The sequence below is a fragment of the Acomys minous genome (assembly GCF_964271855.1).
Source record: "Acomys minous genome assembly, chromosome: 18".
NCBI lineage: Eukaryota > Metazoa > Chordata > Mammalia > Rodentia > Muridae > Acomys > Acomys minous.
In genome coordinates this window covers 46,817,023-46,889,111 of record NC_140501.1, presented here as the reverse complement: position 1 = coordinate 46,889,111, position 72,089 = coordinate 46,817,023, and the positions used below count along the sequence as shown (strand labels likewise).

General features: G+C 41.9%; 1 long non-coding RNA gene across 1 annotated transcript; it reads left to right on the top strand.

Annotated features, from left to right (window-relative positions):
- Positions 1 to 27,819: 27,819 nt before the first annotated feature.
- On the top strand, positions 27,820 to 31,089 carry LOC311589096. The gene is made up of 3 exons (XR_014776422.1): positions 27,820 to 27,973; positions 28,213 to 28,357; positions 30,958 to 31,089. It is a non-coding gene; the product is annotated as an uncharacterized lncRNA (long non-coding RNA).
- The last annotated feature ends 41,000 nt before the right edge of the window (positions 31,090 to 72,089 follow it).

The following is a 72,089-nucleotide window of genomic DNA, read 5'->3' as shown; positions in this document are numbered from 1 at the left end:
CATAAGATGGTGTACATAAGATATTGCAAATGAAACAGCTTCTTATGTTAGAGACTTGAACATCCAAGGGGTTTGGTGTGCTTGAGAACCCTGGAAGCAATTTCCATGGACTCTGAGGTTTCCATTTCAGGTTATTATGCCTACCAAACCAAATTATAGGCATTTAAAGGCACTAACAAAAAGCTGGCATACCCAGTGCTGCAAAAGTAAGTGAGCTCTTGAGGGACTCTGCATCCTTGACTTATACATCTATAGTATAAACAGTCCCTGGTGAGCTACCAACATAAGGCCACTGAGTGCAGACTTGAGAACAGATGAGCACAGTCAGCAGTTAACAGGCAGCTCAGCACACGTTGCCACAGCCAACTTACAGCCCGCCATACTGTCTGTAATACCTTGGGCAGTTTTAACAAACCCCATTACTTCCTTTGGCTCTGTAAATATAGTAGATGTTAACGCAATTCCGTGTCACCTTGGCTGAGCATAGGGGCCAGATATTTAGTCAAACATTGCTATGAGTATTTCTGTGCTGGTATTTTTAGCAGGATTTTTAAAAAATGATTTTTAACGTTGTAGCAATATGCTAAAAATTATGCCTTCTGACCAATATCTCAAATACAGCTCTCTCCTGTTGCAAGTTTGATAAAACAAAACAAAACTGTGTGTTTAAACAGTCATTCCTTCCTAATAAAACTAAAATTGATTTAGGTAACATTATTGTAAATAGTCTGATTCAGCTGGAATTGACATAATGCTGTAGGTCAACCACATATCAGTGGAAGGCCACACAGAGAATATAGGGGAACACAAATCGGCCTTAATGTGTGGGGAGGGGGGAATAGAGGCCACGGAGTCAGGTTGGTAAGATTTGGGAGCAGTTGGAGCAAGAATTTGAAAACAACAACAACAACAACAAAGAAATATTTGCTAAAAAGAACTGGACAGAGGCGATTTCTAAATCAAAGCCACTTTATTGTCTCCCTGGCTGGCTTAAAGGAGATAAGTGCCAAAAGGAGTCCTGAGGAACTCATTTTTATACTTTTTCTTTAAGGTGTCTGTCTGTCCTTCTGTCTGTCTGCCTGTCTCTCTCTCTCTCTGTCTCTCTCTCTGTCTCTGTCTCTCTCTCTCTCTCTCTCTCTCTCTCTCTCTGTGTGTGTGTGTGTGTGTGTGTGTGTGTGTAAGCCAGAAGACAGTTTGTAGGAGTCTGTTCTCTTCTTTAACAATATGATTTCTGTGATTAGACTCAGGTCATCTGGTTCATGTAGCAAACACCTATCCAATGAGCTGCCTCACTGGCTGAAGAAACTTATTTTGGATGCTCATTGACCCAAGACAAAGAAGTGAGGAAGATTCCCAAGTTATTAAGCTATTGAACACTGACACAACAATTCTAACTTGAGAATCATTTTAAGTAGATAAGTGTGTGTTCTCTTACTTCCAAATGCCACAGTAACAATGCCTGTAGGACACATAGCCTGCAATTAAGCCCACTTGCATTGTTTTCAAATATCACATCTTGCAAATGGATGATGTCTAGTGGACAGGATTAGTGGTTATGTATAAAAGTACAGCTTATTAAACATGAGTCCAAGTATTTTACACAAGAAACACAACACCCTTATGAAGTTAGAGTTGTTACCGAAACCCACTTTACAGGGGGAAAAGGAGAGACCAAGAGTTACTAAATCCCATCCAACTGTTGAGGTGAAAGCAACATTTACAGCTTGAAAGTGACCTCAGACACCATGTTTGTAGTAAAGTGTTCTACTGACCCTTCACTCAGACAAATGCCTGGGTAAAGTTAGGAGGTGACTCAGAAAATAGGACCTTGGTCTTAGAATAGTTAACTTAGGACTTTTTATAGAAACAATCAGGACACAAGGACCATTTTACAGGAAAGCCTTAAAAAAATAATGTCATATAAGCTAATGCTTGCCATTCTGTTTGTTAAGGTCCTTGGCTTCCAAATTTATCCAGTCAGAAAAGGGAAACATCAGAGCAAGCTGTACACTGTCTTCTATTTGTTAAACCTACCAAATTCCTCACAGAGCAGGAGAATTATCAACAGTGGGATTAGCTGTGCTTCCTGTTGGCTTGCTGTCCTGGAGCAGGACAGCCATGGACTCAGCCCTGCTCCCCACCTCCCTGAAGAACTGGGATTTCAGTTTCACATACATTCAGGCTCTCACACTGTCACAGACACCAGTGCTGCCATTTTTCACGATGAAACCATCACCATGACAGTGGTCTAAGCCCCTTGGACTGCAGTATTCCAAGCCCTCTCCAGTAGTGAATGAATGCAAATTTCAAGTATTTACATATCCAGTGTAATAACAGTGTATAGTGCTGATAAGGAGATAGTGCTTACTCCCCCCCCCCCCCATCTAAATAGCACACTTCTATCCCAGCCTTGTGGATAAAGTTTAATCTCTTGGCTGTGGGATGTCCAGGAAATGTTTCCATCTCTTTTTGGATGCATGTTTCTCTACTCAATCTTCTCTGACTCCCATCATCCAACACACATACCTTGTATTCCTGGAATCCTTGCTATTTTTGTACTGCAATCTTTTAAAGTCTCTTAGTTCACTTCTTGTGGGCAAAACGGTCTTTTTAATACAGCATTATCTATCTTATCGCCATCATTATATTTACATGTGATAGATCATCTACAAAAATCTACTACTAAGAGAGGAAGTGTGTCACTACAGGGACAGACAGAGCTACAGAGGATCAGAAGCCAGATTTACCAACATTTTTCCTGTTCCAAAACTTGTTGACTTTTGACTTGGCAGAAGAACGCCAAACATTTTTACAGAGACTCATTTATAAGATGGCTGCTAGTAAGTGACCATGCCGAATGCAGCTGCAGACTTTGCTTGGGTCCTGTCTGTAAGGAGCTTTTGGTCTGGTAGGAAAGCTGTGACATACATGATTTGATTTAAACAACCATGTTGCAGGTGAGAAAGTAATACAGCTAAGAAATGTGGGGATAAATTGAAGTGGACTTTCAGATTGTCTTACCATAGAGAAATCGGCCCTAAATAAAAATAAAAGAAGAATAAAACTTTTAGAGTGGGAGTGAATCCAAAAGTCAGTGAGCCCATCTGATTCACATTGTAGATGGAATAAGAATATCCACATCTTTTAAGTAAATAAATGGGAAGCTATATCACTTCATTGTGACAGAAATGAGTCTAGAGTATGTGTCTCTAGAGCTCTACCATGGAATATTTTCTCTAACAAGTAACTTTCTTCCATGGCCCAAGAAATGAAGACATACGCTAAATGCAAATTAGCAGTAGCCAGCAAAGTATGCTCTCTCTGCTTGCTCTCTGTGCTCTCTTTGTCTGTCTGTCTTTCTGTCTGTCTGCTGGTCTCTGTCTCTGTCTCTCTGTCTCTGTCTCTGTCTCTCTGTCTCTGTCTCTGTCTCTCTCTCTCTCTCTCTCTCTCTCTCTCTCTCTCTCTCTCTGTGTGTGTGTGTGTGTGTGTGTGTGTGTGTGCGCGCGTGCGCGCGCGCATGCTCGTGAGTGCATGCATGGAGATTGGAGTTCTATACCAGGTATCTTTTTCTTTTGCTCTCTACCTTGTTTCTTGAGGCGGGGTCTCTCACTAACCATGGATCTCACTGACTGGACAGACTGATGTCTTAGTTACTTCTCTATTGCTGTGAAGAGACACCACAACCAATTCATAATACTCAGGAATTTTCTTATTTATTTATTTATTTATTTATTTAGGGGCTTGCTTATAGTTCCAGAAGGTCAGAGTCCATTGCCATGGTGGTGGAACGCATGGTGGCAGGCAGGCAGGCATGGTGCTAGAGCAGTAGTTGAGAGCTGTATCTTACCTGAAAGTTGGAAGCAGAGAACAAGACGGATTGATTGGACCTTTTGAAACCTCAAAGCTTAAACCTAGTGACACACTTTCCCCAAAAAGGACCACCCCTCCTAATCCTTCCCAAACAGTTCCACCCACTAGAGAGCTCCTAGCTATGGATGGAGGGCAGGGCTTCTTGAAGCTTCCACTCAGGCGTTCAGAAGACCATCCCAACCCCAGTATCCATGATTTATTATTGATGTTATAAATTAGGGGAAACTAAAGAGTAAACTAGAGTGTGACATGATGTTAGAACAGAACAAAATCAGGCCCTACCACGTCAGGAGCTCATAAGTATATTGTTCTATACATGACTAGTTGTTATAATAATAATAATAATAATAATAATAATAATAGTAGTAGTAGTAGTAGTAGTAGTAGTAGTAGTAGTAGTAGTTACTGTACTTTGGTTTGTAGCTCTGGAGATTAATCCCAGGGCCTTGCCCTTGCTGGGCAACTGATCTACTGGTGAGCTACATTCTTAGCTCCAACAAGTAGCCATTTTGGTAGCCAAACCTAAGCAAGAGTCTTGTCATTAGAGCTTCCCACAGTCTCCAGGCCTATTTATTCCCAGTCTCTCCTTCTTCCCAGTCACAGTCTCAAGCCAACTCTGTCACAGACAAATCTCCATTATTACCTGGAAATGACATAAGTCCCTAACTCCCCAAACCAGACAGAATCACCTAGAAAGTTGGAAATAGAAATCTGGGGTCCATTTCCCAAGATTACAATTTAGTTGGTAGAGAGTGGTACCCAAGTACTCATAATTTTGAAAAATCATATTAGGTACTCCCAGTGTCTGGGCTTGAAGAGAATTCAAATGTAACATTTTCTCCTGAAGGTAATTCCATTTTAACAGAATTTGAAAAGACTAGAATCCATTCCCTACTTTTGAAACTTTAGAATCCCTTTACACTCACATAAGGTGGCAGAGATTCTAATAAAGACAGGAAAGAAATTTACAGTTCTTTCCTCTGCCCCTCACCAAACTGTTGACTGGAGGCTACCTCCTCTGCAGACATGACTATGTCCTTGGCCCTGTAAAGGGCACTAAGGCACCTAAGGAAAAGAGACATAGCAGCAACCTTAGGAAGGATGAAGGGAAACACACTGGGCTGCTCTGCCAGGAGATCTGCTTCCAGGGAGTCCTGCTTTGATGCATATGCATAACCTGCTCTCAAATAAATTCCTATCTCGAAACTGGAAATAGTCCCTTAAGTAGAGAGTGCTTCATTTGAAAATTGGCTCCCTATTTAAGTTCTTTCCCCACTTTCACTGAGGTTGAAATTATATATAAAAAATAGGAAACTTGACAGTTTTATTTCTCTCATAAGCCATTATTTAAAAAGCTGGGAAGTAGTGGCATACTTCAATCTCAGCACCCTGGAGGCGGAGGCAGGTGGATCTCTGAGTTCGAGGCTGGCCTGGTCTACAGTGCAAGTTCCAGGACAGCCAGTACTCCATTCAGAGAAACCCTGTCTCAAAAAAAAAAAAATCAAAGATTTAGACTGTTTCCAGGTTCTGGCTATTATGAATAAGGCTGCTATGAACATGGTTGAACATATGTCCTTGTTGTGTGTTGGAGCATTTTCTGGGTATATTCCAAGGAGTGGAATAGCTGGATCTTGAGGAAGCCCTATTCCCAGTTTTCTGAGAAAGCACCAGATAGATTTCCAAAGTGATTGTACAAGTTTGCATTCCCACCAGCAATGAAAGAGTGTTCCTCTCTCCCCACATCCTTGTCAGTGTGTGGTATCACTTGAATTTTTGATCTTAGCCACTCTAATGAGTGTAAGATGGAATCTCAGAATCATTTTGATTTGCATTTCTCTGATGACTAAAAATGTTGAGCATTTCTTTAAGTGTTTCTCAGCCATTCGATACTCCTCTGTTGAGAATTCTCTGTTTAGTTCTGAGCCCCATTTCTCAATTGGGTTATTTGGTTTGGTGGTGTTTAATTTCTTGAGTTCTTTATATATTTTGGATATTAGACATTTGTCATATGTAGGGTTGGTGAAAATCTTTTCCCAGTCTGTAGGCTGTCGCTTTGTTCTGTTGACAGTGTCTTCTGCCTTACAGAAGCTTCTCAGCTTCATGAGGTCTCATTTGGACAGGACATTCTCCACAGTTATGAGGAGAGCGGGTGACTGTGACCACCTCCCCTTGCTGGGGAGGCCTGATGGCATTCAAAGAAAGAGTAAGCAGGCTACCAAGATGAGATTTGATAGCCTATGACCATATAGTGGGGGAGGAGGTCTCCCTCAGTCTTAGACCTAGGGGAGGAGAATAAGGTGAAAGCAGGAGTGAGGGAGAAATGGGAGGATACAAGTGATGGGAAAACAATCTGAATAAATCAATAAAATTAAATTTAAATTTAAAACATCAAAGATGATAGATAGATAGATAGATAGATAGATAGATAGATAGATGATAGATTAGATAGAGTAAAAGATTGCTTAAGTGTTCAGTAAGAAAGTAGAGAATGAGTCTACAAAACATATGGGACATAGAGTGTTTACAGTCCCTTGTGCACCTTCACACTTGCTGCATAAGCCCCCAGCCCTGTCTGATAATCAGCTTTCTGAGAAGGCCTGTGCTTCATTAGTTGGAATACTTGAGTATCAGTCATTGACAGAGACATAGCCTTTTGTTTTTTTGTTTTCTTCTTTTCTTATCTTTTTTTATTCTTCAGTAATATTAGTACAACTCAAGGAAGAATTAAATTATCAAATTGTGATGGGTCCAAGAAAAGTGTGGCAGTCTTTCTTGCTCTTCTCAAATCTCTGCTTGGTTTCTTCTTGGGCATATGGTTGTTTAGCTGGGCAATGGACTACACAGCCCATATTGTAGCTGTGTATGTATGTAGCTGTGTAGGTATGACAGTGTGATCAAATTGTTCCCAATGAAATGTGAGCAGATTGACATAGATGATGTTCCCCTTGCTTAATTGAAGGGAATTGTTTACCTGGGTCTCCCCTTTACAGTACAATGAAACACAGTATTCTAGTGAGCCACCTGGGCCATCCACAAGTGGTAGCTGGCTTAGAGGAGCAAAAAAAAAAAAAAAAAGTTGTCTTGAGACCACGGGGCAGTGAGGAATGTCATCCCAAACTAAACTGCTTGAAACTATTATATAAGAAATCGGTTTCAAGATTAAAAAAAATATTTAATCATTTTACAGCCCAATCCCAGCCCTCTCTCTCCTCTCCTCCCATCCCACACCCTCTCCTCCCATCTGCTTCTTCTCAGAGAAGGGGGTCCCTCAAGGGGTATCAGCCCACTCTGGCACCTCAAGTCGCATTGTTACTAAGTGCATCCTCTCCCGCTGTGGTCTGACAAGGCAGCCCAACTAGGGAAAAGAGATCCAAAGGCAGGCAACAGTGTAGGAGACAGCCCCTACTCCCATTGTTAGGGGACCCATGTGTAGACCTAACTGCGCATCTGTTATATACGTGTAGGAGGTCTTTGCCCAGTCCCAGGCTATGCATCTCATTGGTTGGTGCTTCAGTCTGTGAGGCACCATGGGCCCAGTTTAGTTGATTTTTTTGGTCTTTTTATGGTACCCTTGATGCCTTCAGCTCCCTCTATCCTTCCTCCCACAATTTCACAGAACTTCCCAAGCTCACATTATTTTTCGGTTGTCAGTCTCTAGGAAAGAGCAATCCTCAACTTCATATGGAAAAATAAAAAAACCCAGGATAGCTAAAACATTCCTATACAATAAAAGACCTTCTGGAAGTATTACCATCCCTGATTTCAAGTGGTACTACAAAGCAATGGTAATAAAAGCTACATGGTATTGGCATAAAAACAGATAAGTTGATCAATTGAACCAAATTGAAGACCCAGAAATAAACCCACACACCTACGGTCAGCTGATTTTTGACAAAGAAGCAAGATTGTACAATGGAGAAAAGAAAGCATCTTTTAAAAATGGTGCTGATCTGATTGGTTTCTGTTTTATTTAAGCCATTGTAATGTGGTCTTCTTGTTGCTTCCAAAATGTTACATAGCAAATACAATAAAATTATAAGATGTACTTGAATAAGACAGGACAAAGCAAGACAAACTACAGTATACTGGTTTTCCCCATATGGTACTCCCAACTACAACGGTCTTCTGACTTCTGGCTTAAACTCTGTGAGACAGCGCCCTTCTCCCCCACTTGTGTGGTTGTCATCTGTGCAACTAACTACATATTAGAGGTTCCTGCTGCTTCCTCGTCCAATCATTCATATGATAGAATGGTTTACAGAACTCAGAGAAACCTGTGTACTCGTTTAGTATAAAGGACACTGATGGAGTCCAAGTGAGGGGAGGAGTGCAGTGAACTCATCACTCCTCTAGGTCACCCTCTTACCTTCAGGTATTTTGAAACATGGAAACTCTCTGAACCTTGCCCTTTGGGATTTTAATGGAAGCTTTATTATATGTGTGTGATGAATTAGATTTCATCACTGGTCATAGCTTAGTGACTGGAACTTTACTCATTGCTATTCTTTGGGATGCAACTGTCCCCTGAAAGGTTCATGTGCTAAAATCTCGCTCCTCAGTGAGGGAGGGATTGGGAAGATAGTTTTAGTAGGTGAAGCTTAGCACAAAGTAATTGGGCCACTAGGGGTACTGCCTTTGGGGAGGGATTAATGTAGTTCTCTTGAGACCCCAATTAGTTCCCTCAAGTGCAAACTGTCATGAAAAGAGCAAGGCTTGTAGATGAACCTCTCTGGCTTCCTGCCTCTTGTGACCTCAACTGCATACACTCTCACAACTGTTCCCAGAAGGCTCTCTCACCAGACGCCCAAACCAATGGGGCTGTCCAATCCTGGGTGTTCAGTTTCCGAAACTGTGAACTGAGAAAAATAAAAACCAACACCTCTAACCCTTTTTCTTTATATGTTACCCAGCCTTGGATACTGTGGTATAATAACAGAAAGCAGACTAATGTTAGCCTTCTTATTAGATGATTTAAGGGTGGGAATGAAAGTTTCAAAGCAATACTGTGTGGTTGGTTTCATTAGCAACCACAACTCCATCCCTCTGTTCTCTCCTCACTGGGATACAATAAGAAACAATAATGACCACTTTGGTGATTCCAAAGGTCACAGGAGCTGTGGCCAAGAAACAGAATGAAGACTGTGTATATATATATATATATATATATATATATATATATATATATATATATATATATATATATATATATATATATTCTTATCATAAGTCACAATATCTGACCACTTTTTGATGGCTTATTTTTTTTTCTAAAGGGATGACTGTTTTCACAGACACAAAGAACATTATACCGTGGAAAATATTGAAGGTCATCCTGTCCAACTTCTACCTAATAACCCTGTGTCTTCAGGAGGACACTCACTAGTGGGGCCAGCCCCTGGGGCCAGCCCATGGGACCGATTTGGTCATGTTAAACCTTCTCGGTTGAGACCACTGATTTAGTGTCTGGCTGTACAACTAAGTGGCCTATAAAGCACCCTCAAACAAGTGTTTTGAATCCAAGTAAGCGAAAGGGGCCCTGTGTTATCCTTTTTCTTAAAGAGTCATAGGACATAATCATAGTTTCAGGTTTAGAGAATGCTAAGAGAAATTTGCTAAAACAGGCTTGATCCGGAGCTTATTAAACATAATTAACAATGAGCCACATGCAGAGTCCACCCCCGCCCCACCCCAACTCCAACAATACTATGTAGAACTAGCACCTTCTATAAAACACACTTAGGAAATGCACTCATTTCATGACTTGCCTTTACTTAGCACTATTTCCTAAACCACTGAGCAGGTCAATGATGAATATACAGCTCCTAATCCGACGTGAGATAGAGAAACGTTGGCATTTGGAACTTATTCTTGATTGTTGGATGTCAGCCCAGTCTGCGGCGCACAGGAAATGTTTTTATTTGAGAATATACCAAGAACTCCAGAGGCAAAGGAACTGCACACCCAAAATAAAGCCCTCGACCAGCAAACTGTGAGCCTGCAGCTCAACCCCCTTTTCTCAGTACTCTCTCAGAGGGCTCACTCAGAGCAGGAGCCTTTTTCCCAGCCGGAACACCTGGTTTTTGTTCTGTTCAATGTCACCCTGGCTTAGTAGAAAGCAAGAGCCTAGTGTCACACAGCTGGACACAAACTGTGATGGCTGGGAAGTTATTTAGTCTGACTGTGTCTCAGTGCTGTCCTTTGTAAAATGGGAGATAAAGTCATCTCACTGTGTTTGCAGAGAATGAATTAAAGCCAGCAAAGCCCCCGCAGGGCGTGAAGAGTTCACTAAACAGTGGCGATGTCCCAAAGTCTCTCTTCTCTCCTCGAGCTCCATTGAATGTTTACATAACTTTTAGATTGACCTTATTGCATGCTTTGTTATTATAGGATGTGTAGCTTATCGTCCAGCCATATTCAAGAAATTTACTTGCTATTCATTCAAAGTTGATGCGTAGAATTTGACCATCCTCCAGAGAATCTTCCTAGTGATAACTGGAATAGGATGGGATAGTCAAGTCCTACTTTTATCTTCAAAAAAAAAAGTTTGAGTCCTCTTTCTGCCCTTTTGCTTTACAGGAATATGATTTTATGACCGATTAACTTCCCATATATCCCCACAACTCTGCCTAAACATAGAGGGAGCTAAATGAGAGAGTCAAAACTGCACTTGTGGTAGCACAAAAGCTTCTCAGGAACTGAAACAGAGCAGAAGGCTAAAAGTGGGGATTTGCTTTGTTTATCCAAATGTGAGAGGCTGAGCGTGCATAGCTGTGCTGCAAAAGCCTCCCCTGGGAATAACCACAAAGGCGCTATCTCATGTTTTAAAAGTCCAGTTACTTACTCAGTCAGCAATAACTATAATGCTCAACGTAAGCTACTTACATCCATGAGCACAGATGCAAAAATCACATACAAAATACCTACAAGTGAATTTGATATCTGGGTGCGTGTATCTTACCTTTAACTGCCAACTTGATGCGCCCCAGAGTCCCCTAAGGGAGTCTCAATCAGGGCACTGTCTTGATCAGATTAGCCTGTAGGCATGTCATGTGGGGCATTTTCTTGACTGCTAATTGCTGTATGGATGGCTCAGCCCATTGTGGGCGGTGCCATCCATAGGCAGTTTTGACTGGGTTACACATGAAAGCTATGTGAACAAACCAGAGGGGAGCAAGCCAGGAAGTAGTTTCTGCTTCAGGCACCTGCTTTGAGTTCCAGCCTTGGCTTCCCTCCATGATGGACTGTAAACTGTAACTGAAACAAAGCACCACCCAGGTTGCTCTTGGTTGTGGTATTTTATACAGCAGCAGAAAGTATGTGTGCAAACTGACAGACTGCTTCTAAATTTTACACTGAATAAGTAGGCCAAGAATAATCCAGAAGAGTCTTGAATAACAAAGTGATATGTTATTTGATATTAGAAAAAAAATTAATCTGTATACTTTTACCCTGGCATAGTGGAATAAAATTACAGCATCATCCCAATGGGCCAAGGATAAGGCTCGGGAAGCACAGGATCCTGGACTCAAGCCACAGAGACACAAACAAGAAAAGACCATCAGCAAGGGCAGCACATGGATGAGACTAACTTTACCACTTCAAGAAATGGTAGAAAATTGCCACTAGGAAACAATCGAAATCTGAATTTTAAAATGGAGCAGATTATTTTTAATGGAAAATACAAAGTGATTTTCTGCCAGCATGAATAATTAGATAAGATGTTTGCTGTCACTATCTCAAATCTTAATCAGCATTGTGCTGTAAGCTTCAGGCTACAAAATAACACAAAACAAAGGAACACGCAGCACCGTCAAAATTTGTAGATGATTGGACTGAGTACGTGGGAAACCCATAAAGATAAACATAATTAAAAATGAATTAACAAGGTCTCTGAGCATAGGGTCAGTGTATCAACTGCATACCCATATACTACAAACAACTAGAAACAAAATTGTAAAAGGATGCCATTCGTATTATAAAATATTAAATACTTATATAATCAAACACATGTAATATCTCTCTACACTGGAAATTGCAAAGCAATTTGGAAGGATTTAAATAGCAGAAATGCACCATCCTTGTGAATTTGAAGGCTCAGTACCAAAAGACTTCAAGTGCTCTTAAATTTGGTATAATTCCAATACAAATCACATTCCACACATGTGAGTGTGTGTGTGTGTGTGTGTGTGTGTGTGTGTGTGTGTGTGTGTGTAAACTGACAGGCTATTTCTAAATGTTATACTGAGTAAGATAAACAGTATGGTTCTGGTGGTGAAAGAAGCACACACACACACACACACACACACACACACACATCACACACACTTCAATAGAAAAAGATTTTAGAAATAGACAAATTTAGACTTAAGATAAACCTTTCAACTGTACAGCAGTTGGGGGAGGGATATAAGCTTCTCAGTAGACTGAATAGCTTTATAAATAAAATGGACTTTACATCAGCTTTGCCTCATCTATTAGAACAAAGTCAAGATTGACCCTAGATTTGAAAGTGAAGTCAACACAGGAAGAACAAAATTCAATATGCAAAGACATTATTCACAATGCATCAAAGAGCATTAAGAAACAAATCAATTATCAATTAAGCTTCATTAAAACTAAAAATATTTCCTCATTTAAAAAGATAAGAGTAAAAAGGCAAACTTAGAGTGATATGTGTGTTTAATATATGCACATAGTATGCATGCATTTAGCATATTATGTTCATAGTAAGTCCTATACATTGGTAAGAAAAGATAGTCATTGCTTACCTGTCCCTTCTCCACCCAAATTTAAAGCATGCGTTTCTTTACAGAATGTGTTCACATGGCCAGTAGACACACAAAATTGTGCCTAAAATTATTAATATCTGGAAATACAAAGGAAGTTCAAGGTGATATCACATTGCATCAGAATAGCTAGGCTTTCAAAGGTAATAACACCAAGAAACTGGTAAGAGTAGAAAGACTGGGGTCATACACACTGCTGGGGAAAATAATTCTAAGAAATCTTGGTATCTAGTAGAATTAAATGTATGCAGGTCAAACCCCACTACTGACCTTGGCAATCTTATGACTACGCATACATCCACTGGACGTGTAAATGTTAGATCATGAAAGGATGCTCATTTAAGGGATGTTTAGAATAGTCTTAAGTCCTGTAGCCAAACACCAGGCAGAGCCAGTGGAACCCCACAGAGGAGGGGGAGGAAGGATTGTAGGAGCCAGAGGGGTTAAGGACACCATGAGAACACAGGCCACTGAATCAACTCATCAGGGATCAAAGGGGCTCATAGAGACTGAAGTGAGAAACATAGACCCTGTATGGGTCTGATGTAGGTCCTATGCATATGCCTTATGGTTGTGTGGCTTGGTGGTCTTGTGGGACTCCGTCTCCTCCTGTATGGGTCTGATGTAGGTCCTATGCATATGCCTTATGGTTGTGTGCCTTGGTGGTCTTGTGGGACTCCGTTTCCTCCTGTTGGGTCATCACATCCAGCCATAACATGAGCATCTGTGCTCGGCCTTATTGTATCTTGTTTGCCCATGTTCAGAGGATATTCCTAAGAGACCTACTCTGTCTGTCTTTCTTTCTTCTTTTCTTCCTTCCTTCCTTTCTTTCTTTTCTTTCTTTTTTAAGGAAACAGACGAGGAGTTGATTTGGGGGGAGTGAAGAGGTGGGAGGGAAGGACCAGGAAGAGTGGAGGAAGGGAAAACTGCAGTCACGTATGAAAGAAAAACAAAAGTTTAAAAAATGTTAAGCATATTCTACAGATGAGGAAACTGAAGAATCAGAGAGGCAATGAAAGAGGAAATTGTCTTGGAATTTGTCATGGAAATTGTAATAACATATATTGTTTTCCCATAAAGCATCCTACTTTCAGTTTTATTGGCACAATGTATGTTATCATAATCCCTTAAGAATTTTCATGTGTCTAGGCCAGTAAGATGGATCAGGTAAAAGCCTGCGCCTCCAAGCCATGGTCATAAGTGTGAGCTCTAAGACTGACATGACATAAAAAGAGAATTGATTCCTGCAAACTGTCCTCAGATGTCCATACGTCATACGTGTACCTACACACACATGCACACACACACAAACACATGTATAAATTTACAAATTTAAACAGAATTTCCATGTTTCTATTGCAGCTGTACTTGCCCTACGTTTTCTACTCCAAGAATTTCTTAGTCATGTAGGCCTCAGTAGTTATCCATCCTCTGTGTTCTGATGGCATAATTTTATTCTTTTTATATATACTTTAAAGTCATTCATTTTTATTTCCAGTGATTTGGGAAAGGAAAGGAAAGGAAAGGAAAGGAAAGAAAGAAAGAAAGAAAGAAAGAAAGAAAGAAAGAAAGAAGGACGGATGTTTGCTTTGCTATCAGAAGCCTTCTTTACAAAGCATCTTTTTATGCATCTGTTATCTGTACATATAAAAGTAGTATAAAAGGCATTAGCCAATGTTAAATATTAAAACTGAGATGAAATGCAACAGATATGAATATGGAGAGATTTATTATATAAGCGTGGGGAGATAAGGAAAGGAGTTAGGGCCTGAGTGCGCCATGAGGGAGAGAGGCAGGGGTGGGGAGAGGGAGAGGTGTACCCTTAGAGAAAATGCAGCAGCAAATGATGGCATCAGAGGTTGCTAAGCAACCTAGAGAGAGGCCACTTACATGCCAACAGTGAATACAGTGCTACCAGCAGATCTTCACTAAGACCATCTTTGGAAACCATTCCAACAGGCTATTTATTATTTTGTTATTAAGGTTATTGTGAAGGAAACCATTGGGAATTAGTGAAATAAGATTCCCGGAAAGTATTTTTTTTGTGTGTGAGTATCCAGATGTGATTTGTCAAGCACAGACTTCCATGGGGGTGTGCTTGTTATTTCACTGAACCCCATGTGACTGGGAAGGCAGTAAGTCCAAGTGTAGTGATGTTTCCATTGTAAGTGAGCCAAGAGGAATCCATAAATCCAAACTCATAATACAAACAATTAGACAGAGGCACAGTTATAGGAAAGCATGAATTGAGTTAAAGGAATAGAAACAGTAGTCCAATATCTCTGGAATAGCCTGAGCATAAAACTAGAGTGAATTCCCTCAGAAGCAGTTAGCAAGCAGCACCATTCTAACCACGACACTGGGCCATGCTAAAGCAGACACATGCTCTCACACTTCCATGGGAATAAGTGGTGATAACTTTCTACCTGGAATTCTGTATCCTGACCTAATAGCCATCTGTGAGGATAGAACAAGACATTTCTTACATCAGCAAGATAACAAAGAATTTACCTTTTACATAACTTTCCTTAGGAATTTACTGGAGGAAGCATTTCTGCCAAAGTTGGGGATTCAGTCAGGAGTATGTAGGGCTCAAGAAATAAAAGATGGATCGAGAGTGGTGGCGTACACCTTTAATCCCAGCACTCGGGAGGCAGAGGCAGGTGGATCACTGTGAGTTCAAGGCCAGCCTGGTCTACAAAGTGAGTCAAGGACAGCCAAGGCTACACAGAGAAACCCTGTCTCAAAAAAAAAAAAGAAAGAAAGAAAGAAAGAAAGGAAGAAAGGAAGGAAGGGTAGGAAGGGCGTCTCTGACGAAATGGTTAATGGACAGCTAAGCTGACTGTGGTGGAGCTGCTCTTGAAAGCAAGTGGTCCAGACAGAAGCAGGTTAAAGGAGTACTAGAAGAATTTCTCCAGGGTGGTTCGCTGACCTTCCCTGAAAAGAAGTTGAGGGGACAATGGGGAGGAGGAGGGGATCTTGAGGGTGTGGCTGGGTGGTGATCGAAGACAGGGACGGTATCAGATAAAGTGTTTTTTAAAAAAAGACTTTTTGGAAGAAGATAGAATTAAGGAGCTAGGGAGCATCCAGAAAGCTTAGCTAATGAAGGTGATTGCTGCCAAGTCTGAGGACAAAATTTGATTTGGGAGACTCACATAGTGGGAGAAGAAAACAACTCTCACAAGCTTTCTTCTGATTTTTACAAACAACACACACACACACACACACACACACACACACACAATTGTTTTTATTTGCTCAAATGAGAAGATGAGATGAGATCCATACCCAGGGTTTACGATTACATGTCTTAGGCTGAACCCAGACTGTTTCTATTTCTTTTCTATCTATCTATCTATCTATCTGTCTGTCTGTCTGTCTGTCTGTCTGTCTGTCTGTCTATCTATCTATCTATCTATCTGTATCTATCTATCTATCTATCTATCTATCTATCTATCTATCTATCTCTAAGCCTAGGCCTGGAAGCTTCTAGCCTCCATACAATCTAATCTTCTGTAAGCTCAGACTTTGGAGGCTTCAGATTCCAGCCTTCGTCTGCTAATGTAGGCCTAGAATGTTCCAGTCTCTGAGACTTTCTACTGAATAACCTCACCTTTTTAGTTCTGTCTGAACTCTGGCTGGCAGAAGCAACTCAGCTGTTCTGTCTCAAAACTCCTTTCCAAACTGACTGATTCAAACTGGCTTCTGTTGGCTTCTCACGGAATTGCTCTGCTTGGAAAAACTGTCTCTGAACTCCATTAACTGCACTTCACTGACTGCATGAAGTCAACTGCTCTCAACTCAGCTGAACCAAGCTGAACTCTCCTGTCTTGTTTTTGTTCAGAGTTGGGCGTGTTCTGTCTCTGACCTATTCTGTCAGATCTTTCTCCGGTTCTTCACTTTCTCTGCCCCTCAGTTAGATGTCACTTTTAAGTATGTCTGCTTCCTTCCATAAACTAATCTTGCTTTCATTGTTTGGGATTAAAGGTGTATGTTACGGGCATGTCTGCCTTCCAGCCAGATCACATAAACCAAAAAGGTCTTTAGATGTGATCACTCGCCAAAGCAGCCACATTGCTGGATTAAAATTTCTCTATACACCATTCACTTTCACTAACAAACAAATACATTTAATAAAATATATAAAGAACTGAAAAATTAAAAATCTAATATTAGTACTACGTGTATATGTGTTTAAGTACACAAAATGGGTACAATTACAAAGAATATGGGTAGAATTTGTGGTTACTCATAGAAAATTAAGAAAAATCAAAACATGATTAATTATTAACTCTGGGAAAAGTAAACAGAATAAAATAATAATTATAATACACTTCACAGCTGAACTATGAAAAATATCTGTGACAAATAAACACCATTTATTGTTCTAAAAACTATCGTAAAATTATACAAGGACAGGAAGGGAATTTTAAAAAAATCCCTGTGATTGAGGCAATACCTAAAGTGGGAACAAAAAAAAGGTAGGAATTATAACTTAAATAATTAGCTTTAAGTGTTTTAAAATCTTCAAATCTTTTTTTAATGTATTTTTTATTAATTTATTCATATTACATCTCAGTTGTTAGCCCATCCCTTGTATCCTCCCATTCCTCCCTTCCTCCCACTTCCCCTCTACTCCCCTCCCCTATGTCTGTGTCTGAGGGGGACCTCCTCCCCCTGTATATGCTCATAGGGTATCAAGTCTCTCCTTGGTAACCTATTATCCTTCCTCTGAGTGCCACCAGGCATCTCCATCCAAGGGACATGTTCAAATATGGGGCACCAGAGTTTGTGTGAAAGTCAGATCTCCTTCTCCACTCAACAGTGGAGAATGTCCTGTCCATTGGCTAGTCTGGGTAGGGGTTCGAGGTTTACTGCCTATATTTTCCTTCGCTGTTGCCATAGTTTGCGGAGAACCCCAGGGCCCAGACTCGCCTGTAGTTTTCCAGGACCCGCTGGATCCTTCTATTTCCTCATTCTCCCAGGCTTCTTACACCTAAAGTCTCAATAGGATGTCCTCCCTTCTTACCCACTTTTCTGGTAGGTACAGTTTTTCATGGGGACGTACACCTTGGACTAGTGTCTCGATATAAGTGAGTATATACCATTTAGCTCTTTTTGCTTCTGTGTGAACTCACTCATTATGACAATTTCTAGTTCAATCCATTTGTCCACAAATTTTGGAAATTCCTTGTTTTTAATAGCTGAGTAGTATTCCATAGTGTAAATGTACCACAGTTTCTTTATCCATTCTTCTACTGAGGGACACGTAAGTTGTTTCCAAGTTCTGGCTATTATGAATAAGGCAGCTATGAACATGGTTGAGCATATGTCCCTGTTGTGTGGTAGTACATCTTCTGGGTATATTCCAAGGAGTGGAATAGCTGGGTCTTGAGGAAGCCCTATTCCCATTTTTCTGAGATAGCACCAGATAGCTTTCCATAGTGGTTTTACTAGTTTGCATTCCCACCAGCAATGCAGGAGTGTTCCTCTTTCTCCACATCCTGGCCAGCATGTGGTGTCAGTTGAGTTATTGATCTTAGCCATTCTGGTGGGTGTAAGATGGAATCTCAGTGTCGTTTTGATTTGCATTTCTCTGATGACTAAGGAGGTCGAGCATATCTTTAAGTGTTTCTCAGCCATTTGATATTCCTCTGTTGAGAATTCTCTGTTTAGTTCTGAACCCCATTTCTCAATTGGGTTATTTGGTTTGGTGGTATTTAATTTCTTGAGTTCTTTATATATTTTGGATATTAGACCTTTGTCAGATGAAGGGTTGGTGAAGATCTTTTCCCAGTCTGTAGACTGTTGCTTTGTTCTCTTGACAGTGTCACCTGCCTTACAGAAGCTTCTCAGCCTCATGAGGTCCCATTTATTAATTGTTGATGTTAAGGCCTGGGCTGTTGGTGTTCTGTTCAGGAAGTTGTCTCCTGTGCCTATGTGTTCCAGACTCTTCCCCACTTTTTCCTCTAACTGGGTTAATGTCTCTGGTTTTAGGTTGAGGTCTTTAATCCACTTGGACTTGAGTTTTGTGCATGGTGACAAATAGGGGTCTAATTGCATTTTTCTACATGTAGACATCCAGTTAGACCAGCACCATTTGTCGAAGATGCTGTCATTTTTCCATTGAATGGATTTGGCTTCTTTGTTGAAAATCAAGTGAGCAAATGTGTGTGGATTCATCTCTGGGTCTTCAGTTCGATTCCATTGATCCACTAGCCTATTGCTGTGCCAGTACCATGCTGTTTTAATTACTGTTGCTCTATAGTACAACTTGAGATCAGGTATGGAGATTCCTCCAGAGGATCTTTTATTGTATAGGATTGTTTTTGCTATTCTGGGCTTTTTGTTTCTCCAAATAAATTTGAGAATTATTCTTTCAATATCTTCAAAATATTTTGTAGGTATTCTGATAGGGATTGCATTGAATCTGTAAATTGCTTTTGGTAAGATGGCCATTTTTACTATGTTGAAAATCTTCAAATCTTGTTCTAAGTTTTTTAGTTTAGATTATGGATTTAAAATATTTAAACATTTAACATAAATAAAAAAGAATTAGCTTTAAAAAGACAAGCAGCTTCTTTTGGGAAGTGGGCAGGAAGGACAGGTGAACACTGATTCTGCCTCCCACAAGCCTGGTAAAGCTATTTAAACACCATCACATGGTGAATTGTGGTCAAAATAAAAACTGAGTGTGGAGGTACAAGGGTGTGATCCTGCCTCTCCATGAGGGTAAAGCAGGAGGAACAGTACTTCAGGGCTCACGGGCCAAATAGTGAGACTCTATGTCAAAAACAAAAGAAGGAAAATTCTGAAGTGTATGTCATCTTGGGGCAAGTAATTTTCCCTCTACTGACCTCATTCGCAAAATACTGAGGAAGACAGATTAAGTTTTCTGTTCAGATGGCCTCTGGCCCAATAAACATAAATGGTCAGATAACTAGTCTGTCCTTTAAAATTCAGTATGATTCCCAAGAAGTGGAGTCCAAACTTCATCCCCGGAAGGGATGACAGCAGCAGTTAGTTGAATCCTCCAGTTTCCAGAAGGAAACCTGAAGAATAGAGTAGTTTATTCACACTTTGGCAGCTGAGAACTTCCTGGACCATGGGTCTCTAGATTTCTATTGGTTTATTTTTTTTTTAATTTGTCAGAAAATGTTTGAGGGGTCGTGATCAATGAGAAAGCAAGCAAACCACCCAAAACTACATAAATCTGATTCTTACAATATTATTCCCTGTGGTAGGTAGGTGGATAAGTGTCTTCGTTGAATGTTTCTTTTCCACCCTGTCTGACACGACAGAACTGTGTTTCTACCTCTAATTGCAAGCCCAGCATAAAGCCAAGGCTAATACCATCTCCAACACAGAAATGACCCCACCAGTGTCAGTTTCTGTTAGGTGTCACCAAACCTTCCTGAGGCCATTAGTAATTTTCCAGACTTATTCCTTCGCTTGGCGTGTGGTTGAATCAATGCTCCAGTTAAAACAGAGACCCGGAGCCAGTTTGGGAAGCAGGAGACAGTTGGCAAACAGCATCACCATCACGGGTGACGTTCCCTCCCAGAGCAGGCTCTGCATGCTGTGAGCATTTCCCTTCCCCCAGTCAATTTGCCTTGCCTGCCTGCCCGCATATACAGAAGGGAAATCTGAGAGGCCAGTTACTAAGGAGACCAAAAAGGTGCTCTTTCTGAGTCACCCTCTGTTTGGAGGGAATGTGGGTGTAGTTTCTGTGGCAGAAGCTTCAGTGGTGATTAATTCATTTTTTACATCCGTTTCAGGGCACAAGGGATGAAGAATTAATTTCAAATTAAGCCTTCCCCTTCGACAACACTCAGGCCTAAGGGAGGGAGGAGCTCGGGCAGCGGGCTGGCAGGTGACAGGAGAAAGTGACTCACTGGCTTGGTGTAAGGGAGAGGGTCATAGGAGAAGCCTTGCCTTCCACAGGGAGGGAGGGAGACAGGCAGAAGTGTCCAGATCAGTAAATGGCTGTACCTTGGGTCCAGATAAGGCACAGGTGACAAATCAGTCATCTGACCCAGGAAAAAGAGCTGGAAAGGGATGTGACCGTGATCTTATCTCGATGCTGTGCTAAGCCTTGCATAACTGCCAGTCCCCACCAAGGAACCAAGCCTGTTAAAATAAAAGATGTGGAGAAGGATGCAGAGAGATGGGGGAACCGAGGAGAGACACGACTTCATTTTTGACATCTTCCTGGGAGACAGCAGTACCATGGGGAAATACCATGTTGTTAGCCATGACGTCCATGCTGTGTGTAGTCCTAGTAATGGCATCCAATAGCTGGGTCCTTAGACAGCTGAGCCTTGTGAACAGCATAGGCCTTGCAGGAAGGTTGGAAGGATCTGCTCACAGCAGGCACCCGGAAAGTACTGGGATTTCCTTCTCTTAACCCAGTCAGCTAAAAAAGCAGGCTGGGATAGAATCACAAAAATCTATCTGGGAAACTTGGCCAATGACAATGTTTCAATAAACTCTACAGCTCGTGAGAAGTCCAAAGGATTTCTAGCTTTGGGGATACGGGAATCTCTGTCTCCAATCAGAAGCTGTCTTATCTTCTGGTCACTGAGAAAGTCCATTCCCTGTTGGCCTGACATGGGCTTTGGAGTCACATATGACCAACCCAAGCGTCTCACCCAAACTGTTGGTTTCTTATTTTATTTATTTTTTTTAAATAATTCATTCAGATTACATCCCGATTGTTATCGTCTCACTTGTGTCTTCCAGTCCCCCGCCCCACCCTATTCCCTCCCCTAGACCTGTGACAGAAGGGGACCTCTTGTACCATTCTTCCTCATCTGATTGCTGGTTTTTGGAAGAATATAGCAGACTTAGCTCTAGCCACCCAAAATCCTCCATTCTGTTCTCTGCTTCCCTTTGTTTTTAAGAAGTGTGACTTAAACCTAATGCTCATGGTTTAGGCACCCACTCTACCACTTAGATATATTCAAAGACCCCTTTAAGTTTTATTTTGAGACAGGGTCTTACTAAATTGTCCATGATGGCTTTGAACTTGTGATCTCCCTGCCTTATCCTCCTGAGTAGCTGAAATTACAGACACACAAAATCAGACACTCTCTCTTCTTTCTCTCTTCTTTTTCTCCTTCTCCTTCTTCTCTCCTCCTCCTCCTCTTCTTCCTCCTCCTCCTCCTCCTTCTTCTTCTCCTCCCTCTTTCTTCCTCTTCTTTTTTGGAACTATAGATGCATACTGACAGTAGCTAAACAACCTTCTTGTATCCCACTTAGGTGTGGGCAGTCATAGGTGACAGCAATATGTGTGCATGAATGCTGAGTTAGCAGCATCAAAGGCCTACAGTATGTCTTTCCTCTTCACTTCCTGTGTCACTACAATGGTAACCTGGGCATACTGGTGCTTATTTTAACCCTGTGGTAGGTGACAGTTCTCTGGTGGATGGTGAGGGAATAAGTATGAAAAGAAGTTGGTTCCATGAATGATGTCATAGAATAGAGCTTCATATCACACTAGCATATTGTATGGAACTGACACAGGAGCATAGCCGACCAATCGAAATAAACAATGCAACATTACACTGTTGCATCGGTGGATCTCCTTATATTATCAACCTAGACAGAACTTACCTAAGCCAGATCCTATTCAGGTATTCTTCAGAAATAGATACCGTGGCTGGGCATTTCACCAGAGTAGAATGCCTGCCTCTGCTCTGTGGACACTCTTACTTCGTGAATGGAACCCAAGACTGAATAGTCTTACATGGCATCCTCATAGATGACAAGAGAGCTCAAATGGAAGATATTTGTTTTCCTGAATGACCTCAAAGAACAGAGCCCAAGACAACATCTGGGATGGTATACAGAAAGGCATCCCCTGATGGGTCTGGCTTTTACCTGCATCCCTTCTTCTCTTCCTCTTAGGCTCCATCATCACCCCTTAAATTGCCTGGGATTATCAGGAACCTTCCAACTGGGTAAGCCTGGTAGTCCACTTCGTCTTCACTAGCTTAATCTAGCAGGTCTTCAAAAAGGCCACGCAGCACATACCTGCCAGATCAGAAATATACCACACCAACTTTCAACAGCCTTGTGGCCTGTTTGGAGTGAAGCTAGTGTCACCAACATTCAGAATGGAACTTTCCCAAGATGCTGAGAGAATCTGGTGTGCTCTCACAAGAGAAACTTTTGTTGACTATGTCTGGTGCTATTATTCTGGGAGCCGGGCTTCTGAACACCACTGTGGTCCAGAGAGTCAGCTAGTGTGTGTGCCTGCCATTGGCCTCTGGGCAAAAAGGCTTTAATTGGTCAAGGATGAATAGTTGGGAAGTTCTTTCTATCTTAGTACCTATCTCATGTTTATCTGAAGAATCTCTAAATGTCTTATCCTCTAGCCTTAGAGAAGCCAGGTGGGAAATAAATATGATCCATGGCTTCCATTGAAGATGCACTTTTGATAATGGGTTTAGATTTTCCCACTTTGTTTTTCATTCAGTTCCCATACATTTCTCTGCACTTATGGTACAATTATCACAGCTCCTTCTCAGCATGGAGAGCATTGCACATCAAAAGATTTTGGCATGCTAGGAGTATTGCTGTTTGCATTTTCGTAAAATCTATTTTTATTTTGGGTTCCATACATCTCTTTCTCCCTACTCCACCCCAATCCCTTCTAACACCCCAATACTGGATAGGGAAGAAAGAAAGTTAGTGGGGAGAGGGGGCATAGGTTTCCTTAGCTGCTTCCTGCTCTTCAGGGTCATCAGTTCTTTGGGGCAAGTCCAATCTTCAAGATACCTCCAACTTCTTCTCATCAAACTGCATCAACAGCAACCAGGAGCAGCAAGGAGGAAGCACCAGCAGACTTCTTCTTTCTTGGAGCCTCCAATCTCTCTGTGTGTCTGGCTTTTACGCCCCACTGAGAAAGATCATGCCCCCACACTCACAAGGCAGTTCACAGCTGACGAATATCACACACCCTCTCAGGAAGAATGATGAGCTGTGGACAAACTGGAGCAGCCCCATATCCCACACCTGGGATTAAAACAAAAACATGTTTACATATAAACCAAAGCACCCACGCCATATAGCTCAGTGGAAGAGCCTCTGCATGGCCTGTAAATGGCCTTGGCTTCCATCTCTAGCACATTTACTGTCTTCTTTACATGGCCACTGCTATACCCGGGGTCTGATCTAGTCTTTCTCTCTGGTTTCTTGTCTCAGAGAATGGTACTGCTATGAGTTCTCAGTCATCTGAAGGATTCATCCGGCGGTGTGACTCGTAAACCACAGAGCTCTGTCTACGTTTATTTCCTAAACACTCCCTGGCTCTCCTCACTTGATGGCGTTTTCGTCTTTACACTAGTCTGAGCCACCGTCCCCTAATGGCCTCATCATCCCTGGCAGGCCTCCTCCTGATCTTGCCTACACAATGGGGCCAGAGTGGTACTTTCAAAACAAAACATCTCTTTGTATTACTCACCTCCTTCCTAAACCCCAGTGACTAGTGACAGCCAGCCCGCCAATGGCAATCCCCTAAACACACATAAACGGAGAATTTCCCAGGTACTGCAATGAAGACAGAAAATCACCAAGGACAGTCCAGCAGTGATTTTTATCCCACAGGACCAAGTCTTGAGGCCTGGACCATGTGGACCTCTGAGTAGAGGACTTGTTGGCCTTAGACGTGATGTGAAAATAAATACTGGAAACCTTGTGGTTCAAGGAATTTTCATACTTAAAATAAGTAGTCACTCTGACAAACACTAGGCACTGTTGAAACCCCAAGGCACCTGGGCACAGAAAGGATGCCTGGAGGCTTCACACCGTCCACGATGTCTTTGGTTCATCTTGCTTTCATTTTTTTTCCCAAAACTCGAGCCCTTCAAATTTCATTATACCACAGCTATCTGAAGCACCCGCATGGGTAAGTTGGGTCAAATTTGAAATGCCCCTTCATATTTGTCAACACACACACACAATGTGTCCTCAGTCCGTTCCTCATCCACAGCCTCAGGAGCTTCAGGATGCCGCCATTTCACACTTGTTTACATCGCTTGCCTCTGATCTACCCAGTCAGTATCCTCAACACAGAAGGACTGTGTGTTCTGTTTGAAATGTTGCTTAGGTAGGAGCGATGATCCCTGCCCCTGCTTGGGCCACAGTGAGAATTCTGTGCTCACACCACCCAAAGGAAACAAAGAACTGTGTGTCATGGCAACCAGTTCCTACCTGGCAACAGACTCCAGAGAACTCACAGTAAGCCAGAGCTCTGCATTGATATTTGCCATTAAAAATCAATTTAGAGAATCAGTAGAACTGTGGAAATAATTAGGATAATTCAGTTTTTTATGCTAATGTTTTACGTTGGCATACAAAGTAATATATCTCGCCGTGGGATTTTCATACATGTATATCATCATATTTTGTCTTTATTCCCCCTTGTTGCCCACGGCCCTCGGAAGCCTTGGTGCCCTGCCCTTGCTGGCCTTTTTCCTCCCTCCAAATGGTCACCCTTCTGTGTTTATGTCACATGTATTATATTGCTCTCTCCTCACACCCCTAACCTTTCAATATCTCTTCTTCTTTGCTCATAGTTCATATCCATATTCTGCTTTCCAGTCCTACACACACACACACACACACACACACACACACAATGTAGACTCGGCATATGAGAGGAAAACACACTATTTTTCCTTCTGACTCTGGTATATTTCATGTTAATATCATTATCTCCGGTTTCATCCATTTTCTGGAAGATCTCATGATTTCTCTTATGCCTGCATAAAAACCCACTGTGTGTAAGCACCATGTTTACCTTTCCTGTTCCTGTAGGCTGGTTCCATTTCCTGGCAACTGTGACCAGTTCAGCAAAAGCCATGGGTCTCTGCCCCCAGGGGAGGCACAGGCCACACAGTCGTCCTATGGTTAGTAATTCAAAGGACCCTGCATGCTGACTTCTATGGTGGCTTTGCCCGTTAGCATTTCCATGAGCACTGTGCTCATGTCCGTCCTCTTACCTCAGCCTCCCTTGTGCCGGGGTTACAGGCATGAGCCACTTACACTCGGGCCTTTTTGCAGCTTTTGATGCTCCTGAAACCTTGTAAGGGGAACTGCTGGGTGCCCACAGGTTTTGACTTCTGAACACTGACACCTAACCCTATTCTAGGACTTGAGAAATCTTCTAATCTGTTAGCTTTTAAGCCTTCAGTCGGCATACTAAAACTAGTATAACCACTGAGGTAAGGTATAGAGTAAGGGCCTAAGGGAGGGGAGGATCTACCAAGAAAAGGGAAATAAAACCTATAGTTATGAAGAGATGGGGCCAGGGGAGACTGAAGGAGAAGCATCAAATGGGGAGGAGGATGGGAGAGAGGGAGCCTGTGGGGGAGGGGCAACTAATACTAAGGTCCATTTGAGGGGTCGTAGCAGCTTCTCCTACCACAGAAACTTCCTAAAGCACACAATGCATGACAGAAATATACACGGAGGCACAAAATAATGAGGGGGACAAATCCCCAACTAGCTATCTTTTGCCACCAAGTGAAGCCCCCCCAGTGCCAGGAATGGGTTACAATAGTTGAATATTGGTAAAGGGGGGGCACCATGGAAGCCCCCAGCAACATTTCAGACTATTGCTAATGTTATTAACTACTCTCCACAAACAGATGGAAAGGCTCTATTGGTGAAGACAATAGTTACATACCTCATCGAACCTGAAGAAGTCGATATGGTACCTAACCAGACCCTTCACCACTATTGACTTGTTATGCACCTGTGGTACTAGAAAGCACTGTGCACAATAGCAGAGGAGAAAGATAACCACCAACCCAGCTACAAACTCTGGGGACTACAACCATGACCTGCCTGCCCTGCTTGTTATCTTCCCTGCACAAACAACAGAGATAAGTGACTCTCTTGTCATCTTTCTGAGCTCATCCTCAGGACCATTTTTCCCCCCCGGAACTTTCCTTCCCTGTCAACCAATCAGGTCTCATTGCTAGAGGATTTTACAGTATTCTGCATATTGGTCACCACTGCAGTTTGTGTGTTTAGAGAATTACTTGACAGTTGTCTGTTATTCTGCAGTGGCAATGTCTTGTTCTGTATACTGTTGCTTCCCCTGTGTCGCCTGATGCCTGGCATGGTAGCTACTCAGTAAATTTAACAAGTGAGTGACTTTGTGTTTGTTTTAGAAAGGAATCTCTGTATAATTGGCTTTTCTTCTCTTCTTAGATTGTGTTTGGCAGATTGTCAGCAAGTATTTATTGAACTTTGTGAGGTGGAAAGAATTGTTCTGTATTTTTAGAAGTCCTGTAGTGTTTGGTATATGAATTCTGTGCTGTGATTTTAGGGAAGACAAATAAGGCTCACCGAAGAGGCTGGTCTTCATCTTATGAGCCATGGTAAAGCTGGATGAGTAACCGGAGACCAACGAGCAATCAAGAAAATCAGTTCCAAAAATAACACGTTAGCAATGTAGCTCAGATTGATGGGAGGAAAGTTACCAACATCCTTCCCCCTCAGGAGTGACGTGGGACATTTTCATTAGGGATTTCTCTGCTCTGAACAAGTGCAATATGCCACAGTGTCTCACTCTAGGTAGCTTAAGTCAGCATTGCATCACAGGCAAACAATGTGAGGTATCCCAAATTCCTGTCTCCAGAAAGGAAGGAAACAAGTCCCCAGGCCAGTGTTTGTAGGGCTGTGATACAAACACAGAAGTCATTCTGAAGACTATAGCTAGTTTAGAGGAACACCACTGTGGTTGCCAAGCAACTATATGGACTCTCTTTCCATTTTCAAATGCCATGTGACAACAAAAGGGGGCTGTATAGGATGTCAAGCAACAGGCTCAAGTCACTGATGGGTGACACCTGTAGCAACATGGTTTCATTAGCGACAGCAAGTATTGTAAATACACACACACACACACACACACACACACACACACACACAGTGAGGAGACGTGGACAGTACAGAGGAAGCAGGGGAAAGGGTGGACCTTGACTTCCCTTTCCCAAAATGGGAAGCAAGGCAGAAATGAAATGAATATCCATCGTACAAATATCTGAAGACTGTTCAATGTCCTGCTTGCCTGTCTCACTAGAGGAGTAACCTGCATTGTGAGCGCTTGTGTGGAGACCATGTTGTGTCGTCCATTAGTAAACCAGAAGCTTAAGAAAACCAATTCAGATCCTTTATTGATCCAAGATGTCAAACTGAAACATAATGCCCTAAACTCTATTTGGAGCCTGGAAAAATAACATCTCCTCCAAGCTTACCTAAGAAGAAATAGCAATACAGTCAAAGTTCTGATGAACCAACTGGTAAGTCAGACCAAGGTTAACATCCTTTCATAAGATATGAATTTAAAGGTGGGCCAATGCAGAGCAGTTAGTGAGAGACAAGAATGTGAGGTTTTAACAACAGCGATGTCAGAAGGGTTAGTTAGGCCTGAATATTAAGACACATGACAGTGGACAGGACATGGCGGTGATTTGTTGGCTTTGGAAACCCAGCATCAATCTGATTTCCATCATTTTCTTCCTTTCTGATTTCATTTAAGAGCATCTTCCTCTCCATATGCCAACCTGATGGCCAAAGGAACAGGCCCTTTCTTCAAAGCAAACAGAAGAAGATCTTCATAATTTCCATCTATGTGAGAGATGAGCACATGCTGGCTCCACTGATTGGACTCAGTGTCTTACAAGGTTGCTTTCTTGTTTATATTTGCTTAGCTTACATGGCTAGAGACTGGTCCTAGGGCTACACACATGCCAGGCAGGGGCTATGACTCTCAGCTACAACTCCACTCGTACCCTCTTGAATCTGAGTCTCAAGTCAGCAAAGAAGAGAAAGCCCTTCATCTCCGAGGCAGGAGCCGTGGCTGCACAGCCCATTCTGCTTTGCAGCTGTGGCTGGATTTTATTGCCTGAGCCTTGGCTTCTGTTGATCTTACTGGTTCAGTGCTTATTTCTCCAGCCTCCTGGGGATCCTCTGAGCCCTTATGTCTTTCCAACAAATTCCTTTGAGTGAAGACAACCCAAACGACTAATAGACAAATGGTAAATTCATATGAAAAAGGCTATTGGAATGGTATGAAAATAAAGAGCATTCAAAGGCATATGCTTAGGAGAGTCAGGGCTTGGGATTATCTGGGTTAGGATTCCAGAATGCAGAGAAAATTGGGGCAAGTGGGGCTTCTCAGGATCAAGTGTAGACCTCAAAATTAGACAGGAAACAGTCAAAGGAATGGGAAAAAAAAAACAATTTTTGTGTCAGCAATCCAGAAATGACATAGAGTTTTTTAATACCTGAAATACAATATGGAAAAGTAGATAGAGCTATACAATTTTTAGAAAGATGAAACAACACAGAGATGAACAAATATAGACAAGGGGTTTTTGTTCTAGCCCTGGCTGGAGGGCAGGAGAGACGATGTGGCTAAGGAGGGAGCTTCTGGCCTGGGGCAGCCAGGACCTAAGACCATGGAGACTTTGGGGAGTAAGGCTTGTAGAAGACATGTTAAGAGTGTCACCTACCTCTATGGAAGGAGAGGGAAGACAGAGTGGAAGGAGGAAAGAGGAGAGGAGAGGGGAGGGGGGGAGGGGAGGAGAGGGGAGGGGAGGGGAGGGGAGGAGAAGGGGAGAGGAGGAGAGGGGAGGGGAGGGGAAGGGAGGGGAGGGGAGGGGAGGAGAGGGGAAGGGAGGGGAGGGGAGGGGAGGGGAGGGGAGGGGAGGGGAAGGGCAAATATTCAAAGTTCTGATGAACCACTGGTAATTCAGACCAAGGTTAACATCTTTTCATAAGATATGAATTCAAAGATGAGCTAATGTGAAGAGGAAGTGGACCCTTGGTCCTCACCCTCCTATGCAGACTTAGCTGGAAATCCAGCTCTGGGAATCTGGAACATGCAGCTCACACAGGAATACATTAAGGGGCAGAGAATCAACCATGACCACACAGAGTGGAGATAGTGGTCACCTCACCTAGAAGACCACTCACTGTGGTATGCAAAGGTGAGATCTGAGAAGGAATTGAACAGCATAAGTAAAACCACCCCTGTCTGGAAGACACTCAGTAATTTCCTGTTGCTGCTGTAACAAATACAACAACTTAGCCCAACACAGATTTCCATTACAATTCTGTAGGTTAGAAGTCTAAAATTCATTTCACTAACCTAAAGTCAGAGTCACCCAGGCTGGCTCCTTCCAGAAGCTTCAAAAGAGTGTGGCTATTATTATTGTTATTGTTATTGTTATTTTGAAACCTTCAGCCTATAGAGGACACTTGCACTTTTTGGATGTAGCCCCTTCCTCTAATTGCTCCAGTCTTATGCATCTATCATTATATGTCCTCCAATTATAACCTTCTGCCTCCGGTTATAAGAACTAGTCATAATTACATTGATCATCCCAGGATCATTTATGATAATCTCCATTTCAAGAGACTTTGTGTCAGGACTCTAATTATGCCTGGAATTTCTCAACATTTAGAAAACACAAATGCTGTTCCTAGTTTATTTAACCATTTCCCCAATTTTATTTCAGCCCCTACAAAGGTATTGTTCATCCCAAATCAGCCAGAAGAAACCTTAAGAGGATGACACTCCATTTCCCTGAAGGAGGGTCGAATGGGTTTTTGGTTGCTTTCTTGGGCTATAGAGGGTTGTTTTCAGTGGGAGTTGGTTATAAGTTATTATTGGTCTTATTTAAAGAGAAAACAAGGTTGGATGCAGGGATGTCTCTCTTTTCCTTTATCTTCAATTCTTAGGTTTGGAGATAGGGGCTGAAAAGAAAGAATGGGAATATAGGACTAAATAGGGAAGAAAGAACAAAAAGTAGATTAGTGAAGCTACTCCTCACCTTAATGCCTCGATTGTTACTAACGAGGTTATTTTTAATTCACTGGTATAGAATTTTGTATATAGATGGAAAATAAGTTTAACTCTAGATACAGTGGTATAGAATTCAAATGTAAGATTATTCATCATATACATTATATATATTTCTACTCTAATATGTGGTATTATACCCATATAACTCAATCATAATATAAGGTTTATTTCCAATACGTTTACAGTGCTATTTCAGGCTGTTTAGGATAAATAAGATATACACATTAACTGTTAGTTGATCAAATCATGATCATGTCAATTACTAGCTTATTTTTATCACAAGAACATACCTCCTAGGTGTAACAGATAAACATGATTCTATAGAAAGATAAAGTAAAATGGTTAGATAAGATCTTCAAAAACCTTAGAGACATACAGACTACGGTATTTCAAAATGTTTTTATTATTTTAAAGATTCACTGACAATGAGACAGGTTAACTGCTGGAAACACCCAGCCCACCTGACAGAGGATGATAAGCATCAAAGAACCTTCTTATGGAGAAGGCTTCAAATGTGGCAAACAAGCCACTGGCCAAAATGTCCTCGTTTCTACCACAGACAGAATTCTGCCTTAAAAAAAAATTGACGGCCAAACTCAGTGAAGACAAGGTAAGCAAGTCCTCAGTAGTTCCTGCCTCACAAATATGACTGTCAGATATACTGGGCCAGAAGGCTAAAAATGATGCTCCAACATTATAGAGAATTTGGGGTGACTATTAAGGTAGCAAACTGTCTCTGTCATCTTCTCATTTGAAAAACTACTAACCTGCACTCTCAGAATACTCAATTTTATTCCTTCTCAAGTCTCTGATGGGTTTGAAGACCAGGTCATTTAGTCTTCCAATGAAGCTTAGTTGTTTAGGGGTTAAGATGTTTTTAGGCCTAAATAGATGTTTTAAGTTGATAATGACGAGATATGATAGATACTGATTTACATTCAGAATTTTAGACTCACCAAGATAGGACAGATGTTTTCTTCAAGGCCACCAAATACAAAAAGCAAAAACACTAAGAATGTAACATTTATATAATTCCTGATTGTGTCATGATTCTTCTCGATGTAGGTAGTTTATTGTATATATGTGTAATAATAGAAATGCATATGTAAAAATATTTAATAAAAAATAAATAAAATATAAATTTAAAAAAGATACTGTGTATCATCACAATTACACCCTTTGCTATGTAAGGTATCGTATTTCCAGTTCTCTGTATTAGGACATGGACATCTTTGGGATGTGATTATTCAGCATACCAAGCCCTGGGGTTGAGCCCATTGCAGAGGATAGCTTGGAACTGGGGTAAGCAACTGATTTACAGTGTGTCTTAGATCCACTTTGTAAAATAGGATGCTACCCTTTACATGAGCACTGAGAGGTCAAGCCTGGCCCAGATTCTCATTCTAAGAGGAGATGTGATGAGCAAGCATGGCCTTGTATGTGAATGAGTTTGACTAGTTCAGTCCCAGCTCAGCATTAGACTCCAGGTAGAGGCTCCCCCATCTGCTGCATCTCTCATGCCTCTTTATCAGCCACAGAGTTTTAACCACTTAGTCTGAAAGGATGCAAGATGTAGGGAATTTGGGCTGGAGAGATGGCTCAGCAGTTAAGAGCACTGGCTGTTCATCCAGAGGTCCTGAGTTCAATTCCCAGCCACCACATGGTGGCTCACAACCATCTATAATGAGATCTGATGCCCTCTTCTGTACTGTAGGGGTACATGAAGATAGGCCATTATATGCATAAAATAAATAAGTTTTTAAAAAGTGTCTTTAAAGAAAAAAAAAGATGTAGGGAATTCTACTGGATTCCATCCAGACTCCTAGAAGTGGCGGGGTCTACCTAATGCAAACAATAAAATGCAAACTTAAAAATTCAATCAGATTGGGTTCTAGGGTTCTCCCCAAGAGAGAACAAGTTGACAAGGATCCCAGAAGAAGAGTCAGAGAGAAGGCGCCTCAAAGTATCACAATTCACACGGGACATTTTTTAAAATTGTATTTATTTTGTATGAATGGGTGTTTGCCTGTATGTATGTATGTATGTAAACCATGATACCACATGCATGCTCAGTGCCTGCAGAGGCCAGAAGCTAGTGTCAGAGCCCCTGAAACTAGAGTTACGGATAGCTGTGAACCCCCGTGTTCACTGGGAACTGAACTCAAGTACTCTGTAAGGACAGCAAGTACTATGAAGTGCTGAGCCATCACTCTGGCATCTGCGTATGAAATTTCGACACCTTACAAGCCACACATCTGTCCTAAACTGGCCTTCATCCCTACCATTGTCAAGTTCTTTTATCTACTCCAGACTGAGTTCTTTCAAACCCGTCTACTTAGTTGGCTTTTGCGCAACTCCAAAAACTTGGCCATGAAACTCTCTATTTCCTCACAGAGGTACATCCAGGTAGGCTCTGTTCTGTGGGCTGGGGATCGTTGCTGCCTTTTACATGTCCTATGGAACCTGCAATATAGTGATGAATTCACCCTCAAATTTTTCTCTTCAATTTTACGGCACGGTCATGGCTGTCTCCTTCAGCTTGACGCTTTGCTTTGGAATGTATCTCTTGGCAAGTGCTCGGTGCATTTGGGTGTTGATTGCATCAGACGGATTATGCACCACGGTTTGTGTTGCTTGATGAGAAAGGATGGCATCTGTGTACTCCAGAATCCTGTGAGCAGAGCGAGCTGAAGCAATGGGCTCTCCTCTAATGTTTACGCCGACTGGGAAAACAAATCTGGAACAGAATAGGCATGCTGGAGCTGAAAGGGCCCTGTTCCCTGAGCATTAGGGTGGCTGACTGATCAATCTCAGGCAGCTCTGCCGGTCCACATGTTCCATGTCATCTGTCTCATCTTTACGGTGTAACTCAGGACCATTTGTCTCCTGCTTGCCATTTTGCTTTCTGTGTGTTTTCAGAGCTGGTGTTGAATAGCTCTAACTCAGCCCGTTTTCCTGGGTTTCTCCTAAGCTTACTCTCCACCCCTCACCCCACCCCACCCTGGTCCCTGCCTTGATTGGTTTTTGATAGGATATTTTATTCTGGCTTTATAACACCCTCTAATAGGCAGGCTATAGCTGGGCTCTTGCTTGGAACTGAAAGAAAATAAGCCAACGTAGAAGTAATGAGAGCTGTTAGGTGTATTTGCTTCAGTTCTGCTTTTGCATCTGGGAAAATTAATCTACTTTATTTCCACCCACTTAAGACACTCTCAAACAGAGTATAGCATTTCTCAGAGTGAACTGGCTTTTCAGATGGTGCTTGTTTGTGTAGGGGACATAATCGTTTGAGAGATACATCATTGATAAACGCATCACTCTGGGTATTTAGTTTAATGTATCCTTTGGGAAAACTTGATATTTTTTTGCTATAAAATTTAAGAAGTATAACTAGTAAATAATTTGAAGTTTTGACCATAAAAGAAATAGTTGTTATTCTTTTTTTAAAATCTTCCCCAAACCTAAAACTTTCCTTTTCTCTAATCTCTTATCATTATTTGTGGCAAGTATTGGATACTTTTCCACTAAAAGACATTTTCTTTTCTTCTTTTCCTAAATTCCCTAGTCCCTTTGCATCTGAGTGGCACAGTAGTGACATTTAAGAGAAAGTGACCAGGCAATAAAAGGTGTGAGTACAGGTTTACGGCAGAGGATCAATGGTGAGTGCCAAGGCTTTCCTGATGTGGGCAGAAACACAGATGGAAGGAGCCTGGATTCTTCAATGGTTCCAATGCTGACCCTGACCCTGACCCTGACCCTCACAGGATGAGCAGAGCACCCACTGTGGTAATTCCCTAAAGCGTTAGGTATGGGTACTAGAGTTTGCCTGTCCTTTTAAAACACTAGAGAAGCCTTAACTGATCAGTAAAAGGATAGTGTGTGCCAGTGACAATTCTAGACTTCTTTAAACGTTTGGAGAGTTTCTTTTCTTGTTTGGTTTTTTTAAATTTCTACTTATCTCTTTGTGATATATATGTGTATACATACATACATATATATATATCTTTGTGATATATATGTATAGATATATATCTCTGTAATATATTCATATATAGAATAATAATATATGTATATGACTAGAAGCCATTAAGTCAATGCTTATGACTTCATGAAATAAACTAACCAGATATAGATATTATATTAACTTCTTAATTTATTATATAACTTGGATGCATCTTTTTATGACCAATAAGCATATGAAAGATTGTCAGTGTCACCAGTCAAAAGGAAAATGCAATTCCAGACCACAGTGAGCTGCCTGGGGGATGGCTCAGTCAGTAAAGTACCTGGCACACAAGCTCAGATCTCCAGCATACATATAATAAAAGCCGTGCACGGTCATGTGAGTCTATAATTCTGGTCTTGAGGGTGTTGGGGGCAGTGGGAAGAGATGAGTGGCTTCCCAGAGCTTGCTGGCCAGCTGTGTTTAGTAACATATCATGCCTCAAAAAATAAGGTGGAGCTGGTTAAGTGGCTCAGCAGGTAAATATATTACTGAGTTGATTTAATCCTCCTGGTCTATGTGGTAAAAGCAGATAACTGACTTGTATAAGTTGCCCTCTGACCTGTAAGTGCATGCGATAGCACATAGGTGTGTGTGCGCGCGCACATGCCAAACACACAAGCCACACTGAGATAGCGTATCATTCTTACTAAAATATCTAATATGAAAAAGCAGATTAAAATAGAAAGTTGCACATTAGAATGAAGAGAACTTGGGTCGTATCTATTTCCTGTGACATAAAATGGGGTATCCACTGCACATGGCGTTAGGAAGGCTTCTGGAGAGATGAAACACAGAATTACTTTTGATCTACCAGTCCCAGCTTTGGCTATACACTGCCCCCTCCCCCCAAAAAATGAAAAAGAGACTTGAATAGATGCCTGCATACTAAATTCTTAGCAACATATTCACAAAAACTAAACAACAAAAACAAACAAACAAACAAAAAACCAACAGAAGATGGGAGTAGCCAAAATATCCATGGATGAATTAATGACTACACAAATGTAGCATGGAATATACGTATAATAAAATATCATTCCGCTTTCAAAAGGAAGAACATTCTGGCATATATTACAAATGAATCTTTGGGACATTACGTTGCATGACAAATGCTGTATTGTTCTACTTATAGAGGGATAATTCTAGGCCAGAGATGGTGGTGGTCAGGGCGTATTGGACTGAGACACCCATAGGAGGTTGTTGAATCATCCCTCTGGGTGCGTTTGTGATGGCTTCTAGAGACACTTGGATCTGGAGTGCTCTGACCTAGTGAGCACACTGACCCCCTCAGCAGAGTCATCACACGTGGTAATATTATTAGGTGTAAGGGTGAAGCGAGGTCCAGTTGGAAAAACTGGGTTCTCACTGGGAGTGCATATTTGAAAGTCCTATCACATCCCCCATCGCCCTTTATTTATCTGCTGTTTACAGTGATGCTAATAATTCAGTATCCACCTCTACGATGCTCTGCCAAGCGGCCATGGACTCAACCTTCTGATCCCGGGAGGCAAAATAAATCTTTCCTGTAGTTTCCGTCAGGTGTATGGCTAATGACATGATAAAGGCCACTAATGAATGGGGGTGGGGGCTGGGGGCTGGGGGCTGGGGGCTGGGGGTGGGGGCTGGGGGCTGGGGGGTGGGGGGTGGGGGCTGGGGGCTGGGGGCTGGGGGCTGGGGCCTGGAGGCTGGGGGCTGGGGGCTGGGGGCTGGAGGAGCAGGACTTAGTGCTGCCGTGGATGACGATGAAGCCGACTTTGGAGATGGTGGTAGTGTTACACAGTACATGCAAGGACACTGGATCAGGAGCAGGGAGAAAGCCAAACAGATCAGCTGAGTCAGTTTGACAGAGGCTGCCTCTCCAGGGCAGTGGTGTACAATAGACAATCACCCTGATAGGACCAGTACTGCCAAGAGCCAATTTCGCCATATCATTCTGTTCATAAAACATCAGCATTAATCTCTACCTCCCAGTTATTATTTTACCCCTTGATCCCCATTTCACTTTTATGTTTGATATCTGTGCCTCCCCTGACCCTGGATATACATACATAATACATATACATACATTCATGTAAATATATGTTTTATTTTTTATATAATTTACATGCATAGCCCTTATGTAACACTATTTTTTTCCTTTCTCCTCTTTTTAAAAATATTTTATTAATTTATTCATATTACATCTCAGTTGTTATCCCATTCCTTGTATCCTCCCATTCCTCCCTCCCTCCTGCTTTCCCCCTACTCCACTCCCCTCTGTCTGTGACTGAGGGGGACCTCCCACCCCCTGTATATGCTCATAGGGCATCACGTCTCTTCTGGGTAGCCTGCTATCCTTTCTCTGAGTGCCACCAGGCCTCCCCATCCAGGGGACATGGTCAAAAATGGGGCACCAGAGTTCATGTGAAAGTCAGACCCCACTCTCCACTCAACAGTGGAGAATGTCCTGTCCATCGGCTAGATCTGGGCAGGGGTTCGATGTTTACTTCCTGTTTTGTCCTTGGCTGGTGTCATAGTTTGAGCAGGACCCTTAGGCCCAGATCCACCCATGTAACACTATTTTTAATTAATTCATCCACTTGTGTTCGCATGTGGAGGTGGGCATGTGCCACGGCATGCATGTGGAGGTGCACATGTGCCACGGGACGCATGTGGAGGTCAGAGGATAGCTGCGAGCAGTCAGTTTGCTCCCTCCACCACGATGAGGCAGGGTTCCTCTTGCTTCTGCTTTTCATACTCTAGGCTAGCTGGCCAAGGAGCTTCGGCCGATTCTCCTGTCTCCACCTCCCATCCTGCAGTTGGAGCGCTGAGGTTACAGGCCCACGCTGCTACATCTATGTAGCTTTTCAATTTAGGTTCCAGGGACTGCACTCAGGTTGCCGCCCTAGCACGGCACGTGCTTTCACCCAGGGCGCCACCTCCCCTGGACCTTTACCTCATGGCTGTTTTTCAAATCCCTATTCAGCCCACTTTGATGTACCTGTTTACTGGTCTTGACTGTTGTATCGTTTCGTAGTGAGCCTGTGCTGTGTTTTCTTAATCCATTTCTCTGGTGATGGGGGAGTATTTTGCCTTCCGTATCCCCCTACATTAAACTAAATGCTGAAATGATTTTCTCTGTGCTTATTATCTTTGGAGCCGTAGCTATGTCTTCCTAGGTTTGCAGTCAACAGTGAGTCTGCACATACCGAATTTCACTGAGATTTGCCAAGAATTCTCCAGAGAGGTTGCGTGGTCTAAAGCTTCCTCAGCAGCGCATAAGAAAAGCTGGTTTCCTATATACTCCTGCCAACACTGGCTATTAACCACTTTGAAACATCCTTGCCAATAGCGTAAGCATTTTAATCTCTTTTCAGTTTTCATTTCTGCCGTTGCTAATGAGCTCGAGCATCTTCATATACATGCTAGTCACTCTGACTCCTCCCTCTGGGCATTGTCTACTTGTATTACTCATCCATTTTGTACTGAAGGCCCAGTCCTCTTCTTATTAATTAGAAAGCGTCCCTTGCCACATTAATCTCTTATGGTTTTGAACATAACAATTTTGTCTCCTACCCATTTTTATAAAGTTGTGTGTGTGTGTGTGTGTGTGTGTGTGTGTGTGTGTGTGTGGTGATGTTTGTTGAATAGAAAGTCTTGATTTTAATATTGTTTAATATATAATTTATGTCTTATGCTTAATGTACTTGTAATGTTTCTTGGGGGACCTTTCAGAGTCCAGGGATAGTCTCTGGTGTGATTCTATTTATTTTAAGACACCCTGAATGTTTCTTTATATGTAGCTTGACTAGAGATCAACTTTGTTATTCTCCATATATGAATAAAATCAGAATATCCCAAGGAAAATATCAAGGTTTTGAAACTAAATTACACAGGCATTAAGTGGATAAGAGGAAGAAAAAGAAAGAAAGAAAGAAAGAAATCAAGTTAAGCAACGGGAGACAGATTTCTATTCTACAAATCTTCCCATGGTTTTCAACATTCCTGTATACTCTTTACTCAGGAAGAGTCCATAGCTGAACCACCAGCCTCCATCGGTGCATGGCCAGTTTTTGTACAGCCCTCAAACTAAGAATGTTTATGGCCTTTTAATAAAAAGCTATTTTAAAAGCTGAAGAATATATAACAGGGACCATATGTCAACAAAACCAAAACTATTTACTATCTGGCCCTTTATAGAAAAGGTTTTCACAGTCCTAGTCTATAGGGCAAATGGTCTCCAAGAAATACTGACTCAGAGCCCTCAGAGGAGGGAGGCCACGCAGGGTTAGCATCCTGCAGCAGAAGCAGCAAGAGGCTAGACAGACAGCGTTAACAGAAGTACTGGAGAGCCCTGGCCTAGCAAGGGTTCAGGTACTCTCTCCCACTCAGCCTTCTACCCAGTGTTAATCTAACTGTAAAACAATCTGCCCTTCCCTTCTGTTCACTCAACAAAGGAGGGAGACGCCCATGGTAATGCTCCCACCACATCTCTCCCTCTGTGCCTGCCCTGTCACCTCTACCCTCACTTCAGCCTACCTCTGGCCCTACTTTAAAGCATTCACTCTGAACTCCACATTCAGGTCCAATGTCTCCATTGCTTCAGAGTTGCTAAAAATAATCTATTGATAAGCCTTCTATTTAAACAGCTGCCTCAGCTATTTTTTCATAATGTTCTTTTCTAGAGGAGCTATCTTGTATCATCTTGATTCTATATGGTTTTTAATATACTTTGAAAGACACAGATTAAATAAATATGCAGTGTGCCAATTCCAGTAGCCTCAGTGGAATTGTGGAGCAGGGTAATGTGATAAGGTAAAAATTACTGACTAGAATATAATGTGAAAAATATATATTATTTTTGTTTTTTGTCAGACAGGGTTTTTCTGTAGCCCTGGATGTCCTGGAACTGGTTCTGTAGACCAGGCTGGCCTCAACCTCAGAGACGTGCCTGCCTTCTGCTTCCTGAGTTCTGGGATGAAAAGTGTACACCACCACCACCTGTCTGAAAAAAAATCATATTTATCCTATTGATAAAATCTGAATGTTAGAATCTGAATATTTGTGCCCTTCCCCAATTTATATTTTGAACTCTTAACCCCTTAATGTGATGGTGTTAAGAAGCAGGGGCCTTGTAGGCGAGTTGACTAAGTCATGAGAAGGGGACCTTCAGGAGTGGGATGGGCACCCCCATAAGAGAGGCCCTCAGAAGCTCTTGGTTTTCCATCACATGAGGATACAGGAGCACTTCAGTCTGATACTGGAAAGGGTCCTCTGCTTATATTGTCCCTCTGATCTTGAACTTCCAGGCCAGAAACAAATGTCTATTGCTGCTGAGTCTATGATGTGTTGTCACGGCAGCCTGCATGGACAATACACCCCATGATGATGTTGCAGTCCTTCAAGAAAAAAAAACTCAGGGAAGAGACATGGAAACTTGAGAATGTTCCCCCTAGACTGAAGCCAAGTGGAGTTTGAAAACCCTCCCTGTGTTTAGGTGTAGGGGGTACTGAGTGTGAGCTGGACGTGGTGACTCATTCCTAAAGAACAGAGTGAGAAAAGGGAAGGACAGAAGTGACGAAGGAGGAGCTTGGGAAATGTCACCCCAGGCATGTGAGCAAGCACACAGCCCTCAGTGGTACTGTCGAGCAGTCACGTATCCCTAAGCCGGTGTGACGAAAAGTGCACGTAGCCTCTAAGGCATTTCCCTCCGAATCCTGAAACCCGATCTTATCATAAGAAAAACAACTGACTAAGCCAGACGGAGCACTGTGCTATAGAACATCTGACTGGTGTCTCTTGAAACTGTCAAAGTCGAGTTCGTGACAAGACAAGGAACAACTGTGAAGTCAGCAGTGGAGGAACAGATGACCCAAAGAAGCTGGAGTGACTGCGACCAGATCCCAGATGGTCATACAGAAAGGAATGGGTTTGTTTGTTTGTTTGTGTGTTTGTTTGAAATGGTAAATCCCAAGTTAAGTTTGGAGTTTAGTAAATAGTAATGTACCCAATATTGGTTCCCTACATAAACCACTAGGGAAAACCAAAACCAGATGGGAACCCTGTTATTCTTACAACTTTTCTGTAAATCTAAAATAGTTCTGAGTAAAAAAGTTAAAAACTTACAAACAAGCAAAACAAAACAGAGAAAGGATTCTACGTCAGGAAATGGTAACTAGTGATGGATTATAGGTTGGTGACTTGTGGGTGTAGATAGGGACGCTCCTTAGGAATCCAGTGTGGAGAAAGTCTACTCAGAGTCATGACAGGAAGTGCCCTGGAATATAGAATAAGAAAACGGGCACACATCAGATGCCAGGGTCAGCATGGGTAAAAGGCGAGCACTGGGGTTCTGCTCATAGAGCATTTATACAAATGAGCTCATGAGAGATGGTGGTCAGACCGCCACAGTGGGAAGTAAGAATGGAGAAGTCTGGTAAGGCTGAGTAACAGCAGGCTCACGGTCCAGGAAGGGAACCTGAGAAGTTAAGTGCAGCATTGGGGAAAGGCCTGAAAAGGAAGCAATCTCATTTGGCTAGAGAAGAGAAAGAAAGTCGGATGGAAACCTTTCTGCTAATACCTCACTCATTTTTAACAGTGAGCCTATTAAGCCACAGACAGCCTTGAAGCAGGTGTGGGGGTGAAAGATTATAAAGTCAAGCCAGAGGGCTGGCACCCAGTTTTGATAGCATAGCCCTTTAGACCAGTTTCCAGCCAGATGTATGGGTTGAAAAATATCTCTTAAGGCCAAGGTCATGGCGGCTTGTAGAAAAGATCGATGGCTGTACAGTGTTATCCCATTTAGTCTGGCACTTTCACATTCTTAGGTCAAGCTGCTGAACATTCCATGAGGACAGATGATAGACTGTTCAGCTCAGAGCTGAAGGAAGACAAAGCAAAACAGGCTACTCACGCTCTTCCTTGGATGAGCTTCGGACTTCACCTAGCCTACAACACCCTGTCCTAGTTTTACCTACAGCGGCTTGTATCTTCTTTCGAAGCAGCCAGAGCCCAGCGTCTCTCATCTTACCCAGTTACTTTGTTGTGCTCACCCAGCACTGTGTACCCTGCTGCCAGAGTAAGAGTGGGCACATAAGCAGCAGGCAGCAAAGTGTCAGTCGATAAAATGTTTGCCTTGAAACCACGAAGACTTGAATTCAGCTCCCAGAACCCACATAAAAATCCAGGTGTGATAGCGTGTATATGAAATCCCAATGCTGGGGAGCAGAGACAGGTGGGTCCCTGGGGCCGTCTGGCCATCCAACCTCCTCTACCTAGTGAGTTCTAGGCCAATGAGAGACTCTGCCTCAAACACAAGGTGGTTGCTGTTCCTCAGGAATGATATGGGAGGCTATACCATGGCTTCCACTCCGGTACACACACACACACACACACACACACACACACACACACACACAGAGAGCTCTTTCACACAGTCTTGGTCTTTTTTTTTTTTTTTTTTTTTGAGTCTCACAACTTCCTTTTGATGTCAAGAGGCACCAACTTTAAAGCCCAGCCTCTGGGATTATTTTCAGCCATCTTGGTACTTTTCTTGGTACTTTCTGGAAAAGAAACTAAGACTTATAATCTCAACGTTATGCTGCTTGTGTTATAGGTAGGTCTGTACTTGGAGTTAGGAATCCTTGAACATGACTGGGGCCTCCTCAGGAGGAACAGACATGTTTTTAACCTCACACGGGGAGTTACAAGGGCCAGAAAGGGTATAACCCGACTTTTCCAAAATGACGTTGAAATCTCTCTTCCCAATTAAGCAGCCATCCCTGAACACTCTAAAGGGAAGGACGAAAGGAGATTTAGCTTTTAGTCACAGCACCTTCCTCCTGGCTCCAGGGAAGCAGGGCATGCCTTGTGAGTGAGGAAGGAGGAGAAAATGACAGAGCCGGCAAGTTGTGTGACTTCCATGTGATCTCACATGGACAAGAGGAATCAATCATCATTTGCCCTTGGCAAGTGGAAGCTAAAACTACCACCTCCTTCCCATGCGTGCTATGACTCAGAGCATCGAGTCACCAGAGAGGCTCCAGAGCAGCAGGCACTTAGATGGAGAGGTCTTTCAGTACTGTTTCCTCCACTCTCCAGCCCGTCGTCACTTCCGTGGGATGTGATTGTGCTCTCTTCCCACTGACACTCTTACGAGGTCTGTGGGCATCTGCGACTTCCAGGGACGGAATTCAACATTTTACCCATGTTAATCAGATGTATCACCCCTGTGAAACCAACTAAGGGGACCAGCTTAAAGTGGAGGGGATTGAATTTTGTCTTTAAGATAAGAGCTGTTTGCAATGTTGGTTGCATTGCTGTGAGCTAGAAGTGAGGCTGAAGGTCGTGGTGGGGAGGATAGCAGCGTGTTCTACAAAAGATGAGGGGAGGGGCTCAAAGGACACAAGATACCCTTCAAAGGCAGACCCCCACTGGTCTACTGCATCTAAGTCTCATTTCTTAAAAAAAAAAAAAAAAAAAAAAAGATTACCTCCTCCCAAAATTTGTGCCACCATCTGGGAACTGAGCTATCAACCCACACGCCTTTCTATGGAATGTTTCCTATCCAAACCACAGCATTGAATATTCCATGAACATGGACTTTGGTTCCTCTACTTATTTTTACAGCTACACATACTGGATAGGCTCTGAGCTCATCTGCCTGCCCTGTACCAGGCGCTTTCTAAGTGTTTCTAACTCAAGGAACCAACCCTTCAGCACAGATATTCTCATTCATGTCCAAGAAGAAAACCCACCACAATCGAAAAAGTCTTCAAGAGGTCCATTGTTGGTAAGAAGTGAAGAGAAGACTCACACCCACATGCTTGCTCACTACGTCATTGTGCATGTAGCTTACGGAAGAAATCAGGCACACGGGCCACAAGCAGATGAGTGAATTGTACAAGATGAGCCCGCTAGAAAGAGAAGCTTAAAGCATGGGACTGTTTTCCCAAAAAGGAAAAAAACCATTGGGTATAGTTTCTGCCTGTTAGAAGTTCCTGGCCACACGGGTTATTTACTAAGACCTCATGACTCCAAAACAAAAGTACTCTGCAACCTACTATTTAAAAATCCATATTGATTAAGGACAATTTTCACTTCCTCTAAGCCAGAGATGGCAGGTATGTATGTCATCTTTCTTACGAACCAGGGTCATTGGAAAAGTATTGGGAAGAATCTAGGATACAGGAACTTGCACTCAGCACTACACAGTGTCCAAAATCGCTTGATATAGTGAGTAAGGAGAAAATAGATGTTTTAAGATATAACCTAGCAAGCCGTAGAATTAAAATCAGAAGGAAAACAGAACAACGTATCAATATGGGAAACCCTATGATGGCTATCATGTTAGCATTTGTTTAAGTACTTGTACATTTATGTTTTGTTTTAAGAATTGTTTAAATGAATCTCCATGAGATTTGTAGCACACAAAGGAAATACAAAGACTTTTATTCATTTCCTGCTTAATTTCCACTGCACTATTTACATTGTTTGATGTGAACAAAGGAAATAAAAATTATACAGAGTTAAATGATTGAGTGAGTTCGTGCAAATGGGCCCAACAGGTACTGGAACTGGTGATTAAGTATCATCCTGAGTGAGGTAACCCATACCCAAGAAGACATAAATGGTATACACTTACTTACAAGTGGATATTAGCCATAAAGTACGGGATAACTATGATAGAATCCAAAGACCCAAAGAAGCTAAGTCACAAAGAGGGCCAAGGGAGGATGCTTCAATCGCACTCAGAAGGGGAAATAGAATAGGCATTGGAGGTGAATGGCGGGAGAGAACTGAGTAGGAAAGGGAATGGGGAAGTGAGCAGGGGTGGAGATTAGGAGTAGGGAGAGCTGGGGAGATGGGGTGAGAAAGCTGAAATCAGAGGCGGGGGGGGGGCATCTCTAGTACTTACCAGACACATGGGGTAGGGGAGGCCCCAGGAAGTTTATAGGGGCCACCCTAGCTGAGACTCCTAGCAGCAGGGGATACGGACCCTGAACTGGCCACCTCCTGTAGCCAGGCCAGGCAGGACTTCCAGTGGAGGGATAAGGATACCCACCCACCCCCCAAAACCTTCAACCCAAAATTTGTCCTGCCTACAGGATGGGCAAGGACAAAGATGGAGGAAATTGCCAACCAAAGACTGGCCCTACTTGAGACCCATGCCATGGGAGAGAACCAACACTATTAATCCCTGACACTACTAATGTTACTCTGCTATGCGTGTAGACGGGAGCCTAGCATAAATCCTCTGAGAAGCTTCACCTAGCAGCTGATAGAAACAGATGCAGAGACCTCAGACAGAACGTGGGGAGTCCTATGGAAGAGTTGGGGAACCATTGATGGAACCAGATGGGTCAAGGACTGCACAAAAAAACATACAGAGTCAACTAACCTGGGCCTGTGGGGGCTCAAAGAGACTGAACAAGCCATCAAAGAGCATGTGTGGATTGGTCCTAGGCCCCCTGTACATATGCAGCAGATGTGCAGCTTGCTCTTCATGTGGATCCCCCAACAACTGGAGTGGAGACCCTCTCTGACTCTGATGCCTCCCTTTGGATCCAGTCCTTCTAACTGAGCTGCCTTGACTGACTGACCTTAGTGGGAAAGGATGCACCTAGTCCTATAGCAACTTAATGTGCCAGAGTGGGTTGGTACCCATGGGGGATGTCTCCATTCTCTGAAGAGAAGGAAAGAGGAGAATGTGGGGAAAGGGTGTGTGAGGGGAGAAAAGGAGGGAGGCTGCAATCAGGATGTAAAGTGAATAAATAAATAAATTTAAAAAAATAAAAAAGTAAATTTTACAAAAAGAATATTGCTTTGGAGACACAACAACGGCAAATACACCCATGTTCTTCAGGAGATCTGGTTGTCGTGAGAACTGGTCACCATAAGCAGGCAGTGACTCCAGTCCAAAGAAATAGATGGACAAATCCAAGAATTTACAGAGTATGATTTATTAGAGATTTAAAGATAGAGTCATATCTTTCGTGAAAGTAAGGCAGGGGGATAAGTAAACTTTAAAGCAGAAGGAAGCTGGACAAAGGTGAGCCTCAGCCAATCAGAACATATCTGGTTAACTGAAGTGCCTATCACTATTTAAGAAGCAATCCTGTCATCTCATAAAATGCTCATTGACTAGCTTTTTTCATCTTTATTTTTTACATATATATTTATATTATTATACATATATACAGTAAACTACATATAGCAAGAAGAACCACGAAACAATCAGGAATTCTATTAATGTTATATTCATAGTGTTTTGGCTTTTTATATTTGGCAACCTTGAAGATAACATCTTTCCTATCTTGGTGAGTCTAAAATTCTGAATGTAAATCAATATCTATCATATCTCATCTCTATCAACTTAAAGTGCAGGTTAGCAGCTTCCAAAATGAAAAAAAAATTACAGAGGCAGTTTGCTGCCTGAACAGTCACCCAAAGCTTTCTATAACATTGGAGCATCATCTTCAGCCTTATGGCTCATTATATTTTACAGACATATTTGTGAGGGAGGAACTGTTGGGGATTTGCTTACCCTGTCTTGGCAGAGTTTGGCCATTGACTGTTTCTGCATCCAAGCTTGGCAGTTTTTAGTCAGAATTCTGTCTGTGGCCCAAATAAGATCCTTTTTCCCAGTGGCTGGTTTGCTGCATTTGAAGCCATCTCCATAAAGAGATTCTTTGATGCTCATCATCTTCTTTGAGATAGGCTGGGTGTTGCAGGAGTTAACCTGTCTTATTGTCAAAGAATCTTTAAAATAATAAAAAAAATCTTTAAATGCCATATTCTGCAGGTCTCTGAGGTTTTTGAAGACCTTATCTAACTATTTTACCTTATCTATCTATAGACTCTTATCTATCTGTTATACCTAGGATGTATATCCTTGGCTCACTGACTATCCTAATGAACATTCAGCCTAGGGGGTTTATGGATGCATCTCAGGCTCACCAGAAAGGCAAAATGGTAGTTAGAAGCAACGCGGCTGTAGTCAGGTTAAGGTGGGTCCCTATGTCATACAACTTTAGATTTTAGAAAACTCAGATTTCCTAATGGTGATTCACATTCTGTTGTCTCATATGTTCAATAAATATGTTTGAATTCTTTCTGTGTTCCTGGATACCAAAGGACACAGCAGTGAACAAAATTCGTAAGATTTTTGTGCAGCTTAAATGTACTCAACACTTCATGTTACATAGATGAATATTTTCTGATATTACAATGGAGCAGTGAGCAAGAAGTGTGTGGGTTGTTAGAACATCATGTAGTGGTGTTCATAAAAACACCTCTGAAGAGATGTCATTTAATTTGAGATCTGAAAAGAGAATGTTGAGGCATGCAGAGGTCACAGGGATGAGCATTCTAAGCAAAGGAAGCTTCTTGCACAAAGATGGGCATAAACATGCACATTAAAAAAAATGAGCACAAAGATCAATAACTCAACTGACACCTCATGCTGGCGAGGGTGTGGAGAAAGAGGAACACTCCTGCATTGCTGGTGGGAATGCAAACTAGTACAACCACTTTGGAAAGCTATCTGGTGCTTTCTCAGAAAAATGGGAATAGGGCTTCCTCAAGACCCAGCTATTCCACTCCTTGGAATATACCCAGAGGATGTACTACTACACAACAGGGACATATGCTCAACCATGTTCATAGCTGCCTTATTCATAATAGCCAGAACTTGGAAACAACCTACGTGTCCCTCTATAGAAGAATGGATAAAGAAACTGTGGTACATTTACACTATGGAATACTACTCAGCTATTAAAAACAAGGAATTTCCAAAATTTGTGGACAAATGGATTGAACTAGAAATTGTCATAATGAGTGAGTTCACACAGAAGCAAAAAGAGCTAAATGGTATATACTCACTTATATCGAGACACTAGTCCAAGGTGTACGTCCCCATGAAAAACTGTACCTACCAGAATAGTGGGTAAGAGGGGAGGACATCCTATTGAAACTTTAGGTGTGAGAAGCCTGGGAGAAAGAGGAAATGGAAGGACCCAGTGGGTCCTGGAAAACTACAGGCGAGTCTGGGCCCTGGGGCCCTCCGCAAACTGTGGCAACAGCCAAGGAAATATAGGCAGTAAAAACCTTGAACCCCTACCCGGACTAGCCGATGGACATTCTCCACTGTTGAGTGGAGAAGGAGATCTAACTTTCACACAAACTCTGGTGCCCCATATTTGAACATGTCCCTTGGACGGAGATGCCTGGTGGCACTCAGAGGAAAGATAATAGGTCACCAAGGAGAGACTTGATACCGTATGAGCATATTCAGGGGGAGGAGGTCCCCCTCAGACACAGACTTAGGGGAGGGGAGGGGAGTAGGGGGGAAGTGGGAGGAAGGGAGGAGTGGGAGGATACATGGGATGGGCTAACAACTGAGATGTAATATGTATAAATTAATAAAAATGTATTTAAAAAAAATGAGCACAGAGGCCATGTGGCTGGGGAAATGGGAAGAAGTTGATGAGAGAGCACTGGAGACAGTTTAGATGTCCTGGGTGCAGAGGCAGTGAGATTTACTGATAGGTTTTTTTTTTATGGGAAATAAGTACAAGGGAAGGAGCAAGAAATATCCTAGGTCTGTCTTGAGTGTTGAGAAAGGAAACCTTGATCAAGAGAAGGCCTCCTTGGGGGATAGAAACAGAAGATCTGTTTTTGCCATGTTGGGTTTGATGTCTTTATTAAACAAGTAAATAGGAATGTCAAGTAGGTTGCTGGATACGTGGCTCTGGAGTAGAAAATATCCGTGTTGTGTAAATAGACTAGATAGAAGATAGATTATATATATATATATATATATATATATATATATATATATATATATATAGAGAGAGAGAGAGAGAGAGAGAGAGAGAGAGAGAGAGAGAGAGAGAGAGAGAGAGAGAGAGAGAGAGAGAGAGAGAGAGAGGGAGGGAGAGAGAGAGAGGATAGATGGATGGAGAGAGACAGACAGATGGACACTTAGAATAGGTCTTCCCATCTCAACTCAATCTAGAAACTGCCTCACAGATACACCCAGAGGTGTTTCCATGGTGATTCTGAATCCCATCTGGCTGATGATCAACCAGCACAAACTAGGTGAGCAGATAACTAAAGCCAAGGTACAGAGAGAGGCTAGCCAGAGAACATTTGTGTAGAGAAGAAAGCTCAAGATAGACTGCCAGACACAGACCCACATTAAAGCTTTCAGAGAACCAGAAAGCAAGATTACATTGCTTGCTAAGATCAGTAGAAACTCAAGTGATAGCTGGGTTTTTGTTATTGTCTTCCACAACAGACAGGTGGAAGTTGGCAAAAAAAAAAAAAAAAAAAAAAAAAAAAGGCAACATTCTAGAAGAAAGGATAGGTTAATTATTCCTAATGATGTTGAGATTTAAAAGAGGATGTGGCCATTTAATTGGGCAAGACGGAGGCCATTGGTGTCACTCCCCAGAAGTGTTTCAATAAACCAACTTGAGTTGTTTAAAAAGAGCATGAACATTAGGAATGGAGATAGTGACCACAGGCAAATCCTGTGATCATTTATCTTCGAAGGAGAATAAGCTCAAAAGAAGACTTAAGACAAAAGCTGCCTAGTCCTGTCTGCATGATGGTGACATGGTAATCCAGGAAAGTGGAACCGCTGATGCCATGCACTTCCATTTCTCTTACCTCATCACACAGCCCTCCACAAGGGATTCAGTTTGACTTCCTTGCCAGCTCCTTTTCTATAGCTTCGTAAACACTACAGGGTAGGATCATGACTTTCACTGCAGAGAGGAGTGAGAAGCTTTTCTTTAAGATACATAAAAGCAAGGATTTCGGAACCGTCTTTATCTCTGTTGTATGCACTCTGTTCTCAGTACAGTCAGTGCACTATAGACATCTGTACACTCCAATGACCATTTCTATGGCGTCCATGCTAGAGTGAATGTACAAGCTAGCAAATGAATGTATATGAGTTTCCATAGGAGAATTGAAATTGTGGACTCTCCTTCCCAATTCTACAAACTTTTTTTTTTGGTAACATACACATGCACTTGATGAATGCTCAATTAAGTTTCACATAGAATAACAACGTTGCAACAAAGGAACCAACCTATTTACTTCTGGTTCCCACACAGAGTGATTTTGGTTTCTTCTGATTCAGAATATCCTTTACCATTTAAGGCTTTTCTCCATTGGTTTGTTTTGTTTGTTTGCTTGCTTGTCTGTCTGTTTGTTTTGGTAACGTTTATAACAGCCTCCTTAAGTTATCTCATCCCTTTCTTATCCTGAAGGGATACTAACACAAACATAATTATGCCCATTTTAGAGGTCTGGAAACAAAGGCACAGGTTTTAGGGTTGGCTCAGAGTCACCCAGCTCACTGGTGTAGAAGAGGAATTTGACCTTAAGTTTCCTGGCTTTCCTTTTAGTGAATTGGTCCTTAAATTCTCAATTTAATTTGAGTTCTTCCTCCACATCCTGTGACTCACAGGATCTATTCCTGTTTTTATTCCACTTGTTTTGTTTCTGTGTAAGACAATAACAAATCTGTATTTCTCCGGGCTGGTCAAGGCTCATTAAGTTTCTGCAAAGTTTTAACCTTTTCCAAGACTAGAGGCAGATGGAATGGACCGTAATGAGGTTGACTTTGCTTGGTGAGGATTGGGGATTGTGCACCATAAAAAACATCCAGACTGGAGGCTGAATCCTCAAGTGGCATTTGGGGTTTGGGGATATGAGGTTTTCTGCAGCAGCTGGGCAGAGGATGAAACATGACTGTTTACCAAATGATAGCAGATGTTCAACTCTGAAAGGCGAGAGAGCGCCCTTCTCATTATACTGTTGGAATTCTGTTCTCTTCAGGGTCTGTTCATCTGGGAAATGCTGGTATGTGTCACATATACCTATGACTATGTTACGAAACAATCTTGACAAGACAACCAACACGAGACACAAAGGCTCTTTATCCCCCAGTAAATGAAATCAAACTGAGAACAAAGCAGTGACTCAAACAGAGGCTATCACGGAGTCTGGATTTACTGACACAAATGTCCAGGATGGAGTCTCTCAGACCTCAGCAGAGCATCAGCCATACAGGGTTTAAATAGAAATGTTAATTAAAAGATGCAAAAATGTGAACGGGACTCTATTGCTGCTTTAAGCCAACTTTGGAAGAGCTAACATGGTTCTACTTTGTAATCTTTAAATTAAACATAATTAATATTGAGTAATCTTGAACATATGATACAGCCAGGGGTTAAGGGAAATAATGACATCACCTTACAGTGAATCAGAAAACAGATATACATTTCTATCTATATTTTCTTTATAAGGCACTTTAAGGGGGAAAACCTGTTGTTGTCTTAATGTATTTCCTTCTTTCTTTCTTCTCCCTCTTCCTCCCCCTTTCCTGTATCCATGCCTAGCCTGAGCATGTACAGTACTTGAATCCTGCTCTTGATAATGACAATACATCAGTGAACAAGGGAGGCATGGTCCAAGACCACGTGGGTACCATAGTTAAGGTGGAGACTTGTATATGGGGCAGTTGGAGAGAGAGATGAAGGATGCACTCAAGTGATATTTAGCAAATTGAATCAATAGGTCTAGTGATTCATCAGACTGGAGGTGCGTGAGGGTGTGGCAGTGGTTACTGAAGATGAGCAAGGAGCCCCCAACAGTAGGACCTGAATGGAGTATGCCCCATCTAGATGGAGAAGATGCAGGGCCATCAGGCTTTTGAGTTAAATCCAAGGGAAACATCTCAGTGACGCTGCCTTCTGTCTCCTCTGATCTACCTCTGAGAGAAAGCTGGAAATCCTCTGGGAATCCCAAAGAAACATACCCTCCCAATCAGTTCTGCGGATGCGTTTTTCCTTACCCAGTTTCCAAAAAAAAACTCTCACATCACCACTTGGGAACCACGCTGGCAATCCTGCTTGGCATCTAACAGCCATCTGGATGTTTGTCTTTTCCTTGTGGTGTATTATATCCTGAGCATCCTGGGAGTGAGGACAATACTTATTTAAGTCTGGTATTTAAGAGTTATCACTAGATGTTCGTTGACTTCAAGTATAAGACAGTAGTGCAAATGCTGTGCGCATGATGGGCATGTGCATATTCACTAGCCTATATGTCTCTCTGAGAGCAGAGTGCTCTTCTGTGTGTGGCTTCTAGGGGTGACGCCATGTTTGCCTTGCCACCCACTCTGTCCCTAGGCCTTATACACAGGGAAGCCTCAAAAATTAGTGTTTGAAAAGAAGAGGACAAAGTTATTTAACATTTCTGAAGGCATTTTTCATGATGTTAAGAAAAAACAATGCCACAAAGCCATTGTGTTCGTGAGCCAGGAAAACCATGGAGACATTTCTGAACCATGTTGATAGTGAATTCCAACTTAGGGATTACTTCTCTACAATGCAGATTTCATCCAGCCACTAGACCTTGCATTAATTTTTGCAGAAGACCAGAATTTGATCTTGAACATTAAAGAATGATGACGGTCCCTCATTGGCTTTCAGCAGTGTTCTAGGGAGCCTTGGGGAGGGGTCATGGAAGCCCAGGGAAAGGCGATGGAATGGGTCTCCAATCCACTACTTTTATCCAGAGTTGTTATTTGGTTTTGTTGCTTCTGTGTCTGTGGGTTTTCTCTGAAGAACAATTCCGAAGAAAAACAAAAATGAATGAGTAAATAAAATAAAACTCTTCAAAAGCCACTGGCAAATGACATCCTAACTCTTCTCAGACAGCATCCTTTCATGAGTTTCCTCATATCTTAGTAACTGTGGAAAGAAACAGTCTTTTCTCTGAAGAAGCATCTTCATCAGCTTAAGCTGTAGATAGCATGCGAAGAAAAATATCATTTCTATCACTTTTCCATCAGTGCAAACATTCTTCTTGTGAAAAGTTGCCTGCTTTCTTGTTTTTGTCAAACAACTGCCAACTCTCTGAATGCAGTAATGTTGTATGCCTTTATTTAATTCAGCTATGTCTAAATAAGAAAGCTAGTCTGAATGAGTAAGTAGTTGATGAGTGGATAGATGCACTCATGGATGGACAGATGGATGAATAAATGAGTGGGGGACTTCAACTGTCAGAAGAGTAGCTATGACACAACACTAACACCAGGGACTTGGTAATTGTGTTCTATTTTGATCTCAGCAAGTCTGTTTTGATAAGACTCCAAATAAATCAAATTATGCTAAAAAATAAAATTTAAAAATAAAGCATGTTTTGCCAGTTAACAATAATGAGTCACAGATTCTTGGGAATAAAGAGTATGTGAGTAAAATTAATTACAAAGTATTACATTATAATCATAATGCTAATTATGGGACACATCTACTATGTATGAAAGTAGGCCGGGAATGGAATATAATACAAGCAGTTGGTTCAAATATTGGACCAATATCCTGTGTGGATGGAACTCTTATTCACTGCTCAAGGAGAGCAGCCCACAAATTATTAGAACACAGGCTGTGTGGGAGTTTGTCCCTATAGTAACAGCAGTGACCTAGTGGCCAAAGAGACACAAAAAACTATGCCAGGTATGAAGAAGAAACATAGACACAACTGCACAATGAATCAAGTCTTATACCCTTCATTCATTGCCTTGCCTGTTGGAGAAGTGAGGTAAATTTGATAGAACTTAGGTAGCTGCTTTTTACTAGTCTGCTATTGAAGGTCATTAACCACAAAGTGCTGGTTCAACAACAACAAAAAATGTTGAGAGATACAGAGAATCGTGTTCAAACAAAACAGACTCTCCCCCTAAATATTCTATTTGCCTAGGTTCCTTAGGCCTCGAGTTTCTCATGGAATGGAATCTTCGATATTTTCAATAGAGCCCTTAGCGCAAATGACTATGTAGACAGCATTTCCTGCCAGGTATGCCTTCCCTGTAGTTACCTGAGAAGGTACCAGTCAGTTACTCCATTTTTGTCTTAATCCTGGGGTCTGAAGGCATTTTAACCTGCTGGGATCACTCTGATTCTGGGCCAGGGCTTAATAACCAGATTGAGTTTTAATATTCATGGTTTTATATTCTGCTCATCTCTACCCACCATAATCTAGATCTTGATCTTACTAAACCATTGAACTTGCTGTCATGAAGGTCACCAGGTCCTAAACCCTGAACCATCAGTGTTACTTTGCTAGGACACTTGATGCAGCTAAGGCCTGTGTTGTGTCTAGAGCACACTTGGCTTGACTCACTATTCGGTCCTCTTTTCCTTGGGCCCTTTATGTGCTCTGAATTTCCTTCTTGGCATGCTTTTCCTTCCTGTTCCTCTGACATCTTTGGTTCTCAACATAAACAGTGCTGGACGCCAGGCTACATCACTGCAATTCTACCTCAAAGTATTCATCAGGCATGCAATTATTGATTCTCCCGCCCTCCATATCTCCTTCGTTCTGTCTCCCCTTGTGCTGTCTAGTGTTTGTTTGTTTGCTTGTTTGTTTGTTTTGTCAACTTGACATAAGCTAGGAACATGTGGCAAGTGGATATCTCAACTGAGAAAATGCCTCCATTACATTAGCCTATGGGCAAGTCTGTGGGAGCATTTTGTTCTGTAATAATTGGTGTGGGAGAGCCCAGATCACTGGACGCAGTGCCACCCCTAAGCTGTTGATAGTAAATGGTATAAGAAAACAAACTGAGCGAGCCATGAAGAGCAAGCTATTAGGCAGCACTCCTCCATGGCCTCTGCTTCAGCTCCTGCCTCCAGGTTCCTGTCCTGCTTGAGTTCCTGCCTTGGCTTTCCTCAATAATGGACAGTGATCGGGGCATGTAAGCCAAATAAACTCCTTCCTCCCCAAGTTGCTTCAGTTGTGACATTTTGTCACAGCAACAGAGGATAAACCAGGACATCTGCATTTTTTAACCCTTTTATTCTCTCCCTAGAAGACCTAAGAAGGCCAAGGTCATACTTATCTTCACTATTAAGACCTCAGTGTTCACAGCAACAGCTGCCAAGGACAAATGCTAAGAACTTGTTCATGTTGGATGAGTTTATAAATGGTTTCAGTCACAAAATATAATTGTATGGACTTCTACCTTGTACCAAATATACATGCCCATGCTACTGTACTATGGTTTTTACTCTTGTCAAATATTATACATGAACACGTGAACACATATGCCCAATCTAAAAGTAACTCAGGGCCTACCATCAGGAGATTATGAAGACCTGGCTAAAAGAAACATTGCACAGCAATCTTGGGATTCTTGCTTCATGAAAGAACATAATACAGCTTACAAGCATCCTAACCAATATAGCTATAAAGAAAGACTATACAAGGGTGACCTGACTTACACAAATTCCCAAAGCAGGGGGGCATGAGTTATGATGTCACAAATGAGGAGCATGGTTGTTCCTTTATTGTTTGTTTGTTTGTTTGTTTGTTTACTTTATATCTTGATCTCTTCTCTCCTCCCAGTTCAGTTCCTCCCTCTCACCTTCCCTCTCTTAACCTCTCTCCCTTTCTCTTCAGAGAAAGTGAGGCCTCCCATGGATATCAATTCACCTTGGCACATCAAGTTGCAATAGTACTGGGCGCCTCTTCTTCCACTGAGGCTCGACAAGGCAGCAGTCCAGTGAGAGGAAAGGAATCGAAAAGCAGGCATCAGAGTCAGTGCCACTGACAACCAGGCTATGTAATAATAAACAAGCAAATTGTGATCATGTGTATTGTTCTGGTCCATGTCTGGTTTTCCCTTTCACCTTTGTTTGCTTCTCAAAGAATTTTGGTCCCTAATACTCCACCAGTTGTTTAAATTCCCCTGAAAAGCAAACTTGCTAAGCTACCTTTTTCATCTTTATTAAAAAAAAAATCACACCCGGAATCCAGTGGGTTCCTCCATGGGCTATGGTTGTCCCGTTTGTCTGCCTCACAGCTCTTACCTGAGCAAGACTTCCTTTAAATATTATTCCTGTGGTTCACTTTGTCATTTGCCGTGATAGCTTTTTGTTCCCATCCTCCTCATGTCCTTTATCTAATTGCCTTATTCTCTTGGTTTTGATGTCTGTTTTTATAGTGCTGGAAATAAAACTAAGGGCCTTATACACTCTAGACAAGTGCTTGGCTACAGTGTGACATCCCAGTCTTTCCCCTGGCCTTAAGAGAGAGCATCCTCCAAGCCCTTCCTTTGGCTTTAACAGAGAGCATCCATCCTCCCCTGGATTTAATAGGGAGCATCCTCCAAGTCCTTCCCCTGGCTTTAACAGAGAGCATCCTCCAAGTCCTTCCCCTGGCTTTAATAAGGAACATCCTCCAAGCCCTTCCCCTGGCTTTAACAGAGAGTAGCCTCAGTAGTTCCATGAGAAACAGGAACATGAGACATAAGAATACTGAGCTTCAAATGCAAGAACACGTTTTCATTTTACAGCTCCTCAGTGACGTAGTTTGCTATGGGATTCAGTGTTTAAAATGATTTCCTTTCAGGACTTTGAAGACATCGTCCCTCACATGACATTCTAAGTAAGTAGATGGATACTCAGAAGTTTGTGGCCTTTCTTCTTCCTGTATGCAGTCCTCCTGTCTTGGGGGGAATGTCCCTATGGGCCTAAGGACCTGAAATTTCATATTGCTGTCTCTTATTTACATATATCTAATTTTATCCAATATTCTGGTGACTGAACAAGCTGTTCTGTCTGAAAATTCAACTCCTTCCCTCCTGGAGAATGCTCTTGGAGTTACTTTGTTTACAGTTCTTTTTTTTGGTCTCTCTTACTGAGTTCCTGTTGTTAGGTCTCTTGATGAATGCTCTAATTTTCATTAAACCTGCCTAGTGTTCCTTTCACGGCTGTAATATTCATGCATGTCTTTGGAGGAATCAGTGTTTTTAATCTTTCTCTATGCATGGGCTTTGTTCTCATCTAGTGGCTTTTTTCCCCACTGAGTATTTGCTCTGTCTTACAAGCTAACAGCTTTGCCCAGACAGCTAGTGACCTTGGTCATAGCTGAGAGCCTGGAAACTCTGACTATCATGTAGGAATATTGATCATTGTTTGGTGATCAACTGCCTTGGTTTGCCTGGAACTCTTTCAGTTTTAGCACTAAGAGAACCAAGTACTTGAAAACAGTTAGGCCTTGTATGTGACATCTCTATTTGGTGAACTGTCTGAGAGTTGTATTGGGGACCTAATGACGATGGTTTCATTCTTTCCCCTTAAGATGGCAGATTCTTTACAGAATTTCATTCTAATTTAGTGTCTGGTGGTTAAAGTCTTGAGTCTGAGCTTTTTTTGGCTGAAATAAGACAACAGGGCAAGATTCTCAGGTCCCAATATAAGAATGTTCTCTAAATCTCACGCTTAGGTATGCTGGTTTTTCCCACTCATATTGTTTACTGAGTGCCTGTCACAAGACAAGGAGTGTTCAAGCCCTTAGTGGCAATTGTAAACAAACCATGCATGACTCTAGGGTGGAGGTCAAGGGGGGGGGGGTAAAATTGCCTAGTGACGGATGGAGATGGAGAAATGCTGACCCCATGGTCCTCTGGTGTCTGACGGTTGAGGAGTTGAGGGGGGAACAATAAAAGACCAAGGAAAGCCCCTCTATAAAAAAGGAGGAGAACTGAAAAAGAGCACTGTGTGGAAGTCAGCTGCCAAACTGCTTCACGGAAGAGTGAAAGATCAAATACACCAAGTATCGCAGAAGAAAGCTGCCTCTGAGAGCCCGAATGCGCCCATCCCAGAGAGCGTGCGCATTAGCCTCTCAAGGAACAAACTTCTTGGCTTTTGTTCGGACTGGGAAAGACACAAATAATCCCTGGGTTATGTAGACCTGTGAAAGAGATAAAGGGATATCACATTGCTGCTCAGCCAGTCCGTCTTCTCTCCATGTTTTAGTTACCCCATCCTCTACCCTCTCTTCTGATGATTCTAGCAATTTCTGAGCCTTTGAAAACCCTGGGTATAAATTAAATTGATACCTTTAGACTTAGATTTGTGCTTTTCTTTGTTCATAATCTACAGGTCTGCAGTCTCAGATTCCTTAAGTCATATTCCATTTGACAGGTTATATGGTTCCACTCCTTGCAGTTAACATTACTATTGTCTCTTCTTTCACTCCAGGCCTTGTAGCTTTAAGTGGTTTTTTTTTTAATGTCTTATCAGTATCATCTGAGAATGGAGTAATAGTGAAGGCAAGTGTCCAACTTATTTTGGTTATCTTACCATTTTTAATGCTATAAAGTTGTCAACTGTTAAGAATATATATATATGAATAATAATATAATTGTTCCTCAGTGCTTGGACAATTGGGTTGCTTCCAGTTACATATAGCACTGTGTTATAAATATACTTGAATATACTGTTGCCCATGATTAGGAATGTTTATTATGGACTGATTCCCAGAAGGACACTATGTTAGCATTTGATATAATGAGAGGCAATAGAATGTACAATTCAGTGCATAATATTTGGGGTTAGGTTTGGTTGCTTTAGTCTGGATCCTTGCTCTGCTCTTTACCAGCTGTAAGATGTTGGGCAAGCTCACTTAGCTTTCTATACAAGTAACATTAGTGTTACAGAGGAGGAGAATGTGGGTTCATGTGTAGCTGTCAAAAAATTATATACATCCTCTTCCACGTCCCTCTGTTCAAAGGCCAGTGTGCCAGCCGACAAGGCTTAGTGTCATGGCCACTGGATTAAGGGGAAAAAAAAAGAATGACAGGATGCCCAAAGAAGAGATCTCATGAGAAATGTAGACATTAGTGCTCATGACTCTGGAAGTGTTACTGAGATCAACACTCTGGCCTCTGCAGCCTACAGTCATCCACTTAGTAGTCCTCAAAAGGTATCCAATCACAAATAGCTACCCCAAGAAACACTTGGTGAAAGATTTTGATCCTGGCCCCAGTGAGACAGTTCACTGGGTAACGACACTCACTCACTGACAAGCCTGCAAAGCCTGAGTTTGAACCTTGGAACCCACACAGCGATTCCATCAAGTTTGTCCTCTGAGCTCCACATGCATTTATGACTCATTGCCCTATATCCACAGAAAATGAAAAAAAACCCCCACCTTTTTTCAATCCTGACATTGCCTGCTCTATCTGTCTAAGGTATCTGATTGGGCCAACTACAGGGACAGAAGTAAGGTCTACATTGTGTGGTACTTTGAAGATCCTGCTTATCATCCAAGGGATATCACCAAGTTCCTGATACAAATCCATCAGAAGTGTTGAGGAAATCATACCACAGCTGCCACCTGAACTACACGAACAAGAGCTTGGGTAGGAATCTCAGTTTGGGAAGGAAAAAAGAATCAGCCTCAAGAAAACAGCCAAGGCGATACTTCGAAAGCTGACAAACCTGGATGAGGTAAAGATTGTGACGGGGATCGAGATGAGGACGTCATCCAGACAGAAGGGAGCCATGGGTCACCATCTCTCTGGGCAGTTTATGTGATGAGGACAGTTGTGGAGCAGTGTATGGAACACTGAATGGACTAGTGAAGAAATTCATTCATTGTTCCACAGATACAAGCATGGGGACTATTTAAGAAGTCTGAAACTCAAACTCAAACTCCCACATTCTTATGACCTGGGTTTGCTGAACAGGGGGGCACACATGGGACTCATGTATACGACAAGATGACAGATAAGCACAGAAAACTGACACGCTGTGGCTTTGCAACATCAACCAAGAATTAGTTTTTGATAGAGCAAGAGACCTATAGTTTACTAAAATCTACCCCAAACTATATTTTACTCTTCCATAGACCATGCATTGATCGGTAGTGGATTAGACAGAAGCAATCCGATTCTCAGTGTACAAATAAAGCCATTGTCTGTTCCTCGGTTACTTGCATTCGTGTTATTTCTATGAAGAGTAAACCAAGTGCTGTTTTGCTGTTGAGCCACCAATGTAAGGCATATGCTGTATTTCCCCTTGTGAAAGCCATGGCGGAAATCAGGGCAGTGTGCAGCCAGGATGCAGCTTTCCAAATATTTTGCTTGCCTCTTCCAAATTCTAAGGTTTAACTGTACTTGTAAAATGGTGCAATCTGTGTAGTGTTGTAGTGTTCACACGCCTATTTAATTACTTTTTATTTAAATAAACACCATACAGGAGCATAGTAATTACACCTTCAGTTATTTTGTGTGGAAATATACTTAGAAAAGGGTTTTCTTGGCAAGCTTGTGTATAAAAAGCTCACTCTCGGGTGTGCAAGCTCTTTCTTGAAGAACTCCTCTCTTGTTAGTGTTAGAGCACATTAAAGCTACACATGCTAAGCAACGGCAAGTCTACCACGTGCTTGAGTGAGTCCCGTTAGCCCTCCAGATTGAAAATGTAGATGACTTCCTGTCTCCTCAATTTTTCCTGCTTCTACGTTGCCTCATTAACCATTCATAATCCCCCCAAGCTGGTGTATATTTTTTTCCTTACTGTTAAAGAGGGAAATGTATGTTGATTTTAGTGATATTGTACAAACTAATTCCCAAGCTATGATTCACACTACTTTTTAGAATAGCACCTTCCATGTTAAGTGTAGTGACTTATGCCTGCAATCCCAGAACTTGAGATGCCAAAGTAGGGAGGTTGCTGTAAGTTTGAAACTACTCTGAGGTATGTAGTGCATGCTAGGGGAGCCTGGACAATAGTGTGAAACCACAAATTCCAGATTGGTGGCACATGTTTTTAATCCCAGCACTTGGGAGGCAGAGGCAGGTGGATTGCTGTGAGTTGAGGCCAGCCTGGTCTACAAAGCAATCCAGAACAGCCAAGGCTAACACAGAGAGACCCTGTCTCGAAAAACAAAACAAAACAAAATACAAATTCAAAAAAAGTGCCTTCCAATCCTATAGGCCTATTTAATCATGTATGATTAGTTTACTAAATCCATTTTGGAGTATAGTCTAAAAAAATAGATTTTACAAAATTGGGATCATACTTTGCACACTGATTTTGAGGGAGTTTTTCTCCATCAATGTATTATTCTGAGAATGTAGTGAAGATTTACAAAACATGATTTGAAAAGTCAAAAATGTAGCCATTTTCATGGACAATATCTTAGTGAGATTCTACTCTAATGTATCATTTACATTACTGACATTACTCATTATTATGAATAGTGTAGAACATTTTAGTGATTTATTCACTGCAACTTTATAATAAAATTTAAATGGCACTTTTAAAAATGTATGTGACTCCTTGGAGATCTAAAACAAGTGAAAAACACTAGCAGTTGATCACACGGACACCTAATGAAATTAATGTATAAATAAAGTTAAACTCCGATACCGCCTGTGTGACACACCTACATTTGTGTACGAAACATCATCGTGTGTGCACCATTACACTGCTGCCGTCATCTAGTGAAAGTGTCGCTTTTCTTCCTAAGTTGGCTATAGGGGTGTGTCATTGTTTCATTTAGAGGACTAGCATGCCGATTTAAAACATTAGAGCTTTTAAAACGCATCCATTAGCTACGCTATGCATTCCAAAAGCCTCTAAGCAGTTGTAGGCTAAACTAAGTAGCTGCCTGTCACTTTGCCAGACTACATCGTAGAATGGAATAAACATGGGAGAGTAAATACATGTGTTAATGAAAATGGGTAGCTGTAGGACATTTCATTTTACATACTGTAGAGTCTGGGGAATGGGTGGCATTGCGTGAGTATTAAAGGTGAGTTCATTAAAGGGAACATGATAATGTTCTTGGCTTTACAGTTTTCTTATGTCTTCTAGTCATCTTGGGATTACTCTGCAAATCAGAGTTGTGTTACCTCTTTATGTGAGAAACTTCATTTTAAACCTTGTAAAATGGATAGTTGCTTTCAAAAAGCCTCTTTGGAAATTGGTTTATCTATTAATTGCTTTGAAACAAATATGCTAACTTCTGACTCTCTGGTGGGAAATCTTGGAAATTAGGAGGCGTTGCTTGTCTTGGAAATCTGACACGTGCACAAGGCGTGTGTTGCACGGAGATTCAATCCTGGGCACTTGGAAGACCTGTCCTAATTCTGGTGAAATGGATCACACATCAATGTTTTCTGAACTCTACTGTGCCTCATAAGTGTAAAATTTAATACAGTTCTAAGAGATGTTAAAAAATGCAACTCAATCCTCATGTATTTTATAATGTAAAGACCTCGTGTCATAATTACCTTCCTATACTTTTTCAGATAAAGAAGTCTGCATTCAAGCTTTCTGTGTTCTCGTGACTTCTAAAGAAAGTCAAAGCACCACCTTCTTAACTCCTCCTTACATTGCTTTTGTTCTTAGAAGAGACACAAGCAGATTCTAAGGAACAATTTTCATGAACTTGTTAAATGGTTGGAGATGATTATTATGCTCAGTTACAAATTTTTAAATCCCAATAAATTTACTACATAAACATAAAAATGAGCTGTGAAACATAGTTCCTTAGTAATCTTTTTAAAAATGTTTAAGTCAGGCCTGGAGAGATGGCTCAGAGGTTAAGAGCACCAGCTGCTCTTCCAAAGATCTTGAATTCAATTCCCAGGAACCACATGGTGGCTCACAACCATCTGTAATGAGATCTGGTGCCCTCTTCTGGTGCACATGCAGGCAAAACACTGTGTATATATGATAAATAAATAAATCTTTTAAAGAATGTTTAAGTTACTATAAATCTGTTCCATTTAGGTCAGTGATTAAATGTTTTACATGTGCAAGTTAACGTAAAAAAAGATTTTCTTTTATTCTGTGTCTGTATTTGTGAGTGTCACACATATACAGGTACCCAGGGAAGCCAGAAGGCAGGGTCTGAGCCCTTACAGCAAGAGTCAAAGGTGATTGTAAGCACCCAATGGAGGTGTTAGAAACTAAACCCAGGTCCTCAAAGAGATCAGTGAGCACTATTATCATTAGAACTATCTCTCTGGCCCTCAGACATTAACTTTAATTGACTTAACTCAAAATAAACTAAGAATGCATTTGAAAACCACAGAATTGAGGCTGAAGAGATGGCTCAGAGGTAAAGAGCACTGTCTGCTCTCCCAGAGGTCCTGAGTTTAATTCGCAGCAACCATGTGGTGGCTCACAACCATCTATAATGAGATCTGGTTCCCTCTTCTGGCATGCAGGCACACATGCAGGCAGAATACTGTATACATAATAAGTAAATATTAAAAAGAAAGAAAGAAAACAAACCACAAAATCAGACTTGATACTTTTCTCTCCAACCAAGACTTATAGCCATAAAATTAGCTTTCAGCATGATCTTTTCAAATTTTGCTTTTGGTCCGATCATGTGTAATTTTGGCATTTTCCCTATATAGAGAAATAGAATTCTTTTATCTAGTATTAGTGCACTGTATTTTTACTGCGATGCAAGGAGATATGTACTAGAGTACGTAAAGACCTGGTACAAGGGGCATCTACTGTCATTTGAAGAAAGATGCACATGTTTTAATGGCTCTGCCATATTGCTGCTATAGCCACAGACTTTGTCAGCCAACTTCTTTTGATATGTCAACTATAAATCTTTATGTATAGAGCTATCCAGGATAACTATTTCTTACATAGTTAAGGTGAATCCACAGAAACTAGGTATGAAAAAAATGGGCAGGAATCTTTCATTACTAATGTCATAAAGATTGGCGATAAAAAGACATTTCTTATATAAATAACCCAGAGGAATAAATTATCTGAATCTGAAAATCAAAGGATAAACACAAAGTTTTTATTTAATTTGTTGTTCCTTAAGGAATAAACAGAAACAACTTTACTCCCATAAAAGATTTTTGTGGAGCTGGAGAGATGGTTTGGCGGTTAAGAGCGCCTGCTGCTCTCGCAGAGGATTTGGGTTCGGTTTAAGCACACACACTGAGGCTCACAACCACCTATGACTCCAGTCCCAGGGCCTCCGTGCCCTCTTCTGGCCTCTGTGGCACAAGCACGCACATGGTGTACAGACGTACGTTCAAGCACATCCTCAAACATATAGAACGACAATAAATAAATGTTTTTTTTAACAAAGATTTTATCACTTGGTTGGTTTATCTTTCTCAGGCAAATGTCAGATATAAAAGGAGTCAAGGCATCTTCCTATAAACACCTGAGGTAATAAATACCTGTGGTTCACTTTATATTTAAGTGATTTTTTTCAGTTAATTGAGAAAATTATATTTTCAAGAGATGGACATGATACTCCAAAAGAAATATTAAAAAATAAACTGAAGCCAGGTGTGGTGGTGTATGCCTGTAACCCGGGCTCTTAGGGGTGGGGTCCAAAGAAAGAATTTAACTATAGAGAGAGATTGAGACCAGCGTGGGCTCCACAAGATTGTCTCAAAATAACTAAGGGAGTAAAATTAATCTGGTTTATGTGGCTATCATTATTGTAGGAGTTGGATAACATGAGTAATATCTTTTAGTTCCTTTTAAATGTTATTCTTTGCCCATCAAACATCTAGAGCATATGCTACATTACGTACATATGCATATGTACATATATGTTTCTTAATTATTATTAAACTTTAAACTTATTCCTCAAGAAACGTGTGCTACATAGTGCTGTTTAATTTTATTGGATATTCAAAATGAAGTGCTGTGTAACTAAAGTGCACTTCTCTCTCAGACTGACTGCAAACATTTTCAGCAATTTGTACCTGTCTTGTATAAAGGGCTTTACATCTATAAAATTTCTTGTGTTTTTAGAGTACTCTTTTGTAAAGTGTTTCCTAAGAATATTTTTTTTAAAATCACCAAAGACATTTTACTGTTAGCTAATTATCATACTGAAAGGACACTTTTTAATAGCTCAGAGGTTGTAAATGTTCAGATTGCAAGCTAATTATATGTAGTTAGGAGGTAATCTTGATTAATTATAAACCATCACTCAAGAAAGAGATCAAGGTAAAATTTTTTCTTGCAACCATCAAAGGACACATTTCCTTTCAAATATGTTCAGGATTATCTCCTCTTCATCTGATAGATCTTAGGAAAGTCTCAAATATGAGAAAGAGACAAATTCAACAAATACTCTTTAAGTAGGGATACAAAACCTTGTAACAGAAAATTGAAATTGAGATTTTAAATATCAACTTAAAGAGCTTTTTCATCCACAGACACAGCATAAAATAATTTATTCTTATTTAATTCTTATGTCCTTAATAACTGGAGAATTATATTAAAGTCACACTTTGGGGAAAGTGCTGACATGGTGCTTTTCTAGAAAACAATATATTCTATTAGATTTGTGTAATGCTTTTCCCCCCACATTTGAAATAAAAACTTTCATAGCAGCCTGTTATTTATTTTTAAAAAATCAACTCTTTGGACAGGCATGATAGCTCACGTTGTAATCTCAGCACTCAGGGGGCTGAAGCTGAGGGTCACAAGTTCAAATCCAGCTTGAGCTACATAGAGAAGTCCCATCTCATAGAGAAAAGGAAAGCAACTCTGTGCCTTGCTCTCAGCAGCTACTTTGTTTTCATTAGACAGAAGGCCTAGGGGATGAGTCAATGGGCCAAGTTCCTGATGCACAAGTAGGACACCCTCTTCATTTTATTTTATTTTGAGACAGAGTTTTTCTGTGTAGCCTTCCACGACCTAGACTTGCTTTGTAGACCAGGCTGGCCTCGGCTCACAGTGATCCACCTGCCTCTGCCTTCCAAGTGCTGGGATTAAAGGCCTGTGCACCACCACACCTGGCCAGGAGGAGACCCTCATTAAATTGTCCCATCCATGCATGGAAAAGACCTGGGCCTCCAGTTCTGATGGAGCTGATAGGCAGTCTCCATGTGGGTCCCCGAGTAAGGAGAGCAGGGGCTGCCTTGGCCACGGACTCTGTTGGCTGTTCTTTGATCACTCCTCCATGGTGGGGTGACTTTCCCAGGCCACAGAGGAAGAGGATGTAGGCAGTCCTGATGAGACTTGATAGGCTGGAGTCAGTTGTTAGGGGAGGAAGGCTCCCCATTTCTGAAGACTAGGGGAGGGGCATAATGGCTTATAGGGAGGGAGGGAGAGACCCGGAGAAGACGAGAGAGGGGGCTATGATAAGGATGTAAAGTAAATAAATTTTTTAAAAAATTTAAAAAAGGAAAGAAAAATACAGTGATATATAATAGATAGACAGGTATATAGATGTATATGATATATAAATATATGCCTTAATTATTAAAGTTATAAAATAGAGTAAATACATATCAAGTAAAATAGCAGAAACAAAAAAAGCAATAAACAAATAAATAAATAAATAAGTAAATCTTTTGCCAACTATGGCAGTTGGGAAAGCTGGCCATGAGGTCATGAGATTGGGTGAGCTGGCCCTGCCCCTCACTGGCTACAGCACTCTGTAGAGCAGTCTCTGCACCTCACTTAGGCAGCACAGTAGAACTGGCCCTTTTGGTGCAGATATGGGTGAAACAGCCCCCATTGGAATGGTCATGGGAGAGCTGGCCCTGCACTCATCTGCCACGAGGTGGAGTGGACAAGGCAGTTGTACACCCCCTCCCATTGCCCTTCTCCACCTGTGGTAGTTAGGAGAGCTTTTCCTGACCCTCACTGGTAGGAAAGCAGGCCCTGTACCTCACCTGGGCAACACTACGGAGCTTGTCTTGATGGGGAAGGCACAGGAGAGCTAGCTCGGAGGGTATGAGAGTAGGAGAGCTGGCCCACCTCCTCATTGACTGCAGCACATGGGAGAATGGCCCCCATCCCTCAGCTGGACAGCACAGTGGAGCTGGCTCTCGTTTCAGGCAAGCTGGTCCTGAGGGTGGCCTAACCAGATCAGTGAAAGAGAGCTTGCCCTGGTGGTGCTGATAAGGGAGAGCCAATAGGGTAACCAGCACAGCTGCCACCCAGGCCCAGGTCCAGGGCTCTGAGTTGACCCACCCCAAAATCTATGTCATCTGTGAACTGTTAGGATGAGTAAAGGGCTGGTTCTGCTGACCCAGAACTTCAGGATCTCCATGATACAAGGCAACAGTAGGATAACCCAGAGGAGTCCCAGTAGTGATGGTGTCCAGGAGGCAAAGAACTGGAACCAGACCAATGACTCACTACAATGAACATTCGCTGGTGAAGATGTGTGAACAGAGGGGTATATTATGGAACACAGTGTGACACACTACACACAGCTTCCATGATGAGATGTTTTCTATGCTTTGTTTTGAGCGTGTGACTGTGTGTGTGTGTGTGTGTGTGTGTGTGTGTGTGTGTGTGTGTGTGTTATTTGGGGGGGGGTTGCAAGAGCAGAGGGTGGCTATGGGATGGTGGGAGGTGAGTGGGACTAGGGTACGTAATGTGAAACTCACAAAACATCAGTAAAAAGTTTATAAAACATAAAAAGGCACCTAAAGTCAGAATCTGGGCCAACACACCCACCCACCTGTACATACACAGCGACAGTCAACATAGACCAACTTTGGCAAGATGGAACATAGCATCTACATCAGGAGCAATGATTTTTCATTGATTGGGGTAGTATCTAACCCCAGATGGCTATAACTCCCCATGTAACTGGAGATGGTCTCAAACTTCTGATCTTTCTGTCTGGATTTTCTGAATGCCAGGATGATAAGCCTGTGTCACCATGCTCAATTTTCATAAGGAATTTTCTAGCAAACTAAGTTTTGTACCAGTAAGGATTGGTTGGGTATAGAAATTTCAAAAACGAGCAAGTTTGCTGTAACATTTCTGGGTTAGAAGCACATACCTGAAAATGCTATGATCATTATTTCAAGATACAAAAATTCCTTGGTGAACAATGAGGAACGTAGCACGTTGTTACAGCTGGTTTATGGAAAACTGAAACATATTAAACACACTAAAGGCTCAGAGACGCTGGATTAATTTAATACACCTCAGTAATGCTTTGATGGAAAGTGTGCTCTTTGAAAGTTCATTAAAATGTACTTAAACAGTATGAAGTATTCACAATTCTGTTTTGGTGTGTGTGTGTGTGTGTGTGTGTGTGTGTGTGTGTGTGTGTGTGTGTGTGTGTCTGTGTGTCTGTGTGTGTGTGCTTGGAAAACTTTGGCCCGTTCTTTAGTGCAAAACTCAAGCTTTCACACGTTTCTGTAAACACATTATGTCATTGTGTCTGGTGTTTAGGCTGTAAGTACATAAGCTTTCACTACAGCAGTTACTGTAGTGATTAGTTAAAAATGTGATGATTCTAGTTAGCGACTATGTGCTGCTCTACCTAGGAGCCTACTAGACTATATTTTTAAAAATCCAATGTCCAAGAAAGTGTCTGATATGTAATAAATATTTCATTAATACTGTTGAGTGCATGAATGAGAGAAGAAAATGAGGTAGAAAGCAAACAATGGGGTGTGTATGTGTAGAGTAAAAAATGTTGCATGTGTGGTAAATAACTACCAGGTACTGAAGACCTGGTGTATCCCCAGGTCATTACATACCTTATGTCCTCCTTGGAAATTCTTCGTACATCAATTTACCTGTTTCACAGGAAACAGAAAGCTCAGGCTCAGGGATGTTAAGCAATCTTCCTGGAGTTCCATGCCTAGGAAGACGAGAGCAAGGGCTTGGACCTAACATCTGCCCTACTCTGTCCTGCTTGTTTTATTCATGCCTACTAGGGGAAGAGACGACGTCAATGGGATGGTCAAGCAACCTCCTCTTCATGCAGTTATTGAGAGGCTATTGGGAACTCTCTAGATTTGAAGGGATGAACCTCTCCATGCTTAGCTTTAGTTTTAATCCAGATACATTCCTAAACATGAAGCTTGTTGTTGAAATACATCTCTTCACTAGCGGAAATGTCCTTGGATATCACTTAAGAAACCATTAAGAGCCCCCCGCCGCCCCCCGCCAATGGACTGTAGTGCTATTAAGGGGTCTCAGGCTTGGAACTTGTTAGGGTCTGGAACACGCTGAAGAAAAGACCCCAGACTCAAATATAGCATCCAAACAACAAAGAGCATTTATTCTGTGGAAATCCAGCATGTGGGGGTCACTATTCAGACCCCACCCCACCCACCCCCTTGAGTTCACAGGCTCTTTTTAAAAGGCTTTTAGGGGGAATTCCTAAAGGGGGTTAAGTAATCATTAGCATGTTGAGATTGCCACTCAGACAAGAAGGTGACCCCTGGGGAGCTCAGTGAGCTTGTAGGCTCTTTTTTATAAGCATATACATTCCAAATGGGATTAAGTAATCATTTAAACTAGAAAGCCCAGGCAAACTGAGTAAACATGGGTGACTCTGGCCAGGTCATGAATTCATCATAAGGCAGAAGATTTCTCCCCAGCAGTATATCTTTCTTGACCAATTATATCAGCAGTAAAAAACATTTTTAAACATTATCTTCCTCTGGCTAGGACATGGCCATCTCTGGTTGGCTGTCCACTCTTTGCCCCTTTCCAGTGACTGCAGAGCCCACCTCCGAGGAACAGAGGCCCAGGCCTTCTCTGAACTAACAGAAACTTAAGCCTGTTGCTAGACTTATTTAACCAGGCCTCTCAGGCTGAGTCGCAGTCAAACATGCCCTTATGCCAGGCTAGATCTCAGCCGCAGGAACCAAATCCTGAGAACTTTTGGTATAAGGAACGTGTGTGTGTGTGTGTGTGTTATCTCTGAGACAAGCTCCCAAAAACTGATACAGAAAAATGCTGATCTCCGCGTTGGTGACAACACATCTATTTATGTCGCTTTGGAACAATGACTAAAGCCCAATTTTTGATGGATTAAAATGTTCTGGTGAGGTAGGGCTAAATGGGGGCTCGTGAAGTATGAGTCATGATGACAAGCCACTGTGACAAACATCGAAATGTTCTCCCATACTTAAAGCATTGTTGGATCCAAAATTAAAACCATCATTTCTTATTCCTTCATTTGCGATTTCACTAGATCAGATGTTGCAGGGTGGTTCTGAGCAAACCTATAGAGAGACAAACCCCCATCTGGCCATACCATGCTAAGGATGGAGGTGACTTTTAACGCTCATGGGGGAAAGGACATGTTAAAGCATGAGGGATGTAGAGGAAGGACCACAACAAGAAAGGCGGTATCAGTGTCCGCTGAACCCAAACTGCACAAAGGGACCATGTGTGTCTCTCTGAAAGAATGTCTCCCAGAAGAAACATACACACCAGAAGAAACATAGACACTTGGCACAGGCACTCTTCTTCGGGCCTCAGGTCAAAAAGCTAAACACAGAACTGGGGAGGACAGTGACGGAAAGAAACTTCGCTATCCTGAGGCCCTCATGCAGTGTCCAAGAGCACAGTAGAAGACCAAGGAGCCCTCAGGTCCTCTTTTCCCTGAGGACCCTGAAGCTGCGATACAGGAAGGAAGACCCACCGCTGATAACACACATAAAGGGCTGGGCAAGAGTGCATGAACATTTGTCCCTAGAGTCACGTGACATGCACTAGAGGACTCCTGCATAAATGCGGAAGCCGTGAAGAACCGCAGATGTGAGTACGTGTCCACTGGAACCAATAGGTTGATGAGAATTGAGAACGCCTGTCTGAATGTCATCAACATGGAGGGAGGGACTCAGTACCTTGGGAGCAGGTACATCAGTAAATTCTGGAGCCCTTTGATGCATGCCTACTCTGGAAGTCATACTAAAGCGCTATACTTCCTGGGTGGCATTGTTTAGGAAACACTGTAACCTTGAACAGTAGGGAGTGTGTATGTGGAAGCGCATCTGAGTCATACACGCCCCAGCCACAGAGTACATCCCACCTAAAGGCTCGTGAGGGCCCCTGCCAGCTGCGCCAGCTTCTCTCTGCTCCGCATGAGAAGGTCGTCCCACCTCCCTTTCAAAACCAATGCTCAGAACCCACCCAGTACCACCAAGGATCCACAAACAAAATCAAACCCAGAAGGAAAAGGATGACTAAACCGTCGAAACATTCTGTCAATTAGTCAGCAAATATTATGACTACCTGCGGAACCGGGATGTGGGAGCGCTGGGTTGAGGAACAAAGAATGTTATTTTAGATGGAGCTGGATTTCTCTCATGTATCGTACGATTACATGCCCCTGTAAATTTCATGTGATGGAACTCAAACTTGGTTTGCGTCTGTTTTCTGTTGCAACAACTGAAAACTACAGGCTGGGTCATTTGTAAAGAAAAAAAGGGTTATATTACATGTGTCTCTGGAAGTTTAAGAGCATGGCCATATCCACTGGGAATCTGGTGAGAGCCTTCCTGCTGAGTCATGGTTTGGTGGAGGGGATCACATGGTGAGAACAGGCAAGCCGACCAGAGGCCACTCAGCTATGGAAGACAGCATTCCCATGAGAATCCATCCATCCATTAACCTATTAACCTGTTAACAGGGGAATCCATTAGTGAGGGGGCACTCGGGACCCAATTTTCTCTTCAAGGTCCCACCTGGTTCTATCTCTTTATTCTAGACAATTAGGATTAGGTTTCAGCATGAGTTAGGACGAGGCATTTAAGCCCCAGGATGGTGATATTAGGAACCAGGCCTTTTAGGAACTGTTTAACTTCCTCTCAGAGAGTCTCCAGACAGCTACCACACCTTTCCATCTCTTCTGCCATACGAGAGCACAGAAACAAGAACTGCCAGAAATAATGGGTTTTTTCCCTTTGTAAATAGTGATTATTAAATAACTGTTTCTATAGCAGCAGAAACAGGTTAAGATATGTCACGTATGAAAGGCTTTGGATTCAGTCGACTGGTGGAAGTACCCAGGAGCATTTCTAAATATTTCCTTCATTGATTGACTAGTGCCTGGGGTTGGCAGGTCTTCATTTGCTGATGGTCAGAGGACAGAAATTCTTTACTCTAATACTTACCCACAGGCTAACAATGACCCAAGAAGTTCCAGCACACACACACACACACACACACACACACACACACACACACACACACACACACTCAATCATCAGCTTTGGAGAACATGGTGATTGATAAAGAGAGTATCATCATTATTTGGAGAGCACTATAGGCCAGAGAGTCTAATATGAAATGCCTCGACTGAAATAAATCTATATCTTTACATGAAAATCCTAGGAACGGGAACGGCAGAAGGCAAGCAGCATAGGTAACCATGTGAGGCAGAGCAGATACTGCTGTCGCTACATGCACTTAAGTATGTACACGGGAACAAACAAGCTGTGTGAGTAACTCAGTGATTCTCAGGCCCTTATAAACACCAGGAAAGTTTGTTAAGGCACAATAGATAAATAAATAAATAATATGATTGATGCCTGGGCTCCATCCCTAGAGATTGTGACTCAGTAGATTTGGATGGGAACCAAGGATTAGCATCTCAAATAACTCTACAGGTTATATTGATACTGAGATCCAGAGACACGTTGGAAAATATCAACCTAAGAGCCAAAATAAAGACTGCATTATAAAGGCACTGTGGTATAAGGCGTGAAGCCCTCAAAGCCTTAATTATTATGAACAATGGCTGTACTTGAGGAAACATAAAAGAAATAATGTTTTTAAAAGCAGAGGTCAATTTAAATGCTAGCAGCCCTTGAAAGGCTAGGCAGGTAGGTTTCGATTACGTTAAGAAGAGCAAGTAATTATCACATTTGTACTGTGTATATCATCCTGTGGCTTCTCAAAGGATTCTGTGGTTATGTACTAAGAGAAAGAGTAACAACTTACTCAGGACATTAGACACAGTACCC